The following is a 72089-nucleotide window of genomic DNA, read 5'->3' on the forward strand; positions in this document are numbered from 1 at the left end:
CTAAGATCTCGCAGACGAACTCAACGAACTAACAGCACAGAAGGACCCAAGATTTATACTGGTTCGGGCCACAGTTGTGGTGTAATACCCTACTCCAGTGTGGTGGTGGTGGATTGCCTCTTCGGCTGAGGAAGAACAGTTACAAGGGGAAGAACAACCTCCTGAGGTTGAGGTGTTCTTGTGCTTGGTGGATGTCAGTGTCAAAACCGGCGGATCTCAGGTAGGGGGTCCCAAACTTTGCGTCTAAGGCGGATGGTAACAGGAGGCAAGGAACACGATGTTTTACCCAGGTTCGGGCCATCTTGATGGAGGTAAAACCCTACATCCTGCTTGATTTATTCTTGATGATATGAGTATTACAAGAGTTGATCTACCACGAGATCGGAGAGGCTAAACCCTAGAAGCTAGCCTATGGTATGATTGTATGTTGTCCTATGGACTAAAACCCTCCGGTTTATATAGACACCGAAGGGGTCTAGGGTTACACAAGGTCGGTTACAAAGGAGGAGATATCCATATCCGTACTGCCTAGCTTGCCTTCCACGCCAAGTAGAGTTCCATCCGGACAGGAGTTTACTATACATTTTATATATATTGTCCACTGAGCACATGCAGTAACGTGAAATACGATTAGTTTCTCCTACAATATGACAAGCAGTGAGGTACCAAGCAACTTAGCTATTCGTGATGGACTCTCTTGAACGGCATCATTATTTATCTCTGCGTGTTTGAGCTGTGCATTTGTCGATGGGCCTGGGAGTTGAGCAAGTATGGCAGTGGCCTGGGTCCAAAGTAGTAGAAGTAGGCAAGTGGCACAAATTTTTTTTGAGTGTAGCTTTTCCTTGCTCAAGCCTACCTACTAGAATCGCCAGTGCTTGAAAGGGAAAGTGAAGGAAAAACCTAGAAATTGGAAAGTTTCCTATGGTACAACTATTCATGCATTTGGTTCAAAGGAATGGAGCAAAGGAATACTGTAGGATTTGTTCCTTTAGTGTCTCCTTGAAAGAAAAACCATATGGATTTTAACTTCCACTTGTCCTCCTTTTCAAATTCCTATTCATGAAGGACAAGACTAAGAGATAGTAGCATAATAGCATTATAACCGTACATTTTCTTGTGGTTTGACTTAATCTCACCATGCTTCTTTGCATCATGTGATCTTCCAATTCTTGTGAACCAAACACCCAAATTGGCAGAAATCATGTGTTTTTAAATTCTTTGTTTTGAACATGCATTTCTATCCTATTACTGTGTATTTCCTATCCCTGCGTTGTTAGAATCCTCCAATTCAAACGAGCGCTTACAGAATTACTTCTCTTACAGATAGTTGTCAAAGAAAACCTTGTGTCCACCCAAGCTCAGCTACTCCAACAACGTAAGGGTCCAGCACAGCAGGGATCCGGCCTCCAGACTTTCTTTCGCCGGCTCAGATCTTCCTTCCCGCCACCAGCAGCCATGACAACTACATTACCATCATCAACCAAGCAGACGACCTCGAGGACAATACGGGTCCGCAAGAGAGGTCACACTCTTTTGTGTCTGCTTACGTTATGCGTCGCTTAATATTACATGCTACTTTATCATCATGTTCACGATTAGACTCAGCTCCAAACTAATGGTCAAACTTGAGTTTTTAAATGGTTGTGGGGTACACATTGGGGCCGCAATCAATAGTATCTATCTACTATCTGGTTAATCTCTGGTGTCTACTATGAGTTTGATATTGGGTGGGAAACAAACAACAAAGAAGCCATTATCTATATTTCTTAACTGAAGCCATTATCTGCCTGCTATCATTGGTCTTGGGTCTATCCATAGGTTGCTACCGTCACTCTGGATTTCTGCATGCACTCCTTACATAATCTCACTATGTTTTATTCCTATGCATGTCAGTTATTTTACATAATGGAACTGAACATGTAGAGCAAAAGAGATGAGCCTTGCGTGGAAATAAAATTTCATGCAGGCATCGCTCCATGGTAGGCGCAAAGGCATCCCCCCTCCACCCATTTCGGATTGTAATTGAGAGGAAGATATCTGTTCGGAGGGGGATTCCGAAGGAGAAGACCACTCCTATTTAACCCCTGAGACTACAAGAAAAACAGCTATAGCCAATATGGACACTAATGGCGCACTATACATGTGGTGCGCCATTACTAAATAGTAATGGTGCACCATGTGTAAGTGCGCCATTAGTAACCAAAATATTAATGGCGCACCAGGTGAAAAGTGCGTCATTACTAAGTTTGGCCAAAGTTTGAGCCAGTCTTACACATATTAATGGCGCACTTTGTATAGGTGCGCCATTACTATGTTGACATAGTAATGGCGCACCTTTACAAAGTGCGTCATAACTATGTGTATGACTAGGTCAAACCTTGGTCAAACTTAGTAATGGCGCACTTTGCATAGGTGCGCCATTACTATGTCAAACTTAGTAATGGCGCACCTATACAAAGTGCGCCATTACTAACTTTCACCAAGGTTTGACCAAGTCATACACATAGTAATGGCGCACTTTGTGAAGGTGCACCATTACTAAATGCACCCCCTTGTGGACCGCCTTTTCAGTTTTAAAAAAATAAAATAAAATGATGGAAATATCAAAAAAAAAAAAATAAGTTTCCCATGTGATATGTGGTCTAGTTGTTGGGAAAATTTACAAATATGAATGTCGACTTTATTTGTAAAATCTCTGTGGAATTTAGTAAAATGGGCATAACTTTTGCATACGAACTCGGATTAAAAAGTTTTTTATATGAAAAATCATCTACTCGAAAAGTTACATCCGAATTCAACGGGGAAACTTTGTTGAAGATTTTTTAGAATCCCCAAAAACCTAACCGAATAAAAGATACGGGGCTTTTAAGATCTAGAGGGGGAAATGGAAAAAAATTGGTTTCAATTTTTTTTTTGGAAAAAATGTTCAAAATATGATTAGTCATATGACCGGGAAGTTTGAAATATTTTTTCAAAATTTTATCACACTCATGAACATGAACAAAGTCCTAGACATCAACAAGGTTTAATAGGATTGATATGATAGATATATCAACAAGTGCTTGTTAAGTGAGCTGGTGGTGGGGTTGGATAGAACTGGGAAGTTAAGCATGCTCGGGCTGGAGTAGTGTGAGGATGGGTGATCTTTCACGAAGTTTGACCACGGAGTGCGATTTGACTTGAGATTAAGCATATTGACCCGAGATTAAGCCATAGTGAGCCGAGATTAAGAAAAAAACGAAAAAAAATTGAAAATTTTTCTTTGATTTTTTTGAAAAAAATTGTTAGTAATGGCGCACTTCTATGTGGTGTGCCATTAATAAGTCAGATAGCAATGAAGCACTCCTAGGCATAGTAATGGCGCACCTATAGTGCGCCATTACTATGCCTAGGAGTGCTTCATTGCTATCTGACTTAGTAATGGCGCACCACATATGCGCCATTACCAACAGTTACTAATGGCATGTTAATAGTGGCGCACCTATAGTGCGCCATTAATAGCGAAAACTGGTGCGCCACTAACAGCCTTTTTTCTAGTAGTGTGAGGTCTTCGCTCTAACTTGGCATGCTGATGTTGGTTATATCATGCATATGGTGCCTTGCATTGCTTACTTTATACATCATATATGTCAACTGCTTAGTTTAGACATGCTTTATGTGAATGCCATCTGTTTAGTTTATTCATCGTTTATGTGAATTATGCAACGCCATATTGTTTAGCCAGGCATCATATATGTGAATTTTGCAATGCCATCCTTCTTAGCCATTTATCTTGTATATGTATTATATCAGGCCATCCTTTTTTTTGTTACATATTACATTTGTGAACAATGTTAGTACATTCAACTACTCTTCGTGTGCATCAGCCATTTGACACGGTGATGGAAAATTCTGTAGTGAAAACAAGGTCTTCAGAGCAGACTATGCTATCTGACGAAACACATATCGCGCTGGTTACGGATAGCTCCTCAGAGGAGGATTCAGAGACAGATGACCAGTCCTATCCCCCCCCCTCCCGAGGTGTATGCTCTAACTTGGCAGGGTTATGTTGCTCATATCGTGCGTATGGTGTCTTGCATTGCTATGTCATTTGATTAGTTTAGACATGCATTGCGTGAATGCCATCTGTTTAGTGTCTAATTACCATATATGTGAATTATGCATTGCCATCTTGTTGCAAGACATTATATATGTGAATTATGCAATGCTATCTTGTTGCAAAGCCATTATATATGTGAATTATGCAATGCCATGTTGTTGAGCCAATCATCATGTATGTGAATTATATCATGCTATCATTTTTTTGTATTACGTGTTCCATTTGTCGACAGCATTTGTATATTGAACCATTTGAAGCAGTGATGGAAGTTTCAAGAGTGAAAACAAGGTATTCAGAGCAGACAATGCTACCTGCTGAAGGAGACATCTTGCTGGATACAGAGAGCTCCTCGGAGGAGGATTCAAAGACTGATGACTAGTCCTATTTCCCCCCTGAGGTCTATGCTCAAACTTGGTAGGGTTATATTACCCATGTCATGCATGTTGTCTTGCATTGGTTAGTTTTTACATCATATATGGATTGCCATCTGCTTACTTGCTTACAATATAAATCATATATTTGAATTATATCATGCCATCATGTTTACATACACAACATCTATCTGAATTATGGCATGGCAACCCATTTAATAAAGACATCATATAGTTATATCATCTCATCCTGTTTAGTGTTTACAGTCATCATATTTTGAATTATGTCATTCTATCCGGGAATTATATCATGCTATCATGTTTCCATAGGCGGCATGTATGTGAATTAGGGCATGGCAACCTATTTAATAAACACATTATATAGTTATATCATGTCATCCTGTTTACATAGTCATCATATTTTGAACTATGTCGTTCCATCTTTTCTAGTTAGCCATCATAATGTGAAATTGTGTCATGCTATCCTGTTTAGTTAGCCGTCATATATGTGAAATTGTGTCATGCTATCCTGTTTGGTTAGACAACATAAATGTGAATTATTTCATGCCCTCTTTTATTCCCCACTATCCATTGCACTTGTCTATCATACAGTGTCTGTACATTCAATTACTTTTCTTGTTTATCAGCCATTTGAATTAGAGAGGGTGATGGAAGAATCTAAGGGAGTAACAACACGGTCTTCAGAAAACATAGTGCTACCAGTTGATGCAGATAGAACCACGGTTGTACTTGCCCAAGAACCAGCCCCGCCACACATAACCCAGACTCTCGCAGACTGTACCCCTACCCGGTTGGACAAAGAACCAACTACACCCCTTCTAACCCCAACCCTAGCAGATAGTAACCCAGTTCCAGTTGACACAGCACCGTCTCCACCATAGAGCACCCAAACATGAGCAGTTAGTAAGGGAACTATAGTGCCCAAAGCACGAGGACCACCACTCCAAATCCCAACTCAACGCTTAAAGGAGAAGAAGAATTATTCTCAAGTCAGGTTCTGTAGCTATGGTTCATACTCCTTTGCTCTTGCATCACTGTATTTACTCAGACCAACTATTTTCAAATTTGAAGGATGGAATTGAAACTCCAATGGCGCAACAGGTATGTTTTAAACCTTTTTCTTTAACTAGTTTGCTGTTGCAACTTGCTCTATGTTGATTTTAGTTTCAATTGAATAAACAGTTATGTTCTCATGTCATGCACATTACAAGTGTTGTTATTGCTCTATAGTTTCCCACACTTATATTTTGTCTATTATGCTTTGTCTTGAACAAATATTATTTGAACTGTGTCTCTATCTTGATTTGGCAACAAAAACTAGAATGATATAGACCATAAAGTGACCATGGTACATAGATATATGTTTGTTTCATGTTGTTATCCTGTGCACTTTACTACTGAACTGATTTACCAAAATGAGTTTCATATACAACATGGTAAACCTGTGATGTGTCTACTTGTTTCTCTTTTAGAATGCGGACAAAATATTGGAGAATAGTACCCCATTATGCAATGGTAAAAGAAGTAATGCAGATAAGGTTCAAGATAGTGAGACATCCATGTTGGTCTCCAAGAAAGCTGATAAAAACTACCTTGACGGCAGTGAGAGAACCCAAAAGTCCTGTCTTGATGTAGTGTTCGAGTTACTGGCCACTACTGCTAGCACAAGCTCTTCGAACTCGCTGCCTGAATCACTTCGTCTTCTTGAGTCTCAACTTGAAGTTGAAAGACATCAATCAAATGTGTCGCGAGAGGAAGCTGAAGGACTGAGGAAGTCCCTACATAATTCAGATGCATACTTTCTGGTGCAACAGCAAGCGCTGGAGGATTTAAGCGCCAAACAAGAGAAAGTTAATAAGCTTGCTAAGCATCTTGCCAGCATTATGGATACCCAGGATATTGTTTCTTGAGATCTTCTGAAGTGGTTTCAGTTATGGACTTGTTTTGCTGCGGCGTTTATTTGCACTGGTCGCCAACTCTGACAACCAGTGTATATGATATGCTGCTTTGTTCCCTATATTTGCACTGGTGGCGAACTTTGATGCCCAGTGGATGTAATATGTGTAATAGCCGTGATAGCCTAGCGTAAGTTGCTTGCTTATTTATTTCCTTGTTGTCTTGTTTATTTGTTTGCTTGTAGTCAGTGCTGTGGTTTGCTAGTGGCTGCAACAACCTTATTTTTAAAACTAGGCCACAATAACCATGGGCTACATATTTACTATAGTTACCATGGGCCTCCTATGGGACGTAGAAACAATGGTCCTTCTTAGGGCTGTAGAAATAATGGGCCTTCTACGGGCCGTAGCATCAATGGGCCTTCTACAGGCCATAGCATCAATGGGCCTTCTACTTGCCGTATGATCGGTAGGCCAAACATGGGCCAATAACAGGCTGCATTATGGGACGTAAACGGGCTAGATTTGGAATCAACCATTCATGGGCTGACAATAACATGCCATCGTTAATCGGCCATATTTGATGATGTTATGAAAACGTCCCAACAGAGTAATGGGTCGCAAACGGGACGATTGTAACCGCGGGCTGAATTTGGCCCACAGGCAGAAAAGGCCAATGATGGACCGTAAGTAACCGAATGCTGGAAATGAGCCCAAGAATAAATGGGCCCTGAAAAGGCCGAAAGATAACACGGGTTGGAAACAGCCCAATGGAATAATGGGCTGTTAATGGGTATAAAGGGGTACACTGTTCATTGTGGGCCAAATTCATCACGGCCTGTTAAGGAGCAAGAGTTATAAATGGTCTCGTTTCAGCCGAAAGACATCATGGGCCATACATGGGCCGGAAGTTACAACAGGCTGGAATCATATTGGAAGGCCCAGATGAAGCTACTGAGCTTAATTCGGATAGGTCGTAATAGGCCGTGAGTTAGCGGCCCGTAAATGGGCTATATATGAACAGGACGTTAACAAGCTTTCCGCGGGCCGTCCGGTTACCTTTTGACCAAGTCAAACGGGCCGGCCTTTTCACCGGAATGGGCCTCTGTTGGGTCGTGCCATGTGTCGACGTATCATAGGAGCCTCTTGTCCAATGAATGGATGACATTTGTCCCATCAGTGAGCGAACACGTGTTTCCTCTGGCCAATGAGAATTTTACACGTGGAAAATCCTGATTGGTCCGGGCTGTTAGCGGGTTATCGGATCCAAAACTGGACCCGATAGCTTAACGGCGTTCCGTTATGGTGGATGCCACGTATCGGTCACCCTTGACGAAAAGACTTCCATGACGCGCGATTTATTGTCATTGAAGTGGACACTTCCGTGATGATAATTTTGGTAATGTCATGGAACACTTCTACGATAGCACAACTATGACTATGTTGATTCTATCATAAATTTGTCATGGATGTACATGCATGACAGAAAACATGACCTAGTGTGACAAACACGTATCATCACGGAAGTGTCTTTTTGTTGTAGTGAAACTAGCCCGCCTAGGATTTGTACTCCCTCCATTTCAAAGTTAGTAGTACAAAGTTAAGTCATCTATTTTGAAACGGAGGGAGTACGTCTCTGTACTACTATGATTTTGTGTTCTCAAAAAAGTACGTTTTTGTACTTTTGCTAAGGTTTGCCTACCCTATGAGCAAAATGAGGCCTGAATGTATCTGTGTCGACTATTGTTTGATCGATCGCTAAGCCTACAATTTTAGGAGCTTGGGTATTGGCCGATTGACGATGGATCAGACCTATTAAGCGTACCAGGAGCTCATCAGCCCCAACGTTTCTCTTCAGTTAGTGTTTTGCAAGTACTATAGCTCGCACAGTAGCTAGCGTACTAACACCAAGAATCATCAAACAAGCCCTGGTGATATGATAAACAGTTCAAACTTACATCTAAGCATGCCATATATTACATCAAAAGCTAGTGAGGATACATCTGTTTCCATAATCGGAGAGGGTTCGCATGACTCACTATCAAACAAAAGTAGCAAGTACCGTCCACACAAGACAATGCACTAGCCCTAAGATGGTTTGATAACATGCATCATTCTGGCAATTAAACACGATGCAACCTACCCTGAAGGATTAGCGCGACCAACTATTTCTTGTCATCGATCTCTCGGGTAATGACCACAGCACGGACATCAGCATGGGAATTGATCTCTAGGGCGATGTCCACAGGATGGACCACGACATCGGAATCGATATCTGGGGCAATGTCCATAGGATGGACAGCGGCATCGGAATCGATCTCCGGGGTGATGTTCATAGGACGGACCGCAACATCGAAAACGATCTCTGGGCGTTGTCCACAAGATGGGTCGCGACATCGGAATCATCAAGGACCTCCACCGGCACCTACACAACCCTAACATATTAGTAAGCACATTGCAAATAATCAAAAACCACAACTATGGTAAGCCATTATTTTTTACCTTGTGCAGCTCACCGGGGGATCCCATCCCTCCGGGGGCCATCTCCTCGTCCTCGATGGGGGCCATCACCTTGCCAGGGGAATACTTATTCTCAACGGTGACTATCTCCTCAAACTTGGCCTTGAGCCTTGCATAGGTGGCCATTAGAGTTTCTGGGGTAGGCACGGTGGGGCCCTTGCTGTTCTTCCAGCTTTCTTTGAAGAGTTCGCCCGCCAACGTAGTCAACTCTTTGGCCAGTACTTGCTTCTTGGAGTTCTTCATCTCCATAGATTGGACCGCCAACATGGTCAACTCGTTGGTCGGTGCTTGCTTTCCGGAGATCGTTGTCTCCAGTGGGTTGTCCGCCGGCAACTCTTTGCCTAGTGCTCTAGGATCCATCAATGAACTGAGAAAACAAAAAGCAATCGAAAGGAAACCATAATCGCAATGAAAATGGGAAAATAATAGGCTGTGAGAATCGGTCGGTGCTTCGCAAAAAGAAGATTCTTGGAATGAAAATATCGTAGCATCACTGATTCACCCACCTTTCCTTCGTCGGTATAGAAGAAAAATGGCATAAGTGAGTAGCCCGGAGTGAGGTTTTCTTCAACAAAGTGGAGAAAGGGCTTCAACAAGCGTTCTAGTGTGTAAGAGGATCTCCACAAACTAAAACATGCCATGTGCATTTGCATTCAAAAGAAAACTACTTATATGCACATCTTCAGGGGGAGCCTTTTTCTACTTACGAAGACAATGTCGTAATTCTCAACTTTCACACACTTTTATCCCCGTTGAAAACTTCAACCAGTTTGTCATCAATCACCAAAAAGGGGGAGATTGTAAGTGCATCTAGTGCCACCCCTAGTTGGTTTTGGAGTATTTACGACAAACTTGGTTGAGGGACTAATGTGTTTGTGAGAATTGCAGGATAACACAGGTACTAGTCCCATACTGATTCGGTTTACCTACCAGAGATGACCCCTAAAATGTGTAAAGACATTGAAGATAATGGTGGTTTGTGAAGATATTCACATTGAAGAGTATGACATGAGAAGACATCGCATGAAGACTATGGAGTTCGAAGTCATAGTTGTTTCGTAGTTTCCTTTTCTTCTTTGTTGAGTCATAGGAACCACCGCACTGTTAAGTGGGGTCCAAGTGAACAAAGTCAGAGTGACTGATGTGATGCTCAACTAAATCCTATGTCTTCCAACAAAGACAATGAGAGCAAATCTTATCCAGAGCTGGATGAGTCAGCTTTACTTGTAGCCCAAGTCAAGCTGCCGCGTGCGTTTGATATCTGACCGTTGGACACATGTCAGTTCCTCAGTGACCTAGGGTCATTTTGGACAAATCAGGTTAGGTTGCCTCCTGGCTATAAATAGCCCACCCCCTACACCATAAATTGGTGGCTGCTCAGAGTTAGTGCACGGATTTTGTCGTTTGAGAGCAACCCACCTCCGAAGCATTTGAAAGAGAGAGGTCCTTGCGAGGACAAAGCCCAAAACACCCAGAGCCAAAGAGTGTTAGGGATCACTGAAGTCTTTCTGGCTGCGTGACCTGAAGACTTGTTACACTTGAGGACTGTGAATCCTCCAGCTGGTTAGGCGTCGCATTCTGAGCATCCAAGAGTCATTGTGGATCGCCGGTGAACGAAGTCTGTGAAGGTTTGGAAGTCTACCTTGATGACTTACCAGAGTGATTGGGCGAGGACTATGTGTCCTTAGCTCAAGGGGAATAAGGTCAAGACTCGGTCTTCTGAGTTGAATCTCAGCCTCCCTAACCAGACGTACAGTTGTCACAACAACTAGAACTGGTCTACCAAATCCTTGTCTTCATCAAGCTGTTGGTTCTATCCTTGACTTCCCTTTACTTTATAGTTTGTCTTCATGAATTCATTGCATGCCTCTATGATCTGATTGACTTCACTGAGTGAAGACTCTTTACTGTTTGGTTTCATACTATCTTCCATCCTAATTGGTACTGCCTAGATGTTGATAGTCTTCATGTTTTCATTTCATTGCTTACTTGACTATGGCTTGTCTAGCGTAGTCTACCTTCCGCTACATATCAATAGGTTCATTTCTATCGTTTGTCTTCAAAGCCCCCGTGTTTTGAAGACTTTCATAAAAATCGCCTATTCACCCCCCCCTCTAGTCGATAACTAGCACTTTCAATTGGTATCAGAGCCTGGTGCTCCCTTGTTCTGTGTGATTCAGTTTAACCACCTAGAGTTTTAGCTATGTCGACTGCAGGGATAATCAAAGTCTCCACTGCGTGCCCTGTCTTCGATGGCACTGATTACCCCTACTCAAAGAATAAGATGCGCATGCATCTTGAAGCGATTGACGTCGACCTCTGGTATGTCGTCAAGAACGGCGTTCCCAAGGTCAATGAAGGTGTTACTGCTGCTGATGTCAAGAGGTTCATTCAACTGGACTCGACTGCCAAGAACATTATCTGTGGTCATCTGACCAAAGGACAGTATGGTCGTGTGAGTGCTCTGGAAACTGCGAAGCTAGTCTGGGACTGGCTCTCCAAGGTCAACGAAGGCGTCTCAACCCAGAGAGACTCAAGGATCAGTGTTCTTCGCAGCCTTTTCAAACCCTTCAAGAGAAATGACAATGAGAATGTCCAGCTCACATTTGATCGCCTCACTGATATGATAAATGAGCTTCGCGCACTCGGCGCCACTAAGATCACCAAGCATGAAATCGTCAAGACACTACTAAGATCACTTGACAGCTCATTCGACACCTTGGCCCTGATGATTCAAGAACACCCTGACTTCAAGACTCGATCCGTCTGACATACTTGAGACGCTCAACACACATGAGTTCCACCAAGCTGAGAAAAGAGACATCTATGGTCCCAACTATGGCCGAGCTCGCGCTTTGAAGGCAAAAGTTGTTTCCTCATCTGAAGAAGAATCTGACTGCAGTTCTGGGGACCCTGAAGACATTGGTAAGGAGCTTGCTATGCTTGTGAAGAAGTTCTAGAGGTTCACCAAGAAGAAAGACTTCAGAAAGTCCTCAAGATCCAACTCAAGAAATGATGAAGCTTCCTCACGTGACCACAAGAAGAGAACATGCCACAAGTGCAAGAAACCTGGTCACTACATCTCTGAGTGTCCTCAGTGGGATAATGAGACCAAGAAGAAGAAGAAGAGCAAGGAATATGATTCTGATGACAAGAAGAAGAAGAAATCCTCAAAGTCTTCTTCCAAGTCTTCGTCGAGGTCTTCATCACACAGGAAGAGCTCATCTAGCAAGGCTCGTGCATTTGCTAGCAAGGAGAAGTATTGAGAGGAGGAGTCTACATCTGAGGATGCAGAGGTGGAGTCTAAAGAGGAATCTGATTCAGGCGTGGCAAGCGTGTCTCTAGCTTCAGCGTATGTCGCCAAGTCCATCTTCGACACTGAAGATAATGGCTTCGTCACCAACACTGATGCTAATGATGAGGATGACTCTGCTCCTACATACTGCTTCATCGCACATGGTGCCAAGGTAAACTCATGCGATGCTTACTTTCAAACTTCAAGTGAAGAGGACTCTGAATGTGAATCTAAACCTAGCTACAAAACACTTGCTAAAATTGCAACAGAACAACAAAATGCTAGGGAACATATTCAAAAGTTGCTAGACAAAAGCGTTGACCTGTTGGATGCGGGTATGACTCAAACTCAGTCCTTAATTGAAGACACTAAAAATCTTCATGTTAAGTACGAGGAACTTGAAAGTCGTCATGATACGCTCTCAACTACTCATAAAAAGCTCTCCTACAATTATCTTCAAAGGACGCAAGAGCTTGAGAACTTGAGATCGGCTCATCAATACCTTCAAAAGGGGAACGAGTCACTTCGCGCTCAACAGATCAGTTCTGCTCAGGAATACTTTGAGCCACCATGTTTAAATTATCTTGAGCATGATAATTGTGACGCCCCGAGACCGATGCGCCAGGTCTCTTCCAGTTATTCGCCGTCATTGCCATGTCATTCGCTTGCGTGTTGCGTCTTGTCATGTCATCATGTGCTTTGCATCATCATGTTTTTCAGAACTTGCATCCGTCCCGGTCTCCTCATTCCTTCTGTTGTCCGTTCTGAGCCTAGTCACACTTGCACGTGTCCGCGGCACATCCGAAATATTATTTTATAAGTGGCTGGAAAATGTTCTCAGAATGGGTTGAAAGTTTGCATGTGGTGTTGTTTTGTTGTAGGTAGGCTGCCTGCCAAGTCTCATCGCATTCGGAGTCGTTGCTTTTCATCACTTGTAACACCCACAATGCGGCTATATCTCCCATGTGTCGGAGCACGACTTATAGGCATAACCACATTGTAGGCATGTCGCAAGAGGGGTAATCTTTACACATCCCATGTACTGAATTAGAAAGAGGTATAGAGTTGGCTTACAATCGCCACTTCACACAATACATAAATATAGCATTACATCAACCAGATACAATCAAGGTCCGACTCCGGAACCAAAATAAAAGAAGACTACCCCTAATGCAAAAGATCCCTGATCGCCCCGACTAGGCTCCACTACTGATCAACTGAAACAAAACAACACGATGAACAAGATCTTCATCGAGCTCCTCCTTGAGCTCAATTGCATCACCTGCACGGTATCATCGGCACCTACAACTGGTTTTGGAAGTAATATGTGAGTCACAGGGACTCAGCAATCTCACACCCTCGTGATCAAGACTATTTAAGCTTATGGGTAGGTAAAAGATATGAGGTGGAGCTGCAACAAGCACTAGCATATATGGTGGCTAACTTACGCAAAAGAGAGCGTGAAGAGAAGCAAAGCACGGTCGTGAACTAGAAGGGATCAAGAAGTGATCCTGAAGCTACTTAAGTTCAAGCATAACTCCAACACCATGTTCACTTCCCGGACCCCGCCGAGAAGAGACCATCACGGCTACACACGCGGTTGATGCATTTTAATTAAGTTAAGTTTCAGATTTTCTACAACCGGACATTAACAAATTCCCATCTGTCCATAACCGCGGGCATGGCTTTCAAAAGTTCAAAACCCTGCAGGGGTGTCCCAACTTAGCCCATCACAAGCTCTCACGGTCAACGAAGGATATTCCTTCTCCCGAGAAGACCCGATCAGTCTTGGAATCCCGGTTACAAGACATTTCAACAATGGTAAAACAAGACCAGCAAGACCGCCCGATGCGCCGACATCCCGATAGGAGATGCACATATCTCGTTCTCAGGGCAACACCGGATGAGCACTCCGTACAACTAAAACCAGCCCTCAAGTTTCCCCGAGGTGGCGCTGCAAAGGACTCTAGTTCGGACCAACACTTAGACAAACACTGGCCTGGGGGGGCTTAAATAAAGATGACCCTCAAGAGAGCGACTCCCAATGGAAAAGTAGGTGGTGGTGAGGCAAATGGTAAAACCAAGGTTGGGCCTTGCTGGAGGAGTTTTATTCAAAGTGAACTGTTAAGGGGTCCCCATAACACCCAAGCGTGTAAGGAATGCAAAATCAAGGAAAATAACACCGGTATGACGGAAACTAGGGCGGCAAGAGTGGAACAAAACACCAGGCATAAGGCCGAGCCTTCCACCCTTTACCAAGTATATAGATGCATTAATTAAATAAGAGATATTGTGATATCCCAACAAATATCCATGTTCCAACATGGAACAAACTCCATCTTCACCTGCAACTAGCAACGCTATAAGAGGGGCTGAGCAAAGCGGTAACATAGTCAAACAACGGTTTGCTAGGACAAGGTGGGTTAGAGGCTTGACATGGCAATATGGGAGGCATGATATAGCAAGTGGTAGGTATCGCGGCGCAGCAATAGAGCGAGCAACTAGCAAGCAAAGATAGAAGTGATTTCGAGGGTATGGTCATCTTGCCTGAGATCCCGCAAGGAAGAAGAACGAGTCCATGAAGAAGACAAGCGAACGTAGTCGAACGAATCCTCACAAACGCGACGTTATTGGAACCAACCCGAAGAAGCACACTGGAAAGAAGCAAACAACATGGTAAACAACCATCACATAATCATGGCATGATGCACAATCAAGTATGATGCATGTCCGGTTTAATGAAGCATGGCATGGCAAAGTGCACAAGCAATCCTACAAATTAAGTGGAGCTCAATATGCAACGAGTTGCATATTGATGGAACACCACATGACTTATTTAGTTCTCTCTCGTTTAGGTACCCAACAATATTAAATGTTGGTTAGCATGGCAAGAGGTGAAGCATGCATAAACTAACTATCTAGACAAATTTAAATGAGGCCGGAAATAACAAACAACAATTCCAAAAAATCCCCATATGAATATTATGAATTTGGTACTGTTCTGCCCTAAATCATATTTTAGAGTTGTTAAACATACAAGATGATGCCACCATGCTAAACTAGGCATTTTTCCACCCCATTTACATATAAAGTTTATTAAAATTGGAGCTACGGTTATTTAGTTATGAAATAAAGCATTTTAGCATGGCAAGGGCAAAATTTAAACAAACAACATTTTAAGAATTCTAAACATAGATGAAAATGGCAAATTATTAATCTACACAAAATTCTAAGCAAGTTTCATATATTAAGTTTTACATGTGATGCTTAGTTTGTGAGTTAAAATATGCATGAAGTACAAGGGTGTTTCTGCAAAACTGTAATTCGTTGGATAATACAGAAAATCGCAGCACAGGGAAAAAAACTACACGAGCCGAAACTGGCTGGGCCGATGGTGTACAGGAGAAGGGTGGACGGGCTGCTCACCCATGGGCCAAGGCCCAGGTCGGCTGGGCACAGGAGGGCCGGCGCGCTGGACGTGGCGCTCGTCCACGCTGGCGCTGGACCAAGTCAACGGGAACGGGCGCTTGCATTCGTCTTTGATACAGAGGAAGCAGGGGCGCGGTGGCACGGTTGGACAGCGGCGAGGCAGCAGCGGAGGGCAGGACTGGCCGGCGACGAGGGCGCACGGGATCCGACCGGATCCGAGGCCAGGGCGATGGTGGAGCTTGATTCCCGGCGGCGCCAGCGACTGCACAAGGACGGCGTCAAACGTTCTCTTGCTGAACGGCGGTCACGCGATAAGGACAGAGAGGGCGTGGGGAAGCAGAGACCCACCGGATCCTGGCTAAGCACGCCGACGGTGACGGCTTGGGTCGAGGTCTTGGTGTCCTTGGCGGCGGAGCGAACAGAGAGAGCGGCCGTTTGCAGGGGGCTTGCGGCGGAGCTCGGTTCCTCGCCTCGTTGAAAGACGAACGGGACGGCCGCACCGACGGTGAAGGAGCTCCGGTGGTGCTGCTGCTTGCGGCAGCGCGGGGAAGCACGGGAGGAGGGCGATGGGGTCGGCATGGAGGCGGCTCGGGCAGGGGAGCGCATGGGAGCTGCGGGCGTCCAGATCGGGCACGAGGAGGACGGCGTACGGGGACGAAGGGTTGGTCAGGCGGGGCTGTTGTGGTTGGCTCAAAGGGGAAAACGAGAGTGGGAGGATTTTTGGATCGGGAGGGGATCCCGAGGAAGGGGAGACAAGAGGAGTGGCGGCGGCGGAATGAGGAGGATGGGACAAGCTGCCTCAAAATTAGGATTGGACTAGTTTATATATAGGCCTGCGGATTAGGTAGGGGCTATCTCGTCCCTGCGTAGTGGGTAGAGTGAATTGGCAGTTTCTCACTCATGCGTTAAATTCATTCATGGGCCATTACTGGAGCGGCCCCACCACTATTGTCTTTACACGACGCACGAAGAAACTGGAAACTGACCTGGAATCAAGGCTAATGAAGGAGCAAAGAAGACCTCAATTAACCAGCCTCTTCAGCAACCCCGCCTATGCACTTATTAGGCCCTACCCCAATGACGCTCGGTAGCGCTTTCGGGGCAGGCCCGGGGGCTTCTATCGGTGCAACAAACCCTGGGTCTGATGCCTCCCTCCGATTGCAATCGGACGATCACGAATAAAATAGCTAGGGAGTCCAAATAAGAAAATGGTGACGTTTTGTAGATGTTTGGGGATGATCCGGATCCAACGGTGACGACTGCCCAATTCGGGTTCGGGTGAGTTTCGGACACGCGCGAGGGGTCGATGCACTGAGCAAAGAGGGGTTTCTGACCGTGCGATCGCATCGGACGGCTCCGGACGCGAATAGGGGTAGGTGGATGGACTAGGTGGGCTATGGCGAGGCTGAGAGGAGAGAAGAGAGAGAGAGAGAGAGGGCCCGGCAGTAGTTTTCGGAGACCGAAAACGTCCGACGTTAGACCTGCAGCGGTGCCGCTATAGTTATTCGTTGGGGGCATCAAACGGACTCCGAATGCGATGAGACTTGGCAGGCGGCCTACCTACAACAAAACAACACCACACGCCAACTTTCAACCCATTCCGAGAACATTTTCTAGCCACTTATAAAATCATATTTCGGACGCGCCGCGGGCGCGTGCAAGTGTGACTGGGCTTAGAACGGACAATGGAAGGAATGAGGAGACCGGGACGGATGCAAGTTTTGAAAAACATGATGATGCAAAGAACATGATGACATGACAAGATGCAACACGCAAGCGAATGACATGGAAAAGATGGCGAATAACTGGAAGACACCTGCTGCATCGATCTCGGGGCGTCACAACACTCCACCACTATGAGAGGATCTCGTCCCGAGATCTAGGATGGCACCGGATAGAAAACGAAAGAGGAAGAGGTAAAACAAAGTTGCTTCTTTGACAAACGAGTGAAACCAAAGAACCTTGATAGGTTGAACAAATTTAAAGAAAGAATATATGAAGATGAACAAAGTTGAAAACACTCCGTTAGGAAAAAACAAGGAACATTATGAGAAACTCTGAGGTTAAATGCCAAGATAGATATTGGAACCACTCCAGTTGAAACAAGATAGAGAAGGAATAAGAATGATGTAATTTGGACAATACTCCGACTGTCAATGAAAGGAATTGAATATGAGCTAGATAAGATGAGAGGATACTTGATGAAATCAACAACACACTGTCTCCGGAACTATTGAAAGAATGGCACAAAGGGTAAGAAAGATTTCAGACAGCATTCCGGTTGAGAAGGGAGGCAAAATTTGGTAAGATGAGAGAACTGGAATGAAATCACGAAACTCCGGTTGAATGGATAAGCAAAGGAAAGAACATGATCTTCACAATACGAGATGATGAGTGAAGAGAGCATCATCACAATGCCTCCAGAAGAAATGAAAGAATGCAATGAAAAGAATGGAGAAGAAAACAACATGTTCTACCTCAAATGAATTTGAGAGAGCATCCTTAAAAAGAAGGATTTAACGGAGTTGTTCGGAAATCACAACGAAAAAAGCAGGCTTGTTGAGGGCTTATGGAAAACATCTCAAGAACTTGAGGTGAAAACCTGCCATAAATGGAAACAAGATTGGATTGATATGAACAAGGAGACAAGAAACTTATTTCACCGGGAGGGTAAATGAAGAACTTGGGTCATTTATAAGCACCATAAATAGCAACAATTCTTATGTAAAGCTTTAGGTGAAATATAACCCAAGATAACTCCAACAAAGCGATTGATGGATTGATAAGAGCTCATGCTTGAAGAAATAGGTGGGTTTAACTATCTCATTCTTGACAATTGTTGTATCATGAAACACGAACTCAAATTGTCACGAATGGCATAACACCACCTCAAATGGTAAGGTTGAAAGAACTGCACTTTGAAATGCAAGATAAAGAATACTTGAGCTCCTCTGAAAAGAATCTCGATGAACACTTCGAGAAGGAATTAAATCCTTGATGAACCACCATGTTGAGCCTCCATGAAGAACTCCGGAAAAGAAAAGATGAAACAATTGAAAACCGAGAACTTGATGAGCCTCCGGAATAAGGAATTGAGTTTACTCGATGAAACAAGAATAAGGATTATATTATGCTTATCCTTCACCGATTAAATTGATGACAAGCAATAGATTTGGCATACTACTTATTCTTCTTGAAAAAGGATTGAGGAGAGATATAGCGCAAACGTGGGAAAATCTTCAACGAACCACTGGTAGAATTGAAACAATGAATAATTGATATGATAAGCTAAGGAAGAAGAATCTTGGAAGAACCACCGTAAGAATTGAGAACGAAAGTTTCAAAGGCACAAATCACCGGGAAGAATTTTGGGAAACGAATGAAGATACTTGAGGGAATTTAGATACAAGAGAATGGAGAGATCATGAACTGATTAGAGGATATTTGAACGATGCACCGATAAGATTTGGAGAAAACGAGAGCTGAAAGCTGGGATGAATAAACCCAAAATGGTGGCCTTTGGAGAATCAAATTGAAAAGAATCTTGAATTGCTCCGGATAGGTGAAAAGAATTCTCATAAACGAAAACAATTATGAGAAGATATCATGAAGCTAGAACCAAGAATCTTCAAGAGAAAGGATATGATTGCAGAGAAACTCTTCTTCGGTCTTCAAATGTTGATAATGATGAAGAGAAACACCACCATGAAATGTCGAGGCACTCCGGAATGAAAATTAGAAAGGTTGAACCAACGATGAAAAGACTTTGAAAGATCTTGGAGAAAGGCATTTGACTGATGAAAATTCGTTCTTACGTCAAACTTTAGAAGATTTGAGAATAGCTCCGGGAAAAATTAGAAGAGTCAGGTAAGATCCTGGGAAAAGACCTGTGGGTTAGGGCCCACTCAAAATAAACACCGCTGAACGATTACTTGAAAAGAGAGATTGCACCGGTTGAATTAAATGGCTTGAATGAGATAACAACCTCGAAATAGGTTGAACGGATCTTGAATGACAAGACGAGCATTCTGAGATATCTTCAGCACTCCCGAACAAATGAATAGTGAGAAGTGAATGATTAAGAGGTTTACCGGCATGAGAAGTCATTTGAAACAAGGAAAGGAATATGAACAACACTGAAGGCTAGAATTTAATCCACCAGAGAAGGAAAAGAACGAAGAATGATGAACTTGAAGCTCCATTAGAATCTTCCTAAGAATCACGGGATAAGAACATTGAAAGAAAAGAATGAAAAGACTTCACATGAATAAAATAGATACTTGATTAAGAAATCCGAGTCCTTGAAGAAAAAGGGTGGGAGGGTGGGAAAACAAAGGCAGCTTGGGACGGATGAAACAAACAACGTTGAGAAGACTTGAGTTGATCTTGCGGATGGGAAAAAATGATCGGATCCACTTGTAGAGAAGCACACCGGTTAAAAAGGATTAACATGACAATCTCGATTATCATGAAGGATTAGTATTCACATAGAAATATGAGAACACCGTTTAGGAAAGGTATGGAACCAACACTTGACATTGAAGCAACTCGAATACCACAACTCAAAACAAAACAAGGATTGGCTTGCAGAATAAGCCAGAACAAACATATGATAGAGATTTCGTTCGAAGTTTTCGTGGTGGGGCCCACACGGGCTCGATCATACAGCACCATCATGTACAAGGCAGTGCACATGACATACGAAGCGTCCCCGAGTCAGCATAGCCAAGGACTCTTTAAGACACAACGAGACCACTGTAAAACCAACCGTGGATAGGCGGACCACTAGACGTCGAACCCCAATTTCGTATCATACATCTCTCAGAAAGATATCCTAGGAGCTACTTGAATTCCCACTTATAAACTCCCAAAACTTTCTGGTTATGCAATCAGGTGTTGGGGATACGGGGAAGCATAATATCTCACCCAAACTAGCAAATCCTACATCCAGCTGTATCCATCCTTCAACACATAAACAAGAAACATTCGGAAATAATTTACCTCAACCTTCGAAAAGCATCCGTTATACGAGTTATGGTAATACTCTCGAACTCCCTCCCCAGTACTGGGTGGCGTCGAGGTTATCTCACCAACAACTACATAAAAGAGATTTTCGATGTCGGTGAAACTCAGGTATTCCAGAATTGCAACGATAAAATTGTGACGACAACACCTCGGAGCTCAACTCCCCGGGACACTGCCACAACCCCTAAATGTCAGGAGGCACCAAGAACAATGTTCTCGTCACAAAACCATCAAAACTATTCCAAGATACCCGTGTGATCCTAAAAAGTTTTTTAGTGAAATTTGAGAAGAGAAGAGTCAAAACTCTACGTCAGGATGCCTCACCAGAGCGACGAAGGGACTGAGGAATAAAAAGAATCCTACTCTCTGATCTATATAAACCTATAAGACTCAAAACATTTTTCTAGACTCAACAATGTCAACGATTCGATCAAGCAGGGGGCTCCTAAGTCGGGGATGGCTCTGATACCAACTTGTAACACCCACGATGCGGCTATATCTCCCACGTGTCAGAGAATGACTTAGAGGCATAACCACATTGTAGGCATGTCGCAAGAGGGGTAATCTTTACACATCCCATGTACTGAATTAGAAAGAGGTACAGAGTTGGCTTACAATCGCCACTTCACACAATACATAAATATAGCATTACATCAACCAGATACAATTAATGTCCGACTACGGAACCAAAATAAAAGAAGACTACCCCTAATGCAAAAGATCCCCGATCGCGCCGACTGGGCTCCACTACGAATCAACTGAAACGAAACAACACGATGAACAAGATCTTCATCGAGCTCCTCCTTGAGCTCGGTTGTGTCACCTGCACGGTATCATCGGCACCTGCAACTGGTTTTGGAAGTAATCTGTGAGTCACGGGGACTCGGCAATCTCACACCCTCGCGATCAAGACTATTTAAGCTTATGGGTAGGTAAAAGATATGAGGTGGAGCTGCAGCAAGCACTAGCATATATGGTGGCTAACTTACGCAAAAGAGAGCGAGAAGAGAAGCAAAGCACGGTCATGAACTAGAAGTGATCAAGAAGTGATCCAGAAGCTACTTACGCTCAAGCATAACTCCAACACCGTGTTCACTTCCCGGACCCCGCCGAGAAGAGACCATCACGGCTACACACGCGGTTGATGCATTTTAATTAAGTTTCAGATTTTGTACAACCGGACATTAACAAATTCCCATCTGCCCATAACTGCGGGCACGGCTTTCGAAAGTTCAAAACCCTGCAGGGGTGTCCCAACTTAGCCCATCACAAGCTCTCACGGTCAACGAAGGATATTCCTTCTCCCGAGAAGACCCGATCAGTCTCGGAATCCCGGTTACAAGACATTTCGACAATGGTAAAACAAGACCAGCAAGACCTCCCGATGCGCCGACATCCCGATAGCAGCTGCACATATATCGTTCTCAGGGCAACACCGGATGAGCACTCACGAGGGCGCACAGAAGCTGACCGGATCCGAGTCCAGGGCGATGGTGGAGCTTGATTCTCGGCGGCGCGGGCGACTGCACAAGGGCGGCGTCGAACGTTCTCTTGCTGAACGGCGGTCACGCGACAGGGACGGATAGGGCGCGAGGAAGCAGAGACCCGCCGGTTCCTGGCTGAGCACGCCGACGGTGACTTCTTGGGTCGAGGTCTTGGTGTCCTTGGCGGCGGAGCGAACGGAGAGAGCGGCCGTTTGCAGGGGGCTTGCGGCGGAGCTCGGTTGCTCGCCTCGCTGGAAGACGAACGGGATGGCGGTGACCAGCGCTGCTGGTGGTACCCAACGGTGAAGGGAGCTCCGGTGGTGCTGCTTCTTGCGGCAGCGCGCGGAAACACGGGAGGAGGGCGATGGGGTCGGCGTGGAGGCGGCTCGGGCAGGGGAGCACACGGGAGCTGCGGGCGTCCAGATCGGGCACGAGGAGGACGGCGTACGGGGACGAGGGTTTGGTCAGGCAGGGCTGTGGTGGTTGGCTCGCTGGGGAAAACGAGAGTGGGAGGATTTTTCGATCGGGAGGGGATCCCGAGGAAGGGGAGACAAGAGGAGTGGCGGCGGCGGAATGAGGAGGATGGTACAAGCTGCCTCAAAATTAGGGTTGGACTAGTTTATATATAGGCCTGCGGATTAGGTTGGGGCTATCTCGTCCCTCCGATCGCAATCGGACGATCACGAATAAAATAGCTAGGGAGTCCAAATAAGAAAACGGTGACGTTTTGTAGATGTTTGGGAATGATCCGGATCCAACGGTGACGACTGCCCGATTCGGGTTTGGGTGAGTTTCGGACACGCGCGAGGGGTCGATGCACTGAGCAAAGAGGGGTTTCGGACTGTGTGATCGCATCGGACGGCTCTGGATGCGAAGAGAGGTAGGTGGATGGACTAGGTGGGTTGTGGTGAGGCTAAGAAGAGAGACGAGAGAGAGAGGGCCCGACAACAGTTTTCGGAGACCGAAAACGTCCGCCGTTTGACCGGCAGCGGTGCCGCTATAGTTATTCGTTGGGGCATCAAACGGACTCCGAATGCGATGAGACTTGGCAGGCAGCCTACCTACAACAAAACAACACCACACGCCAACTTTCAGCCCATTCCGAGAACATTTTCCGTCTACTTGTAAAATAATATTTCGGACGTGCCGTGGGTGCGTGCAAGTGTGACTGGGCTCAGAACGGACAACGAAAGGAACGAGGAGACCGGGACGGATGGAAGTTTTGAAAAACATGATGATGCAAAGCACATGATGACATGACAAGATGCAACACGCAAGCGAATGACATGGCAACGACGGCGAATAACTGGAAGACACCTGGCGCATCGGTCTCGGGGCGTCACAATAATGCTGCTTATGTTGCTGAAGGTTCTACTACTACGACTGTTGCTATGTCTTCAACTGTTGATGTGGAGACTAACCCCTCTTTTGAGGATACCACTATTATTTCCGATGAGAATGCCAGGTTGAAGACATTGCTTGAAACAGGGTACAAAAGCCTCAAAGGGCATCAGACACTGTGCGATGTCCTCAAGAAACAAATTCTGAACCGAAACCCTAGGAAAGAGGGTGTTGGATTCGAGAGGAAAATGAATGTTGATGGTTCCTACTGGAAGCCTGAGCAGTACCCCAAAACCACATGGGTTGCTGCAAAGGGACCATCAGTGGATCCATCTACCTTATCTATCTTCACTTGTGCTAACCCTATTATCATTGATGAATCCTTTCATGCAAACTATAAACTGTTTACGAATCAGAATGGTGAAGTGTTTGCCAGGTATATTGGTACTAACTACAGGAATGGACCCCCTTTGAAGAAGATCTGGGTGCCCAAGAGTTGTCTTGAAAATCTTCAGGTGAATGTCATCATGACACCTCCTGGGAAGAAGACAAACCCCAGAACAAAGGCTTCATATGGTCCAAAGGCTTCATACAGATAGTGGACTCACTAGAGTCACCCTAATGCCAATGTTTTGCAGGGAAACCATACTCAGACTTATGAATATGACCGTGTTTCGTCAAACCGCTATGTTCATAAGACCAAGAACTATTCTGCGTATTCTTATGAGTATTATTCTCCTCCTGCAAGGCTATTTGCAAGGGCTCCAAAGCCAAAGTTCTCAGATGGTGCACTTAGACTCATTGCTTCTAAGCCACCCCTGAAGATGTGGGTGGTTAAGAAGAATTAACTCTCTTTTGCGGGGAAAGGTCTCCAGCCGAAAATCAAAGGCGTATGATGCTTATGCTGGGGACCTAAAACATCTTGTGGGGCACAAGATAAAATGCCCAAATGGTCTTACTATGTATTTTGTTCATGGATTCCTTGACAATCATCCTATCTGCCCCAACCAGGATCTGAACATTGATAATATGCTTGTTCGTCAAATGTTTATGCTTCACATTTTGCTTGGTCAAGCCTATCCCCCTAACTTCACTGTAGGGTACGATACCAAAGGCTTCTGAGCGGATTATGGACAGTGGATGTACTAACTACATGCCTGGTGATCGAAGTCTTCTCATGGACTCAACCTTACGTCCATCTGACAAGAGTCACATCACATTTGCTGACACTGGTAAAAGCATGGTATTGGGTCTAGCTAGAGTTGCAATCTCAAAGGATCAGCACATGGATAAAGTGATGCTTGTTGAATCCCTTGGTTTCAACTTAATGTCTGTCTCAATGCTTTGTGATCTGAATATGGTTGTGATATTTGGAAAATATCATTGCCTTGTGCTTATGGAATCTGACAAATCTCTAGTCTTTGAAGGGTACCGAAAAGATGATCTATACATGGTAGATTTCTCAGCAGGACCATAGTTGGTCGTATGTCTTCTAGCAAAATCTTCAGAGTGCTGGCTTTGGCATCGGAGGCTAAGGCATGCTGGCTTGAGGAACTTGTACACTCTCGCGAAGAAGAAGCATGTCGTAGGCATCGATGGCATCAAGTTGAACAAAGATCATCTGTGTGGTGCCTGCGAAGCTGGAAAGATGACTAGGGCCAAGCATCCCTCGAAGACAATCATGACTACAACACGTCCCTTCGAGCTGCTTCACAATAACTTATTCGGCCCTACTCACTACTCTACTCTTACTACCACTGCTTGCCTCTATGGTTTCATCATTGTTGATGATTACTCGAGATATACATGGGTGCATATAATCCTCTACAAGAATGAAGTGTAGGATGTCTTCAGACGATTTGCCAATCGTGCCATGACGAGCTATGGCATCAAGATCAAGCACATCAGAAGTGACAACGGCATAGAGTTCAAGAACACCAGCCTCGACAGTTATCTTGATACATTGGGCATCACTCATGAGTTCTTAGCTCCATACACACCTCAACAAATGGCATCGTGGAGCGCAAGAACAGAACCCTCATTGAGATGGCTCGGACGATGCTTGATGAGTACAAGACTCCAAGAAAATTCTGGCCTGAAGCCATTGATACTTCATGCCACGTAATCAACTGTGTTTATCTTCACAAGCTTCTAAAGAAGACATCATATGAGCTACTAACTGGTAAGAAGCCAAACGTCAGTTACTTCAGAGTATTTGGTGCTAGGTGCTCGATCAAAGATCCACATCACACTTCCAAATTTTCACCAAAAGCACATGAAGGTTTTATGCTTGGTTACGGAAAGGATTCGCACTCCTACAAAGTCTTCAACCTCTTTCACTATAAAGTGGTTGAAATTGTGGATGTGCGGTTCGATGAAACTAACAACTCGCAAAGAGAGCACCTGCCAAATGTGCTAGATGAAGTCTCACCAAGTGAATCCATCAAGCTTATGGGTACTGGAGAATTCATACCTTCAGACGCTCAGGCTGAAGAAGAACTCATCATTTCTGCACCTAATCAACCCGAAGACAATGCTCAGCCTGAAGTCAATGCCGACAATGTAGACAATGATCAGCAAGACCAAAGTTTTCGTCTAGTTCATCCTCGTGTTGCAAGTGAAGTGCAAATTGAGAAGATAATCGCTAGCGTCAATGCACCTGGTCCGCTCACTCGTTCAAGAGCAACACAGCTAACAAATTTCTGTGGGCACTTTGCATTTGTCTCTATATCTGAACGCAAGAAATTTGTTGAAGCCTTCATGGAACCTGAGTGGATTCAAGCGATACCTGAGTGGATTCAAGCGATGCAAGAAGAGCTTCAACAGTTCAAGCTGAACAATGTGTGGGAATAGGTTAAGCGTCCTGACCCTCCCAAGCATAACATCATCGGCACCAAATGGATCTATCGCAACAAACAAGATGATCATGGTCAAGTTGTAAGAAACAAGGATTGTCTCCTTGCTCATGGTTATACTCAAGTAGAACGAATTGACTTTTGATGAAACCTTTCCTCATGTGGCTAGGCTTGAAGCCATTCGCATACTGCTAGCCTATGCTAACCATCACAACATCCTCCTGTACCAAATGGATGTGAAGAGTGCTTTTTCTGAATGGCAAGATTGAAGAAGAAGTGTATGTCGCACAACCACCTGGTTTTGAAGACCCAAAACACCCTGACATGGTATACAAGCTCAACAAGGCACTGTATGGCGTCAAACAAGCCCCTCGCACTTGGTATGACACACTCAAAGACTTCCTGAAGAGCAAAGGCTTCAAACCTGGTTCACTGGATCCTACACTTTTCGCGAAGACATGTGATGGAGAATTGTTTGTGTGCCAAATCTATGTCGATGACATTATCTTCGGCTGCACCAACAAGAGATATAGTGATGAGCTTGGACACATGATGCAAGAGCAATATCAGATGTCCATGATGGGTGAGCTGAAATTCTTCCTTGGTCTTCAAATCCGTTAGGAGAGCAACGACATCTTCATATCACAACAGAAATACCTCAAAGATTGCCCGAAGAAGTTTGGAATGCAAGACTGCAAAGGATACACGACGCCAATGCCAACCAAAAGTCATCTGGGCCCCGACGACAATGGTAAAGAGTTCGATCAAAAGGTATACCACTCCATGATTGGTTCTTTACTCTATTTATGTGCATCTAGGCCAGATATAATGCCTAGCGTTTGCATATGTGCTTGATTCCAAGCGGCACCAAAGGAGTCGCATCACTTAGCTGTGAAGCGAATTCTTCGGTATATGGATTACACCCCAACACTAGGATTATGGTATCCAAAGGGCTCAAAGTTTGATCTAGTTGGATTCTCAGATGCTAATTATGCTGGTGACAAGGTTGATCGCCAGTCCATCTCAGCACATGTCACATTCTTGGACGATCTCTTGTCTGTTGGTCTTCAAAGAAGCAGAACTGTGTATCTCTCTCCACTGCTGAATCTAAAAACATTAATGCTGGATCTTGCTGTGCTCAGCTTCTGTGGATGAAGCAAACTCTCAAGGACTATGGCATCCACCTAAAGCATGTGCAACTTTACTGCGACAATGAAAGCGCCATCAAGATTGCCAATAACCCAGTTCAGCACTTGAAGACAAAGCACATTCAGATCTGTCATCATTTTCTCAGAGATCATGTCATGAAGGAAGATATTGATATCATTCACGTCAACACTGAAGAAGAATTGGCAGATATCTTCACAAAGCCCTTAGATGAGAAAAGGTTTTGCAAGTTGCGGTGTGAGCTAAATATCTTAGAATCCTCAAATGTCCTGTAATTGGACACACATCCTAACGCTTATGCATGTTGATAACTTAGATGTGCAACACACAAAGTAACGTATATCTTCAATCAATGAAGACATACACTCTAAGTGTGAATACATTAGCGCGGAATTTGACTTCGGAGCACCACGATAATTGTGCGTCGTGTCTGGGTCTAATACTTCCTATACGGTGGGTAATGCCACCACCAAAATCCTTTTGAAGTGTTTCAGGTGGCATCATAATCACATAGTCTTCGCATTTGGTTTGTCTTCAACATTGATTTGACTTCAAGGTTTATCTTCGCAATGTTGAGTTGGTCTGATATATATATATATATTGTTGGGTTTCATAGTAATTTCAAAAAAATTCCTACGCACACGCAAGATCATGGTGATGCATAGCAACGAGAGGGGAGAGTGTGATCTACGTACCCTTGTAGATCGACAACGGAAGCGTTAGGTTGATGTAGTCGTACGTCTCCACGGCCCGACCGATCAAGCACCGAAACTACGGCACCTCCGAGTTCTAGCACACGTTCAGCTCGATGACGATCTCCGGACTCCGATCCAGCAAAGTGCCGGGGAAGAGTTCCATCAGCACGACGGCGTGGTGACGATCTTGATGTACTACCGTCGCAGGGCTTCGCCTAAGCACCGCTATAATATTATCGAGGACTATGGTGGAAGGGGGCACCGCACACGGCTAAGAATATGATCACGTGGATCAATTTGTGTCTCAAGGGGTGCCCTCTGCCTCCGTATATAAAGGATCAAAAGGGGGGCCGGCCGGCCATCATAGGGCGCGCCAGGAGGAGTCCTACTCCCTCCGGGAGTAGGATTCCCCCCCTTTCCTAGTTGGAATAGGATTCGTTAAGTGGGAAAGAGGAGAGAGACAAGGAAGGGGGCGCCGGCCCCCTCTCTTCTTGTCCTATTCGGACTAGGGGGGAGGGGCGCGCGGCCCAGCCCTGGCCACCTCTCCTCTCTTCCACTAAGGCCCATTAAGGCCCATATACCTCCCGGGGGGTTCCGGTAACCTCCCGGTAATCCGGTAAAATCCCGATTTCACCCGGAACACTTCCGATATCCAAATATAGGCTTCCAATATATCAATCTTTATGTCTCGACCATTTCGAGACTCCTCGTCATGTTCATGATCACATCCGGGACTCCAAACAAACTTCGGTACATCAAAATGCATAAACTCATAATATAACTGTCATCGAAACCTTAAGCGTGCGGACCCTACGGGTTCGAGAACAATGTAGACATGACCGAGACACGTCTCCGGTCAATAACCAATAGCGGAACCTGGATGCTCATATTGGCTCCTACATATTCTACGAAGATCTTTTATCGGTCAGACCGCATAACAACATACGTTGTTCCCTTTGTCATCGGTGTGTTACTTGCCCGAGATTCGATCGTCGGTATCCAAAACCTAGTTCAATCTCGTTACCGGCAAGTCTCTTTACTCGTTCCGTAATCCATCATCCCGCAACTAACTCATTAGTCGCAATGCTTGCAAGGCTTTATGTGATGTGCATTACCGAGAGGGCCCAGAGATACCTCTCCGACAATCGGAGTGACAAATCCTAATCTCGAAATACGCCAACCCAACATGTACCTTTGGAGACACCTGTAGAGCACCTTTATAATCACCCAGTTACGTTGTGACGTTTGGTTGCACACAAAGTGTTCCTCCGATAAACGGGAGTTGCATAATCTCATAGTCATAGGAACATGTATAAGTCATGAAGAAAGCAATAGCAACATACTAAACGATCGGGTGCTAAGCTAATGGAATAGGTCATGTCAATCAGATCATTCACCTAATGATGTGATCCCGTTAATCAAATAACAACTCTTTGTCCATGGTTAGGAAACATAACCATCTTTGATTAACGAGCTAGTCTAGTAGAGGCATACTAGTGACACTTTGTTTGTCTATGTATTCACACATGTATTATGTTTCCGGTTAATACAATTCTAGCATGAATAATAAACATTTATCATGGTATAAGGAAATAAATAATAACTTTATTATTGCCTCTAGGGCATTATATATATATATATATAATATATATATATATATATATCGCGCTATTCGTCACCCTGGGTGAGGAATAGTTATTCTTCACCCCCCTCTATTTTACCATCAATGCCTCGTAATTTTATTCCGTAAGTTTTGTCTTATTTCCGACGTAAAAAGAGACCGTAGGAAAATATATAATCCTTATAAAAAATATTTTATGTTATGTAAAATTACAAACGTAAAAACATAGGTGTAAATACACATAAACTGTAAATTTTTGTCTTATGGCCTATATTTTTATTTTCTTATGCCAAATTTTACGTAGTGAATCAATAAAAATATAACTATTTAAATTACAAACGTAATTTAATTATGAAATGATCGTAAGATTACTCGGGTGAAGAATAACTTATTCTGCACCCTGGGTGATGAAATAGTAACACTATATATATATATATATATATATATATATACATACATCTGGGCTATTCTGTTACGCGTAACAGAATATTATTCTATTACTCTACTTGAACTGACGGTTTTAGGCGGTTGTACTGATGATCTTTATCTCGTCGAACTGATCGTCTTTTCGTCGGAATGGAGCGTGTAATATATCGTTGGAAAGCTCTTGACATCTACATTACATATATATAGGAATCTTTTGCAAAATCATCACGGTTTAAGACCAGTTTTGAAGAAAACCGTTTTTTTTCAAAACCGAAAACGTGAATCGTATTTTGGACTCAATTTTCAAACGGTTTGTTGGAATTGAGCAAATAAGATGGCATTGGAAAGATGTTAAAAATCCGCATCTTCCACATATCTACGGTTTTTTAAATTATATACAATTTAAAAGTAATTTGAAAAACGATGAAATTCTGGGCGAAACATATTTTCACGTTTTTTTGCAAACGGTTTGTCGGATTGACGCAAATGATACGCCGTTGAAAAGCTATGGAAAATGCGCAACTTTTCCGTATAGAAATGTTTTTCTAATTCCTTACGGTTTAAAAACAAATTTGAATACGGTCAAATTTGATTTCGAACACGGTTTTTAAAAAAAGTTTTTCGAAATGGGGCAAATAATATACCGTTGGATAGCTATCGAAAATGCGAAACTTAGTCATGTTGGGCGTTTTCTCTACTTCGCAACCGTTTAAGAGTAATTTTGAATACGCATGACGGATCCTGCTGTTTTCTCGTATGAAAAACAGAGTAGTCATACTGATATATGTGTATGTTTGTACTGAGCTAATTTTGAATGATTCCGAAAAGGGTACTTGTACTGATGCTTGCATGGGTTTGTACTAAGCGTGTTTTCACTAACTAGACTTTGCTCTGGTATTTGGATAATATTTTTCTACTGTATCCTAGCCCCAAACTTGCATGGTTTATTTTGTTGAACTGAATGTTATTGTATCGTTGCTCCTGTACTTGCATGGTTTTATATCATCGAACTGAATGATATTTTTTTCAAAAAGAAAATGTTTCTTTGAACTAAACATTTTTTACAACGATGTTCTAGACTTCTCTTATTTTATGACTTATACTTTTACCATTTGAATTGCATGGGGTTTCCTTCAACGTCACATAATTAATTTGTGAGCTTCTCATGTTTCCTTTTAATTATGAATTTATTATATATAAAAGTTGAACTATACGACACTTTTTAAATGAATCTAACAAGTATTTTACCTCGCTAAACTTCCAAATGTCTTCACGTGGGCATAACATCAAACAGGCAAGGGCAAAAAATAAAAACTGGAAGAAATCAGTTTTTAGCGATTTATTGTATAAGTATATCATCCAACGTGTACTTGGTGTCAACTTGCATAACATGACAAGGAGAGCAATAACAACATCATACAATTAGCAATAGATAGCAACTCAATACAATAGCAGAACACACGATATATCTTTTTCTACATACAATGCCATGATTTATTATACATAATTGTTGGCAAGTACATGTCAAGCGAAACAATTTTTCAACAGAAATGCCTTCTTTTGAGTAGTGCATGTCAAAAGAATGATATTTTATTTTCTTGATCCTCTGAATTTGGGCGAAGAGAACGTAACAAGAGAAGTGAAGCAATGCCACCACCTAGTACCTGCATTTAGTATACTTCTATTTGAGATCGTAGCTTAAGGCAGTGAGGTTGCAAGTTCAAACACATGCCTGAATTGAACTCAAAAAAGAAACTAAACTCCAACTACAATAAGAATTGAACTGAATGAAATTTATAAATTGAACCGAACTGAAAGAAGAAATTGGACATCATATGTACAACAAGAAATAAACTTGAGCAGTATCAGCTACTAAACAAAAAGATTGCTTTACTAAACCTAGAGATTATATATTGGTGAAAGTTTTCTTCCTACAGAACCGTTAATCAAATACATGTACTTTCGCTAGGTTTTAGCAACATGATAAGTAGTAGCAGTACTACTCTAGGTGGCAAAGTTGTAGCGCCACAAAGGAAGGCCACCATCAACAGTGCGTACTACCGCGACACCTAAAGTATGTGTTCGCCACGCTTGCTTTACATAGTACTAGAAGATTTTTATTAAAAAATGTACTACAAGATTTGTGAACATGAGATCATAGAGAAGTTGTACTAAGAGTGTGGATTAGAGCTGCCGGACGAGGATGCAGCAGCACACACACGCACTCCACTAGATAAGTTCTTCCCTCTCCAAAACACACATCTCCATCTTCTTTTAACTTCAACCTATGAAAAAAAGGAACAAATATGAGGGATGAGTTTTTGTTAAGAAGAACTTACCAAGGTTTGGTGGTCGAACTTTTAAATGTTTGTGCTGCCGGATATAGAGAATAGCAGCATGCCTCGACCAGATCGGCGACTTCCTCACGGGCGGCCTCTCATACACTGCGAGGGCAACACATACACACACGAACTGACCAGAATACACAGCACGACGGGCTAGATAAACAAACTGATAAGAATACATGTCTTCTCGATTATGAACTGATAAGAATACAGAACACGGATAGCTAGCCATGAACTTCTTGAACTCCCCTAACATATGGTTTAGGTTTTTTAATGGTTTTTTGGTGTTCACGTTATTTACGAAGTCCCTGACTTCTCGACTATGAACTTACTACATAGAAGGATCCTCACATACATGTATAACTTGACAGGAGCTGAGAAAATGTTGCAGCAAAATGGTATTTTTATTCAACATAGTAATACAGCCATATCTTTGTAATACATCCATCACGATGGAATCAAATGCACAGTAAAATGGCAGCATTACACATACTCAAGAACTAACAGATCATTCTTTAGTTACTCTGATCAACTTTAGTTTTCTTCAGAAATTGGAGAAAAATGGCATCGGCTATGCTATCAATTTTTTGCATCTCTAGCACAGTTGTTGGGACTATTGCTCATCACACGATGAACCTCTTTTTTCTGTTTTTCTTGACTGTCATAGAATAAAATACTGAACTATTTTGCATAAGTATAGTTGAACTTTTGTGTTTTTCTGGTTACTAAAGTAGTATCAGAATAGCTGTTGCATGCATATATGAACTGACACCTTTTTTGTCAATGAATTCTTGTAATATATTGTATTAGAACTACAACATCAGTATCTATATAGTACCAAGCATGCTCATCACAGAAAGCATGGAATTCAGGAGATAGAAAGAACAAGAGCAAAAGTACAATGGTTGTGTTCTTCATTGTTTGGTTTACAGGGGTGCCAATGATGAACTGGATCATTCTAGTTCCGTCTTCTCCCTCATGTCTGAATCAAGAGCAGCATCAGTTCAATTCAAAATAAATTGACAGTTTATGAATTTTGTGCTAAGCAAGCATACCCATAAGCACATGGAATTGATCACCATGGAGGTTGGCTGTCGGGATTTTGTTTGATCACCATGTTGCTAGATGGCTACACATACCTGTTTTTGTTCTTATATTTCTCCATTAACACCTTTTATTTTCATTTTGAGTTTCCACGTATGTGGTGTCAGTATAGTCGATCATTTAAACGAACGTCATACAATACAACCACTAGAGGACTTGTCTTGAACATACCATGTAAAGCTCAAGAGATTTAAAGAGAAGCAAGAAGCAAGGAGCTTCCTTTGGAAGCCCTGTTCCAGCATTTTCCGGGTAGCTGGTCACCAGTACACTTGTCGCCTACCCGCTGTCGCCGGGTACCCTGCACACACACACAACAGCCACCAATCATCATGCACACACACAACCAGACACACACCACATCATCTACACACCCAGGACTACATCTTCACCACACTTTGGACTGATAACATAGCAACACAGAAAACAATTTTGTAAGTGTCGTCACTATCATCCTCGATGCGTCACGGGGGAAACAAAATAAGCATCTTTGAAGCACTAGGGTGGATAACCATTGCAGATGGAGCTCATGTGTACCTTCATCATAGAAAAAAGTAGACTTAACATCTCCAAGTTCTGAAGATGAACAATTGAATCGCACAAAATATTGTCCAAAATCACACTTTTCACGGAACCAAAATTCTGAACTTGCCATACAACACCTTTTGAATTTGTCATGCGACACTCTTTGAACTTGCGCAATTCGTTGGTGGCAGGAAGCAGCAACTAGAGCTGATGATAGTCCATGTACTGAACTGGGAACACCTAGCTAGTGTTTCAGAAAACAAAATAGACGTCCTGAGCATCCTGTTTCGAGGGATAAAATAGACGATCCTGAACACCTAGCTAGCTATTTTTGTGCAAGCATGCTGGCTGCCAATGCCATTAGTGGTGGCCACTATGGCGCTATCACCGAAAGCATGCTGGACGCATCGCCAGCGAGCGTACACTAAAACTGAGAAGAGATTGAGACTTTACCAAAAGATTGTCATACTTTCTTGCAGAGATAACTATTGTTTTTCTAACCAGAGAACTACTGTTTTTAGAAAAGGTGAACTATTTAAACGAGATAATTTCTAAGATGATTTTTAGCAATGGTTAACTACAGAATTTAGCAAAGTTGAACTACTAACAAGGTAACCTCAGAACCGCTGGCGCCGGTAGGAGGTGTTGCCGGAGGAAGCAACTGTGTCGCGTTGACTTTTGGAGCGCACAAATGCTTAAGGAAAGCGGCGTCGGGGAGCACGAGAGCTTCCTTCTGGTGGGCGGCGGCGCGCAGGGATCCATGGGAAGCTAGGGACGGTGATTTTTGGTGCGGATGGAACACACGAACTGACGAGGGGCGGCCAGTTGGGGGCGCCGGCGGCGGTGGCGTGCGAGCTTGGCATGGTGGGAGGGGCGGCGGCGTGCGAGCTTGGATCCGTGGAGGGGCAGCCACGCTCGGGGGGCAGTGGGGGTGGCGCGAGAGAGGAGGTAGGGTTCAGGGGCAGCGTGCGGCATGAGGGAGGAGGCAGGGTGCGGTGGTCGCGGCGCGTCGCCGGTGGTGGGAGGTGCTGGGCGTGGCGCGTCGCCGGAGGTGGGTGGCGGGGGGAGGCGGGTTGCCGGAGAGTAGGGGCTGGCGGCGGGTGGCGTGTGCGGTTGGAGAGATTAGGAACGAGGGAGAGAGGACAGAGTGGTGCGGGTGCGGGCTGGGCCGGTTTGTTTTTCTGGTTCAGGAGCCACTGAGCAGGGTATACCTCACGATGGCTAGGGATGGGGCAACGGGTTTGGTGTGCATCTCCCTGTATCAGTTCACCGTCGCAGCGCCCCATCCCCTTTTTTTTTCAAGGGATTAGCATGCATTTCATCGACATGGGCGGCTTGCTGGATCGGTAGCTCTACATGAGCTCATGAATACGCCATGATTCCAGCAGCAAAGGCCCAGTGTAGTCCACCCTCTACATCTTCCCCTTCTACTTTTTTGAAACCAGAAAAATGAAACAACTCGTCGGTACATGAAGAATGAGAGAAAGGAAAGTCAAAAGAACTTAAGCATCCTACAACTACTTCTGCAATTTATCCTAATCCCTTTTGCTCAGTGTTTCAAATGTCCTACAATAATTAAAAAATAAAAAGAAAGTGGTGAGAGCTTTTGATTGAACTTTCAATGCTTTGTCTTTTGAACTTATATGAACTTATTAGTTCTTTGTTTTAAAAAAATGTAAATACAAAGTTACTAATCTGCAATAGAACATTTTTTTCTGGGAAAGTGAAAACAATGATACACCGAACCCTCTCCCTAATACACATAGAATTGATGGTAGAATACATAGTGAGTTGCTAATAATGTTTTTGATTTTCCCCTTAGGAAACACGATCTTTTCTTCTTATGATATATAAAAAAAAACTATCTTTCCAACACACATCGAACTACTCCCACATTTCTCTATGGACTGAGGAAAGAATACATAGTGAAATAACATTTACTAGTATCAGTCTTGAGAAAACAAGAGCTCAAATGCCAAGCAAGGAGTTTCTGTGTTAGGTTTGAGCTGATGGCCTACCTATAAGTAAAACAAGGATCTCATAATGCTTCCCTGGAAGATCAAAGCCAGTAAGTTACCAAGGATGAGGATTCGTTTTGGTGTTGTTATGGTACTATTACGCAAACATTTCTTTATTTCAGAACTGGCAATAGAATTATGATTGTCTATTTGAGAATCGGATTCAAAACTGGCAATCTATATATCTGGAAAGAAAGGCAACACAGCAAGAATGCTTGATTATGTAAAAAATTTGCAACGGAAGCTACTATTGGAACTCATGTACCCTGTACAAGTTCGCTTCTGAAAATAAAATTAACAGTGCAAGAAATAAATAATGAGAGTGCAACTCTTTGAAAATGATGTGCTAATTCAATGCTAGGGTAGCAAAAAAAATAAAACATTACACAGAATCGACGACTAATGGTAATACAAAATGGTTCCTTTTTGCACATTTTTTCTAGGTTAAGTTCCTATGGTCAGTAGCTATCAAGGATTCAAGTGAACTCTCAGTAGAAGTAATTTTTTACTCCTCATGTAGAAATACCTGGACTTACTGTCACATGTGTTATTTGTCATCCAGAACACAACAACGTTTCTCTAAGATACTGAATATCAATACAACATTTTGTTTTTTGAGTAACACATTCATCAAAATATTTACTACCTACTAGATGAGAGATGATATGAGAGAGCAATATTACTGCCTATAAGAGAGAGGTTCTTCCTTCTTCCCCCAGGTCTGAATCAAGAGCATCCCTAGTTCAATTCAAAATAAAATGGCAGTTCGAACACAGGGCATGAAAATGTTCACCGTCGGGAGATGGAGAGGAAAGATTTCGAGCAGGGCGTCCCTCACGATTACTGGGAAGGAGGCGCTGGGACATTGAACGGCCTCCGATGATGGTGTTGGACCGCTGGACGCGGCCGTGTCGGACCACCCACTGGGACAATGCAGAAAGGTGGCGGGGAGCGTCGCTGAGGGTACTAGAAGGAGGCGGAGGGGCGACACCCGAACTAATACAGGAACATCTGAAAAGAATGAATTATTTTAGTCAACGCACACCAAAGAGAAATCCAAAAAAAGTTGAACCTTCCGAAGCATAACAACCTGCTGTGTGTTTGTCAAGAAAAAGTTGAACCTCCAGAAGCATAACTATGCCAGCTTATGCATCTCGAATTTTCAACGTGCAGCTTCGGTTATAGTAGAACCAATGTCAAGTAATAACCAAGGTTATTTCATCCCTTCAGATTCTTGGCATGTAATTCCCTATAGAATTGTCAGCTCCACAAACTTTCCTTCTACATATAAATCAACATCAATAGCTGAACTTCACATGATGACATTTTTTAGCTTAGCCGGAGAATAATTTTCTCAAAAATCATGATTGAACTAAATAACTATCAGAGTCTGAACTGATGTAAAATCTTTCTTGCTGAACTGTTGCTGAAGCCCCTGCATATTGAATTACTATATAATATATAAACCTAATTGTTTTTTCTATAACACACATGAAACTGTATTTGTGTTTACTTTATGAACTGATGATAACTTACATCATGAACTCCTACAAATAGTGTTTTTTTATACAAAGCATATGATTTGTGAGCTGCATAGGCAACATAAATCATGCAAGGATATCGATTCTACACTTTCTGAACACTCAAGATAGCATACACGAACTTACCGGGAGAGATCGCACTGAATTGACGGGGGCTGGATCGCTTAAGGGGATCTTGGCAAGAGGTGGATGGAGGCTGGAGGAGGTGGTCGTCGCAGGTGCAGCCGGACCGAAGCCGACGCCGAGCTGAAGGGAGACTAGTGGTCGACACGGGGGGAGCGAGCCAGATGGCGATGGGGAAAGGAGGCGGCCAACGCGTGGGAGGAGGTAGCAACAGCGCACTGGTGGGAGGGGGTCCGGGCGGCGGCAGTAGCGCGCTGGTGCGAGAGGGGTCGGGGCGGTGGCGGCACGCTGGTGGGAGGGGGCGGGGTGACTGTGGCGCGCTGGTGGGAGGGGGTCGGGGCGGCGGCCGCGCGCTGGTGGGAGGGGGGTTGGGGCGGCGGCGCGCTGGTGGGAGGGGGTCAGGGCGGCGGCGGTGCGCTGGTGAGAGGGGGGTCGGGGCAGCGGCGATGGCGCGCTGGTAGGAGGGGCTTGGGGGCCGCGGCGGGGCGCTAGTGGGAGGGGGCCCGGGCCGCCGATGGCGCGCTGGTGCGTCGGGGCTAGGACAACGGCGACGTGTTTTGGGCCACGTCGACTTCAGTGCGATCACCTCCTTATAGGGCCGGGGGTAACAGAATATTATTCTGTTACGGGTAACAGAATATTATTATGTTACGGGTAGCAGAATAGTCCATCCCTACACACACACACAGACACACACACTATAGCTGTGTGTGTGTGTGTTCTGTTCTCTACAACATTCACTTATAGCTATGTCTTCCTGCTTGAATCTTTTCTTGATCTAAGTGAATGTGATCAGACACTTACCCCCTCTGTGCTTCTATCTCAAACTCTATCTGTCCAAATCATATGCATTCTATTGAAAGTTGTTGTTGTCTTCTCTGAGTCCTTGTCAGCAGAAGACATAGAGAGACACATTTAAATCTGTTTTAATTGCCATATCCTTTTGCCTGAATACCGGAGAAGCCGGAACGACCACCCGACAATCCAGGCATGCGTGGGAACATGGATCAACTCCCAATGAGTTGCATGCAAGCCATGTGTCCTTCAGATGTGAACCGCCAGGGGCACCTGTGTAATTACGCTGTGCTGTCCCTATCCCTATAAATAAACAACTCACCGTGGTCATTATCTCTTCTTCCACCTCTCCGCCTCGCAAAAACCCTAGCACCTCTGCTAGCTCGTGTCAATGCCGGAGACGACGCGCTTAGCTGCCGCGACCTCTTCGACGCCGTCCTCACGCCGGCCGTGGACCTCGTCGTCTCCGCCGCCGCCGTAGGTGTCTTTTGCCGCCACGTTAGGGCGCGGGAGATTGAACTGCTCGACCTCTCTCTCCACCTCGTCTAGCAGTTCATCAAGCGATAATTAAATCTTACTTTTTACTGCCTTTTTGATCCGTCAGATCCATCCACTTCAACCAAAAGTGGTTTATTTACTTCCAAATATGGATCCATCCTTATCTGCATCTCATATCATGCCAAGTTTATCCACTTATGCTTCACAACTAGTTAGATTCCTCACTTGTACTTATTCATGGATTCATACAAATCTGGAACCGACTCTCTTCAAATAAGTGAATGTCTTTGCGCTATGAGGTCAATGTCTTCAAAAATGATTTATCTTCAAAATCTTCTGAGAATGCATATGACCTCTTCCCCTTCCCTCGCATCTCTAATGCTTTCATAGGTACATGTCCGTGGGAGAATCCCTAGGTTCTCATAGTCTGCATTCATTTGCAAAGTTCTTACAGAGTCATATTCACTCACCTGAAGCCAGTTCCTTTCTGACCAGCAAGAGGAAGCCATTCACTGCCTTGAAGCCTTTTAATCTGAATACTATGACAACACAGAAATTAGTTAGAAAGGGCAGCAGACAGCGTCATGGAGATACATCCAAGGATTTGCCTCCAGGTCTGTTTGAGTTATACAAGTCAGATCATGAGGAGAGCTATGACGAGCGCAAGACCCGAATCCAATCGATTCGAAGATATTGGGCAGAGCAATGGCTCATGTACAGATTTATGACTGCTGAATATGCTGAAAAGAATGCCATCAAGGGCCTCTGGGAGATATTCTATACAGAAATCTGCAGCCCAAGTCCAAGTCTGAAGCCATTGCTCAAGGCTTCTACCCTTGCATGTTCCATGGACCACAGCAAGAGAATGCCGACCCATCATCACTGTTATGATGTCACGACGACAATCTTTTCAAGCGCAATTATCAATTTGCCAAGGAGTCTGCTGTCAAGAACAAGAAGTACCTCGGACTCGACTTCAACCCTGGTCCATCTGCTCCAAGGGCGGATGGCACCAGTGATGCCAATCCAAATGTCATCGGCCCCTTCTACAACTTTGATGGCCTTCTCACTCACATAGCTGTACAGGGGGCTGCAGTGGAGCACTCTATTGATGACGCAGACTCGGAAGATGCGCCAGCACCACCAAAGCCATAGAACAAGAAGAAATCAAAGGCTTCAAAGCCCCCTGCCTCACCAAAAGCTTCACGTGTGAAGCCATTGGCCACTGCACCTCCTGAAGCCAGCGTGCAATCCAAAGACTTATCTCGTGTCTCCAAGAAGGCCGAGAAGACAAAGAAAACCAAGAAGCCCAAGAAGATTTTCGGGCATGAACTGCCTCCAGCTGCCCTTCTCAGGAACGAAGAAGACACCATTGATCTGTCAAATGACAAAGATCTTGGTGATGACGCCCTTGAGCAACTCATCAAGAGAAAACAAGAGGCCGAGATCTTTAATGATTTGCCCCTCTTTGACGTAGATATTCTGAACAACTTCGTCGATGAGTGGTTCGACGACCAGAGCGTAAGCATCGATGATCTTCAACTTCCTGTGGATATAAGCGTCACCTTCCACGGAGCTATTGCAAATGAGCTGGTCGTGGCTCAGAAAATTGTTGAGCTCAAGAACAAAATTGACTATGAGAAGACTCACTTCAAGAAGAACATGGCCAAGCTCAGCGTGGAAGACGTTCAGACCTTCAAAAAGATGTTGCATGAGCTCAAGGAACAGTTTCACAAGAAGCGTGAAGAAGCAAAAGGTTCAAGAGAGCGCATGAAGTACTTTGCGCAGAAATGCGTTCAAGCTCACAATGAGGCTGAGAAGCGCAAAGCTCTTGGCCGTCCTAGCATTGATCCAAGAATGGATGCCAAGCCAACAAAGAAGTCTGCTGCGGTCCGAACTTGTGATAGCCTGATTTTGCCCTCTCTTATTTGCCTGATTTTCATTTGGATTTATTTTGAAAGTTGGGGTTTCTGAATCTTTTCATATGGACTTAAACACTTGGGCACCCTTGGCTTTCACCCAAGTGCATCATTCCCCTTTGTAATCATCATTCCCCTTCTGATCCATCTCAAATGAAAAATATTCATTTTCTTCTCTAAAACCCTACTAGTTCAAACCAAAGCAACCCTCATTTTTATGGCCCACAAAAATCTGAGAAAATTCCCAAATATTTCATCACTTTTTGGAATATTTTTGCTACATAAAATATTTTTTATTTTGGACAGAAATGGTGGTTTCTACAACAACTACCATTTTACTTGCTCCCCTATGCCTTAATTTTCTTGTGCATCATCACCTTAGTAGATGATGGCTAGCCTCCAAAGAACAGCCCCCAACTCCCAGCCATTTAACCTCAGTAACACCTCAAAGTTACTGATCAGAAGCTGACCTGGCGTGTGAAATCTTCTCTACTGCACCTGGAGCCAAACCAAGGCATGGTAACATTCAAAACTACCACGAACAATGTGCCACACATGGAGTTTGGGCTTAGGTCGGCATGAGGTCATAGTTCACGCGGTGACCGTGTTCATCCAGGCATGCTGGCATGCAGCCGACGCGCTCTGCGACGTGCCCGAGCCTCTGTTGCCTGCGTGCTCGCTTCCCCGCCTGCCTAAGCATGCCAAACCTCGCCACCATCATCGTCTCAATGCCATTTACTCCTCCCTGGCGCTCGCCGACGCCAGAGCTTGCCGCAGCGAGCACGGGCACGGTCCGGCCAACCCAACAGTGCAGTGCGCACTGTGCTCGTCGCCATCTCCTCGTTCCTGTGCTCGTCCCCGCTCGCCCATAGTTCCCGCGTGAGCTGCATCGCCTTCTCCCCCTCTCACTGACGCCGCTCGTCGTCGGGCGTCGTGGACACGTGTCCACCGGCGGAGCCCGAACCCCCCTCTCCGCTCGCCTGCTGCCCCCAGCCTCCTCGAGCACCATCCACAACTCCCACACACCCCACAAACGCGTAGGAAGCCGTAGCCCGGCAGGGCAGGCCGCGGGCCGCCGCCCTCGAGCTAGAGCTCGCCGGATATCCCCTCTGGTCGCCGCAGTAGCTCCAGCCCCTCCCAGGCCAAGGCGATCCTTCCAGGGCTTCCACCTCTCTTCGGAGAAGCCATCCCTTCCCCCTGGAGCCCCTGGAGCTGCCTCTGCTCGCCGTCTTCTTCATCTCCGGCGACCCCCTCCCTCTGCCTCGGTTTGCGAGGAAGATTCCGACGCCGTCCGACCGCCCCTAGCTATGCTATGGGTACGGGCAAGTGTGCCTCAACCCCCTCTCTCTATCCCTCCCTCTGGTTTTGGCCAAGGAGCCCTCGTCGCCGGTGAGAGCTCCAGCGAAGCCGCGACCTTCCCCTGTTTCCTTCTCCCCTCATTCTCACCTGACTAGCGGGGCCCGCTAGTCAGCGACTCTATACGTGCGCGAAGCGGTACTGTAAAACCCCGGATGTAACTTTCCCAATTTGTACTCCAACTCTTGCCGTTTCCGGCGTTAAGTTATTTTATTTTCTCGGGTTCGGGTTTTTGTCTCCGTGTGTGTAACACCCTCGATGTGACTATATCTCCCACGTGCCGAGGCACGACTTAGAGGCATAATCGCATTGAAGGCATATGTCGCAAGTTAGGCAATCTTCACAACATCCCATGTAATATAGATAATAAAAGGGGAGATAACATAGTTGGCTTACACTCGCCACGTCAATCAAGTACATAAATAACATTACATCATCCAAACACTCATGGCCCGACTACGGCGCCAAAATAAAAGAGAACCCAACATGCGACACGGTCCCGATCAACCCCAACTGGGCACCACTACTGATCATCAGGAAAGGAAACATAGTAACGTTGAGAGTCCTTGTCGAACTCCCACTTGAGCTCGAGCGCATCTCCTGGAGCGGAATCATCAGGCCCTGCATCTGGTGTAATAGTAATCTGTGAGCCATAGGGACTCAGCAATCTCGCACTCTCGCGATCAAGACTATTTAAGCTTATAGGTAAGGCAAGGTAAATATGTGGAGCTGCAGCAAGCGACTAGCAAATATGGTGGCTAGCTTATACGCAAAAGAGAGCGAGAAGAGGAGGCAAAGCGCGAGCGAGAAACTAGAGAGCAACCTGCGCAAACATTACTCCAACACCGTGTCCACTTCCCGGACTCCGCCGAGAAGAGGCCATCACGGCAACACACTCAGTTGATTCATTTTAATTAAGTTAAGGTTCAAGTTATCTACAATCGGACATTAACAAATTCCCATCCGCCCATAACCGCGGGCACGGCTTTCGAAAGTTCAAATCCCTGCAGGGGAGTCCCAACTTAGCCCATGACAAGCTCTCACGGTCAACGAAGTAATAGACCTCCTACCAAGATGTTCCGATCAGATTCGGTATCTCGGTTCTTCAAGACACTTCGACAGGTTAAAACAAATCCAGCAACACCGCCCGAATGTGCCGACAAATCCCGATAGGAGCTGCACATATCTCTTTCTCAGGGCACACTCAGATTGTCCTAGGTACGGGTAGGCCAGCCCAGAGTTGCCCCTGGTGGCCACCGGCAGCTGACAGGTGGACCAACACTCAGAGGAGCACTGGCCCGGGGGTTTAAAATAAGATGACCCTCGGGCTCCGGAAACCCAAGGGAAAAAGAGGCTAGGTGGCAAATGGTAAAACCAAGGTTGGGCATTGCTGGAAAAGCTTTAATAAAGGCGAACTATCAAGGGGTTCCCATTATAACCCAACCGCGTAAGGAACGCAAAATCCGGGAACATTACACCGATATGACGGAAACTAGGGCGACAAGAGTGGAACAAAACACTAGGCGAGAGGCCGAGCCTTCCACCCTTTACCAAGTATATAGATGCATTAAGATAACAAGATAATATAATGATATACCAACAAGAAAATAAATGTTCCAACAAGGAGCGGCCTCCAATCTTCACCTGCAACTAGCAACGCTATAAGAGGGGCTGAGCAAAGCGGTAACATAGCCAATCAACGGTTTGCTAGGAACATGGTGGGTTAGAGGTTTGACATGGCAATTTGGGAGGCTTGAAAGCAAGTGGTAGGCATAGTAGCATTGGCATAGCAAAAGAGCGAGCAAACTAGCATAGCAAAGATAGTAGTGATTTCGAGGGTATGATCATCTTGCCTGCACAGTTGTCAGAGTTGACTGGATCCTCGAAAGCAAACTCAACGGGCTCCTCATTAGCGAACTCGTCTCCCGGCTCTACCCAAACAAGACAAACAAGCAACAAGGACACAATCAACCACGTGCAAGAATCAAACAAGATGATGCAAGATGATATGCTATGCGGGATGTGATGCGAGATGCATATGCAAGATGTGACAGGAAATGTAAGAACCTAGACTCAACTTGGAAATCCAAGTATTCCACTGGAAAGATGAGATGAAATCACTTGAAAACTATATAAAGAACGCCGGAATCGGAGTTACGGTTTGGAAATGGCAAGCGATTCAAATATGACACCGGTCTGCGATTTACAGCAAGTAGCCATCTAAATGCAACGAAATGAACATGCTACGGCACCCAAACATGACAAAAAAATACATGGCAGGGATGCATACAAAATTCTTAACAAAAGTCTAGCACTGAGCTATGGCCAATTCATCCACTAACAGGTTCAAACAAGCATGGCAAAAATGCATATGGCAAACAGATCTCAGACTTAGTGAAATTAACACTTGTCTGGAATTTCATATCAGACAGCACACTTCGGAGCAACAAAACTACATGCTACAGGACCTGAACATGGCAAAGTAAAGCATGGCATGGAGCTACTCAAAGAGCTTAACAAAAGTCCCTTAGTGACCTTGAGCCAAAAGGGATCATAAAATACAATTGCAAGCATGTGAACATGGCAAAAACATAATCAGTTTTCAGACTTGGTGAAAACTGGAGCATGCTGAAACAGATATCAAGTAGGCATGTTTACGAGCTCGATGCACTCACTATGGTGCAAGTCATGACAATTTAAGCATACATCCGTCAAGAACACACAAAATTCAAGCTAGACATGGCAATAACAAAAGCATAGCGTGCACGGATCAACTATAACATCATCGGCAAAATTACAAACAAGTTGACAATCTGCCCAGATTCACAAAGTAGCAAAACTAGAGCTCGATTGACTCAAGCTAGGGTGCTCCATAATTGCCAACAAAGATATGGATGGGTAGAGCACTACAATATTAACAAAACATCCTTACTGATCATCCTCAAAAGAGGCACGGATCACAAGGAAACAACATGAACATATTGCATCATGAGATAAACAAGTCAAGGACTTAGTGGAATTGCTAAGTCCCTGAAATTAGAATTACCAAGTGCACCACTTTGCAAGCTTGTGCTAGTCACCACACACATCACAAAAATACATGGATTGCACATCTGGAAAGATGACAAAATCCTTAGCAAAACATATGTAGAACTCAGGGGCATATCATGCACACATTAATCATGGCAAAAATGACAAAAAGCTAAATGGAGCAGCAGATCTGACAATTATCTCAAGTAGCCCTCTTCTAACAGCATTTAGGGCATCAAGATGCACTCAAATGAAAATGATGCAATGTAATGAAATGATGTACTCTCTGAGATGAACATTTTGATATGCTATATGCATGAATCGGAGCTACGGATGCAAAGTTACGACACGATGAACAGGGGCACTTGAAACTGAAAAACACGGGGACTTGGGAAAAATTATACCCTCCGGATCTAGGGTTCGTCGTCGGCGCGCGAACCGAGAACTCTGGCGAGAAGAATACTGGCTTCGGCGAGGTCGGAGAAGGACGAGGAGGGCGGGGGCCGACGAGATCCGGGCACCGGGGGCTCCTCTCCGGCCGGATCTAGCCGGATCCGGCCGGGCGGCGAAGAAACGGCGGCGGGGCGGCGGAGAACGGCAGCGGGGCGGCGAGCTTGCGCGGCGGGGCGGCGTGCCGGAGTTGGCGGACGGCGGCAGGCTTCGGGCGCGGGCAGGCGGCTGGAGCAGATGGGCGGCGGCGCGCGGTGACCGGGCCGTGGGGGCCGGCGCTGGGCCTGGCGGGCCCGCGCGGGTGGCAGCGCGGCGATGCGGTCCCGCGGGGCGCGGGCCAACGGTGTGATGCCACGTGGCGGCGGCGGCGGAGTTCGGACGTGTCCATCGGCGGGGAAAATGTCCGGCGGCGCGCGATGACGAGTGGATCTAGGGTTTTTTGGGAGGAAGGAGAAGGGGATTTTCGGGGGTTCTTTAAATAGGCATAGAGGGAGCTAGGAGAGTCCAAATGAGGTGCGGTTTTCGGCCACGCGGTCGTGATCGAACGATCTAGATGATGGAGAGGTTTTTGGTGGGTTTTGGGCCAAATTGGAAGGGTGTTGGGCTGCAACACACACGAGGCCTTTTCGGTCCTTCGGTTAACCGTTGGAGTAACAAACGAAGTCCAAATGATACGAAACTTGAAAGGCGGTCTACCGGTAGTAAACCAAGGCCGCTTGGCAAGTCTTGGTCCAATCCAGAAATGTTTAATCCCCACACACGAAAGAAAGCTAGAAATGACCACCGGAGGAGAACGAAGCGCCGGAATGCAAAACGGACAACGGGGAAAATGCTCGAACGCATGAGACGAACACGTATGCAAATGCAATGCACATGATGACATGATATGAGATGCATGACAATGATAACAACACACGGAGACAAAAAACCGAACCCGAGAAAATAAATTAACTTAACGCTGGAAACGGCAAGAGTTGGAGTACAAATTGGGAAAGTTACATCCGGGGTGTTACAACACTCCACCACTGCGAAAGGATCTCGTCCCGAGATCTAGGACTGAAAGAATGCCGGGTACTCAGAACGGAGGTGATCCTCGCATTCCCAGGTAGCTTCACGGTCGGAATGGTGTGACCACTTGACTTTGAGAAATTTGATTGACTTGTTGCGAGTCTTGCGTTCAGTCTCTTCAAGAATAGCAACTGGGTGCTCACGATAAGAGAGATCTTCATGGAGCTCAATGTCCTCGAAGTTGACGGTGCGGTCAGGAGTCTTGAAGCACTTTCGGAGCTGAGAGACATGGAACACGTCATGAACATTTGCAAAGTTTGAAGGAAGCTCGAGTTGATAGGCGAGGTCGCCTCTCTTGCTGACAATCTTGAAAGGTCCCACGTATCTAGGGGCAAGCTTCCCTTTGATACCGAAGCGACGAGTACCTTTCATAGGAGAGACGCGGAGGTAAACATGATCTCCGATCTCGAAAGCCAAATCACGGTGCTTACTGTTGGGTTTCGTAGTAATTTCAAAAAAATTTCCTACGCACACGCAAGATCATGGTGATGCATAGCAACGAGAGGGGAGAGTGTGATCTACGTACCCTTGTAGATCGACAACGGAAGCGTTAGGTTGATGTAGTCGTACGTCTCCACGGCCCGACCGATCAAGCACCGAAACTACGGCACCTCCGAGTTTTAGCACACGTTCAGCTCGATGACGATCCCCGGACTCCGATCCAGCAAAGTGTCGGGGAAGAGTTCCGTCAGCACGACGGCGTGGTGACGATCTTGATGTACTACCGTCGAAGGCTTCGCCTAAGCACCACTATAATATTATCGAGGACTATGGTGGAAGAGGGCACCGCACACGGCTAAGAATATGATCACGTGGATCAACTTGTGTCTCAAGGGGTGCCCTCTGCCTCCGTATATAAAGGATCAAAAGGGGGGGGGGGGCGGCCGGCCATCATAGGGCGCGCTAGGAGGACTCCTACTCCCTCCGGGAGTAGGATTCCCCCCCTTTCCTAGTTGGAATAGGATTCGTTAAGTGGGAAAGAGGAGAGAGAGAAGGAAGGGGGGCGCCGGCCCCCTCTCTCCTTGTCCTATTCGGACTAGGGGGGAGGGGCGCGCGGCCCAGCCCTGGCCACCTCTCCTCTCTTCCACTAAGGCCCATTAAGGCCCATATACCTCCCGGGGGGTTCCGGTAACCTCCCGGTAATCTGATAAATCCCGATTTCACCCGGAACACTTCCGATATCCAAATATAGGCTTCCAATATATCAATCTTTATGTCTCGACCATTTCGAGACTCCTCGTCATGTCCGTGATCACATCCGGGACTCCGAACAAACTTCGGTACATCAAAATGCATAAACTCATAATATAACTGTCATCGTAACCTTAAGCGTGCGGACCCTACGGGTTCGAGAACAATGTAGACATGACCGAGACACGTCTCCGGTCAAATAACCAATAGCGGAACCTGGATGCTCATATTGGCTCCTACATATTCTACGAAGATCTTTTATCGGTCAGACCGCATAACAACATACGTTGTTCCCTTTGTCATCGGTGTGTTACTTGCCCGATATTCGATCGTCGGTATCCAATACCTAGTTCAATCTCGTTACCGGCAAGTCTCTTTACTCGTTTCGTAATCCATCATCCCGCAACTAACTCATTAGTCGCAATGCTTGCAAGGCTTTATGTGATGTGCATTACCGAGAGGGCCCAGAGATACCTCTCCGACAATCGGAGTGACAAATCCTAATCTCGAAATACGCCAACCTAACATGTACCTTTGGAGACACCTGTAGAGCACCTTTATAATCACCCAGTTACGTTGTGACGTTTGGTTGCACACAAAGTGTTCCTCCGGTAAACGGGAGTTGCATAATCTCATAGTCATAGGAACATGTATAAGTCATGAAGAAAGCAATAGCAACATACTAAACGATCGGGTGCTAAGCTAATGGAATGGGTCATGTCAATCAGATCATTCACCTAATGATGTGATCCCGTTAATCAAATAACAACTCTTTGTCCATGGTTAGGAAACATAACCATCTTTGATTAACGAGCTAGTCTAGTAGAGGCATACTAGTGACACTCTGTTTGTTTATGTATTCACACATGTATTATGTTTTTGGTTAATACAATTCTAGCATGAATAATAAACATTTATCATGATATAAGGAAATAAATAATAACTTTATTATTGCCTCTAGGGCATATTTCCTTCGGTCTCCCACTTGCACTAGAGTCAATAATCTAGATTACACAGTAATGATTCTAACACCCATGGAGCCTTGGTGCTGATCATGTTTTGCTCGTGGAAGAGGCTTAGTCAACGGGTCTGCAACATTCAGATCCGTATGTATCTTGCAAATCTCTATGTCTCCCACCTGGACTAGATCCCGGATGGAATTGAAGCGTCTTTTGATGTGCTTGGTTTTCTTGTGAAATCTGGATTCCTTCGCCAAGGCAATTGCACCAGTATTGTCACAAAAGAATTTCATTGGACCCGATGCACTAGGTATAACACCTAGATCGGATATGAACTCCTTCATCCAGACTCCTTCATTCGCTGCTTCCGAAGCAGCTATGTATTCCACTTCACACGTAGATCCCGCCACGATGCTCTGTTTAGAACTGCACCAACTGTAGGATCAAGAAGTAGATGTGTCTAGAGGGGGGGTGATTAGACACTTAATGCTAAAGTTGCAATTTTTAAGCTTTTTCGGTTTAAGTAGAGTTTAGGCACAATTTCAACACACACAATACATATCAAGCAAGCATGCAAAGAGTATATGAGCAGCGGAATGTAAAGCATGCAACTTGCAAGAATGTAAAGAGAAGGGTTTGGAGAATTCAAACGCAATTGGAGACACGGATGTTTTTCCCGTGGTTCGGATAGGTGGTGCTATCCTACATCCACGTTGATGGAGACTTCAACCCACAAAGGGTAACGGTTGCGCGAGTCCACACAGGGGTCCACCCAAGGGTAACGGTTGCGCGAGTCCACACAGGGCTCCACCCACGAAGGGTCCACGAAGAAGCAACCACGCACAAAGGGTCCACGAAGAAGCAACCTTGTCTATCCCACCATGGCCATCGCCCACACAGGACTTGCCTCACTAGCGGTAGATCTTCACGAAGTAGGCGATCTCCTTGCCCTTACAAACTTCTTGGTTCAACTCCACAATCTTGTCGGAGGCTCCCAAGTGACACCTAGCCAATCTAGGAGACACCACTCTCCAAGAAGTAACAAATGGTGTGTAGGTAATGAACTCCTTGCTCTTGTGCTTCAAATGATAGTCTCCCCAATACTCAACTCTCTCTCATAGGATTTGGATTTGGTGGAAAGAAGATTTGAGTGGAAAGCAACTTGGGAAGGCTAGAGATCAAGATTCATATGGTAGGAATGGAATATCTTGGTCTCAACACATGAGTAGGTGGTTCTCTCTCAGAACATATGAGTTGGAATGGTGTATGCGTTCTGATGGCTCTCTCCACGAATGAAGAGGAGGTGGAGGGGTATATATAGCCTCCACACAAAATCCAACCGTTACACACAGTTTTCCAATCTCGGTGGGACCGAATCAACAAACTCGGTCGGACCGAAAATGTAAACCTAGTGACCGTTAGAGATTTTCGGTGGGACTGACATGCAAATCGGTAGGACCGATATGGTTAGGGTTTGGGCATAACGTAATCTCGGTGAGACCGATTACACAAACTCGATGAGACCGAATTTGGTAATTAGCTAACCAGAGAGTTGGTCAGGCAAACTCGGTGGGACCGATTTGCTCTTTCGGTTAGACCGAAAAGTTACAAAGAGGAAACACTGAATTTACATTGCAATCTCGGTGGGACCGATTGCATATCTCGGTGGGACCGAGAATATTGCAATAGGTAACAGAGAGTTTGCAAGCCCATCTAGGTGAGACCGAGATCCATATCGGTAGAACCGAATTGCTAGGGTTTGGCAGTGGCTTATGACAAGTGAAACTCGGTGGCGCCGGATAGGAAGAATTGGTAGAACCGAGTGTGGCTTAGGGTTTAGGTCATATGTGGAAGTGGGAAAGTAGCTGAGGGTTTTGGAGCATATCACTAAGCACATGAAGCAAGAGGCTCATTAAGCAACACCTCATCCCTCCTTGATAGTATTGGCTTTTCCTAAAGACTCAATGTGATCTTGGATCACTAAAATATAAAATGAAGAGTCTTGAGCTTTAAGCTTTAGCCAATCCTTTGTCCTTAGCATCTTGAAGGAGTTCCCACAACCTTTAGTCCATGCCACTCCATTGTTGAACTTATCTGAAACATGCTAGATCGAAATGTTAGTCCAACAAGAGATATGTTGTCATCAATTATCAAAACCACATAGGGAGCACTTGTGCTTTCACCAACTGACAGCTGCACCGTTTAATGTAAACACGTATCCGGTTTGCGATTTAGAATCGTCCGGATCAGTGTCAAAGCTTGCATCAACGTAACCGTTTACGATGAGCTCTTTGTCACCTCCATATACGAGAAACATATCCTTAGTCCTTTTCAGGTACTTCAGGATGTTCTTGACCGCTGTCCAGTGATCCACTCCTGGATTACTTTGGTACCTCCCTGCTAGACTTATAGCAAGGCACACATCAAGTCTGGTACACAGCATTGCATACATGATAGAGCCTATGGCTGAAGCATAGGGAACATCTTTCATTTTCTCTCTATCTTCTGCAGTGGTCTGGCATTGAGTCTGACTCAACTTCACACCTTGTAACACAGGCAAGAACCCTTTCTTTGCTTGATCCATTTTGAACTTCTTCAAAATCTTGTCAAGGTATGTGCTTTGTGAAAGTCCAATTAAGCGTCTTGATCTATCTCTATAGATCTTTATGCCTAATATGTAAGCAGCTTCACCGAGGTCTTTCATTGAAAAACTCTTATTCAAGTATCCCTTTATGCTATACAGAAATTCTATGTCATTTCCAATCAGTAATATGTCATCCACATATAATATCAGAAATGCTACAGAGCTCCCACTCACTTTCTTGTAAATACAGGCTTCTCCAAAAGTCTGTATAAAACCAAATGCTTTGATCACACTATCAAAGCGTTTATTCCAACTCCGAGAGGCTTGCACCAGTCCATAAATGGATCGCTGGAGCTTGCACACTTTGTTAGCTCCCTTTGGATCGACAAAACCTTCCGGTTGCATCGTATACAACTCTTCTTCCAGAAATCCATTCAGGAATGCAGTTTTGACATCCATCTGCCAAATTTCATAATCATAAAATGCGGCAATTGCTAACATGATTCGGACAGACTTAAGCATCGCTACGGGTGAGAAGGTCTCATCGTAGTCATCCCCTTGAACTTGTCGAAAACCTTTTGCGACAAGTCGAGCTTTGTAGACAGTAATATTACCGTCAGTGTCAGTCTTCTTCTTGAAGATCCATTTATTCTCAATTGCTTGCCGATCATCGGGCAAGTCAACCAAAGTCCATACTTTGTTCTCATACATGGATCCCATCTCAGATTTCATGGCTTCAAGCCATTTTGCGGAATCTGGGCTCACCATCGCTTCTTCATAGTTCGTAGGTTCATCATGATCTAGTAGCATGACTTCCAGAACAGGATTACCGTACCACTCTGGCGCGGATCTTACTCTGGTTGATCTATGAGGTTCAGTAGTATCTTGTTCTGAAGTTTCATGATCATTATCATTAGCTTCCTCACTAATTGGTGTAGGTGTCACAGAAACAGGTTTCTGTGATGTACTACTTTCCAATAAGGGAGCAGGTACAATTACCTCGTCAAGTTCTACTTTCCTCCCACTCACATCTTTCGAGAGAAACTCCTTCTCCAGAAAGTTTCTGAATTTAGCAACAAAAGTCTTGCCTTCAGATCTGTGATAGAAGGTGTATCCAATAGTTTCCTTTGGATATCCTATGAAGACACATTTCTACAATTTGGGTTCGAGCTTATTAGGTTGAAGCTTTTTCACATAAGCATCGCAGCCCCAAACTTTCAGAAACGACAACTTTGGTTTCTTGCCAAACCACAGTTCATAAGGCGTCGTCTCAACGGATTTTGATGGTGCCCTATTTAACGTGAATGCGGCCGTCTCTAAAGCATATCCCCAAAACGATAGCGGTAAATTAGTAAGAGACATCATAGATCGTACCATATCTAGTAAACTACGATTACGACGTTCGGACACACCATTACGCTGTGGTGTTCCGGGTGGCGTGAGCTGCGAAACTATTCCACATTGTTTCAAATGTACACCAAACTCGTAAGTCAAATATTCTCCTCCACGATCAGATCGTAGGAATTTTATTTTCTTGTTACTCTGATTTTCCACTTCACTCTGAAATTCTTTGAACTTTTCAAACGTTTCAGACTTGTGTTTCATTAAGTAGATATACCCATATCTGCTTAAGTCATCTGTGAAGGTGAGAAAATAACGATATCCGCCACGAGCCTCAGTATTCATCGGACCACATACATCTGTATGTATGATTTCCAACAAATCTGTTGCTCTCTCCATAGTTCTGGAGAACGGTGTTTTAGTCATCTTGCCCATGAGGCACGGTTCGCAAGTACCAAGTGATTCATAATCAAGTGGTTCCAAAAGTCCATCAGCATGGAGTTTCTTCATGCGCTTTATACCGATATGACCTAAACGGCAGTGCCACAAATAAGTTGCACCATCATTATCAACTCTGCATCTTTTGGTTTCAACATTATGAATATGTGTGTCACTACTATCGAGATTCAATAAGAATAGACCATTCTTCAAGGGTGCATGACCATAAAAGATATTACTCAAATAAATAGAACAACCATTATTCTCTGATTTAAATGAATAACCGTCTCGCATCAAACAGGATCCAGATATAATGTTCATGCTTAACGCTGGCACCAAATAACAATTATTTAGGTCTAATATTAATCCCGAAGGTAGATGTAGAGGTAGCGTGCCGACCGCGATCACATCGACTTTGGAACCGTTTCCCACGCACATCGTCACCTCGTCCTTAGCCAATCTTCGCTTAATTCGTAGTCCCTGTTTCGAGTTGCAAATATTAGCAACAGAACCAGTATCAAATACCCAGGTGCTACTGCGAGCATTAGTAAGGTACACATCAATAACATGTATATCACATATACCTTTGTTCACCTTGCCATCCTTCTTATCCGCCAAATACTTGGGGCAGTTCCGCTTCCAGTGACCAGTCTGCTTGCAGTAGAAGCACTCAGTTTCAGGCTTAGGTCCAGACTTGGGTTTCTTTTCTCGAGCAGCAACTTGCTTGCTGTTCTTCTTGAAGTTCCCCTTCTTCTTCCCTTTGCCCTTTTTCTTGAAACTAGTGGTCTTATTGACCATCAACACTTGATGCTCCTTCTTGATTTCTACCTCCGCAGCCTTTAGCATTGCGAAGAGCTCAGAAATTGTCTTATCCATCCCTTGCATATTATAGTTCATCACGAAGCTCTTGTAGCTTGGTGGAAGTGATTGGAGAATTCTGTCAATGACGCTATCATCCGGAAGATTAACTCCCAGTTGAATCAAGTGATTACAATACCCAGACATCTTGAGTATATGCTCACTGACAGAACTATTCTCCTCCATCTTGAAGCTATAGAACTTATTGGAGACTTCATATCTCTCAATCTGGGCATTTGCTTGAAATATTAACTTCAACTCCTGGAACATCTCATATGCCCCATGACGTTCAAAACGTCGTTGAAGTCCCGGTTCTAAGCCGTAAAGCATGGCATATTGAACTATCGAGTAGTCATCAGCTTTGCTCTGCCAAATGTTCATAACATCTGGTGTTGCTCCAGTAGCAGGCCTGGCACCCAGCGGTGCTTCCAGGACGTAATTCTTCTGTGCAGCAATGAGGATAATCCTCAAGTTACAGACCCAGTCCGTGTAATTGCTACCATCATCTTTCAACTTTGCTTTCTCAAGGAACGCATTAAAATTCAACGGAACAACAATACGGGCCATGTATCTACAATCATACATAAACAAGCAAGATACTATCAGGTACTAAGTTCATGATAAATTTAGGTTCAATTAATCATATTACTTAAAGAACTCCCACTTAGATAGACATCCCTCTAATCCTCTAAGTGATTACGTGATCCAAATCAACTAAACCATGTCCGATCATCACGTGAGATGGAGTAGTTTCATTGGTGAACATCACTATGTTGATCATATCTACTATATGATTCATGCTCGACCTTTCGGTCTCCGTGTTCCGAGGCCATATCTGTATATGCTTGGCTCGTCAAGTATAACCTGAGTATTCTGCGTGTGCAACTGTTTTGCACCCGTTGTATTTGAACGTAGAGCCTATCACACCCGATCATCACGTGGTGTCTCAGCACGAAGAACTTTCGCAACAGTGCATACTCAGGGAGAACACTTCTTGATAATTAGTGAGAGATCATCTTATAATGCTACCGTCAATCAAAGCTAGATAAGATGCATAAAAGATAAACATCACATACAATCAATATAAGTGATATGATATGGCCATCATCATCTTGTGCTTGTGATCTCCATCTCCGAAGCACCATCATGATCACCATCGTCACCGGCGCGACACCTTGATCTCCATCGTAGCATCGTTGTCGTCTCGCCAATCTTATGCTTCCACGACTATCGCTACCACTTAGTGATAAAGTAAAGCATTACAGCGCGATTGCATTGCATACAATAAAGCGACAACCATATGGCTCTTGCCAGTTGCCGATAACTCGGTTACAAAACATGATCATCTCATACAATAAAATTTAGCATCATGTCCCGACCATATCACATCACAACATGCCCTGCAAAAACAAGTTAGACGTCCTCTACTTTGTTGTTGCAAGTTTTACGTGGCTGCTATGGGCTTAAGCAAGAACCAATCTTACCTACGTATTAAAACCACAACGATAGTTTGTCAAGTTGGTGCTGTTTTAACCTTCGCAAGGACCGGGCGTAGCCACACTCGGTTCAACTAAAGTTGGAGAAACTGTCACCGCAATCCACCTATGTGCAAAGCACGTCGGGAGAACCGGTCTCGCGTAAGCGTACGCGTAATGTCGGTCCGGGCCGCTTCATCCAACAATACCGCCGAACCAAAGTATGACATGCTGGTAAGCAGTATGACCTATATCGCCCACAACTCACTTGTGTTCTACTCGTGCATATAACATCAACATATAAAACCTAGGCTCGGATGCCACTGTTGGGTTTCGTAGTAATTTCAAAAAATTTCCTACGCACACGCAAGATCATGGTGGTGCATAGCAACGAGAGGGGAGACTGTGATCTACGTACCCTTGTAGATCGACAGTGGAAGCATTAGGTTGATGTAGTCGTACGTCTCCACGGCTCGACCGATCAAGCACCGAAACTACAACACCTCCGAGTTTTAGCACATGTTCAGCTCGATGACGATCCCCGGACTCCGATCCAGCAAAGTGTCGGGGAAGAGTTCCGTCAGCACGACGGCGTGGTGATGATCTTGATGTACTACCGTCGCAGGGCTTCGCCTAAGCACAACTATAATATTACCGAGGACTATGGTGGAAGGGGGCACCGCACACGGCTAAGAATATGATCACGTGGATCAACTTGTGTCTCAAGGGGTGCCCTCTGCCTCCGTATATAAAGGATCAAAAGGGGGGGCGGCCGGCCATCATAGGGCGCGCCAGGAGGAGTCCTACTCCCTCCGGGAGTAGGATTCCCCCCCCCTTTCCTAGTTGGAATAGGATTCGTTAAGTGGGAAAGAGGAGAGAGAGAAGGAAGGGGGGCGCCGGCCCCCTCTCTCCTTGTCCTATTCGGACTAGGTGGGGAGGGGCGCGCGGCCCAGCCCTGGCCACCTCTCCTCTCTTCCACTAAGGCCCATTAAGGCCCATATACCTCCCGGGGGGTTCCGGTAACCTCCCGGTAATCCGGTAAAATCCCGATTTCACCCGGAACACTTCCGATATCCAAATATAGGCTTCCAATATATCAATCTTTATGTCTCGACCATTTCGAGACTCCTCGTCATGTCCGTGATCACATCCGGGACTCCGAACAAACTTCGGTACATCAAAATGCATAAACTCATAATATAACTGTCATCGAAACCTTAAGCGTGCGGACCCTACGGGTTCGAGAACAATGTAGACATGACCGAGACACGTCTCCGGTCAATAACCAATAGCGGAACCTGGATGCTCATATTGGCTCCTACATATTCTACGAAGATCTTTTATCGGTCAGACCGCATAACAACATACGTTGTTCCCTTTGTCATCGGTATGTTACTTGCCCGAGATTCGATCGTCGGTATCCAATACCTAGTTCAATCTCGTTACCGGCAAGTCTCTTTACTCGTTCCGTAATCCATCATCCCGCAACTAACTCATTAGTCGCAATGCTTGCAAGGCTTTATGTGATGTGCATTACCGAGAGGGCCCAGAGATACCTCTCCGACAATCGGAGTGACAAATCCTAATCTCGAAATACGCCAACCCAACATGTACCTTTGGAGACACCTGTAGAGCACCTTTATAATCACCCAGTTACGTTGTGACGTTTGGTTGCACACAAAGTGTTCCTCCGGTAAACGGGAGTTGCATAATCTCATAGTCATAGGAACATGTATAAGTCATGAAGAAAGCAATAGCAACATACTAAACGATCGGGTGCTAAGCTAATGGAATGGGTCATGTCAATCAGATCATTCACCTAATGATGTGATCCCGTTAATCAAATAACAACTCTTTGTCCATGGTTAGGAAACATAACCATCTTTGATTAACGAGCTAGTCTAGTAGAGGCATACTAGTGACACTCTATTTGTCTATGTATTCACACATGTATTATGTTTCCGGTTAATACAATTCTAGCATGAATAATAAACATTTATAATGATATAAGGAAATAAATAATAACTTTATTATTGCCTCTAGGGCATATTTCCTTCACTTACTATCATAGTAGCTCTTCTGACGGGATTGGGCTACTTTGAGGTTATCACGAATGACTTTGCACATCTCCTCTTCCTCTATGATTAAGTCATTACCCAAAAGCTGACGTTCACCGGTTTCAGACCAGTTGAGAGGGGTACGGCACTTCCTGCCATACAGAATTTCAAATGGGGCCTTGCCCGAACTTGCTTGAAAACTGTTGTTGTAGGAGAATTCAGCATAAGGAAGACAATCCTCCCACTTCATGCCGAAGGAGATCACACAAGCCCTGAGCATATCTTCAAGAATCTGGTTGACACGCTCGACTTGACCGCTAGTTTGAGGATGGAAAGCTGTGCTGAAGCGGATGTTGGTGCCCATGGCCTTCTGAAAAGAATCCCAAAACTTTGAGGTAAAGATGCTGCCACGGTCTGAAGAGATCACTTGTGGAATACCGTGCAGAGAGACAATATGAGAGGTATAGAGTTCCGCCAATTGAGCTGCAGTGATCGACTCTTTGATAGGCAGAAAGTGAGCCACTTTGGTGAGTTTGTCGATGACAACAAATATAGCATCATTGCCACGCTTGGACTTTGGAAATCCAGTCACGAAGTCCATCTCAATGTGGTCAAACTTCAATTATGGAATGGCAAGAGGTTGGAGGAGACCAGCTGGCCTTTGGTGTTCTGCCTTCACTCTTCTGCAGACATCACATTCATTCACAAATTGAGCAATCTCGCGCTTCATTCGAGTCCACCAATAAGCCTGTTTAAGGTCCTGATACATCTTCGTGCTCCCAGGGTGGATGGAGAGGAGAGAATTGTGAGCCTCGTTCATGATCACTTTACGGAGTTCACCTTTGGGTACAAAAATACGATCCTCGAAGAAGAGAGTGTCCTTGTCATCAAGGTGGTAGCACTTGTACTTAGGTTGACTCTTGGCAATCCCAATCTTCACCTTTTTCACCATAGCATCAAGAAGCCGGGCTTGGCGAATCTGGTCTTCCAAGGTAGGAGAAACTTGAAGGTTGGTGAGGAAACCTTGAGGAACAATTTGCAGATTAAGTTTGCGGAAAGCTTCACAAAGCTCGGGTTGATAAGGCTTGAGAATCAGACTGTTGCAATAAGCCTTTCTGCTCAATGCGTCAGCAATCACATTGGCCTTGCCTGGAGTATACTCGATACTCGGATTATACTCTTGAATCATTTCGACCCATTGAGTTTGCCTGAGGTTGAGATTAGGCTGAGTAAAGATGTACTTGAGACTCTTGTGATCAGTGAAAATGTCCACTTTTCTTCCCAATAGAAGATGTCTCCAAGTCAAAAGAGCATGCACAACTGCCGCCAACTCGAGATCATGAGTGGGGTAGTTCTTCTCATTAGGCTTCAACTGGTGAGAGGTATAAGCAACAACTTTCTTCTCTTGCATCAAAACTGCGCCAAGACCTTGGAGAGAGGCATCACAAAAGACCTCGTACGGCTTGGATTCATCAGGCGGAGTCAGAACTGGTGCAGTGATCAATTTCTCTTTCAAAGTGTTGAAAGCAATGTCACACTCCGGAGACCAAACGTACTTGACGTGCCTCTGGAGAAGATTTGAGAGAGGCTTCGCGATCTTAGAAAAGTTTTCAACGAATCTTCGGCAGTATCTTGCGAGACCGAGGAAGCTACGGAGTTGCTTCACGTTCTGAGGAGGTTCCCAATTCACAATTGCACACACCTTCTCAGGATTCATGGCAATGACCTTGGCAGAGATGATATGACCAAGATAAAGAACCTCATCGAGCCAAAATTCACACTTGGAGAACTTGGCGTAGAACTGGTGTTCTCTGAGCTTGTCGAGCACCAAACGCAAGTGCTTGGCATGATCTTCCTTGTTCTTCGAGAAAACCGGAATGTCATCGAGATAGACCAAAACGAAGTCATTGGTGTAGGCGTTGAAGATGAAGTTCATCATGCGAGAGAACGTCGGAGGAGCGTTGACGAGGCCAAAAGACATGACAGTGTATTCATATGAACCATAGCTTGTCCTGAAAGCCGTCTTGGGAATATCTTGCTCACGGATTCGAATCTGATGATAACCCATATGGAGATCAAGCTTGGAGAATACTTGGGCACCTTTGAGTTGTTCGAACAGCTCATTGATGTTGGGAAGTGGGTATTTGTTCTTGATGGTCTTCTTGTTCAATGGACGGTAATCAACACAAAGTCGGTCCGTTCCATCCTTCTTCTTCACAAAAAGAACACCACAACCCCACGGAGAAGAACTAGGCCGGATGAGACCCATTTTCTCTTGAATATCAAGTTGCTTCTTCAGCTCCTTCAACTCTTCAGGTCCAAGCTTGTAAGGACGCTTGCACACAGGTTCCGTACTGGGCTCAAGATCAATAACGAATTCAACTGGCTGGTGCGGAGGCATTCCTGGAAGCTCTTCTGGAAAGACGTCTTGATATTCGCAAACGACTGGAATCTGCGAGATAGCATCGAGTTCACCCTTCTCATTGAGAGAAAACAGACGGATAGTATCATCACGAGCGGCAAAGACAATTACATCCTCAGATGAATGAGTCAATTGAATCTGCCTGGCTGCACAATCAAGCTGAGCCTTGTGCTTAGAAAGCCAAACCATTCCGAGGATAAGATCAATATCTGAGTCACCAAGAACCGTTGGAGAAGCCAGAAACTTGTAGTCACCCAAGGTGATAGTAACATCCGGAACGATGGAGTTAGCATGCATGCGCTTACCGGGAGAGACAACTGCTAAAGGACTAGGCAAAACTTGTGAAACCAATTCATGCCTAGATGTAAACGGTCTCGAGATGAAACAATGTGATGCACCAGTGTCAAAAAGAACTTTAGCTGGAATATCATTAACAGGAAGGTTACCCATGATGACATCTGACGAGTCCTCTGCCTGAGTTGCATTCATCAAATTGACATTGGCGTGCTTGGGGTTATGCTTGACCACAACTGTACTTGCCGATCTAATAGGAGGAGGAGGAGGAAGACGCCTCTGGTTGAAACACTTGTTGGCATAGTGATCCTTCTATTGGCACTTGTTGCACGTGACCTCTGAAAGCGGACGGTGGTACGGAGCACTCGATCTTGGAGCTTGAAACGAAGTCTTGTTCTGAAAGCCAGGGTTGGGTGGGTGGGAAGATCCACTGCCACCTTTGCTCTTCTGCTGATACGGCTGATGGAACGGAGGAGGAGGAAGCCAATACTTCTGCTGCTTGGCCACTTGAGTAGAGGAAGAAGGAGTAACATCTCTGACTCACTTCTTGGAAGCATCACACCTCAACTGAGCAGCCTCTTGCTTCTGTGCCATGTTGTAGAACTCATCGTATCTCAAGGGCTCGAAGAGAACAAGAGCGAGCTGGATTTCTTCTCTGAGACCACCCCTGAACTGGTATATCATACTCTTCTCATTAGGGACGTCCTGCTTGGCAAAGCGGGCGAGCTTCTGAAACAACTTGTTGTAGTCATAGACAGACAAAGAGCCTTGCTTCAGGTTGCGGAATTCCTCACGCTTGCTTTCAACCACGCTCTAGGGGATATGATGAGCTTGGAAATCTTGACGGAATTCATCCCAGGTAATAACACGTCCACCTCTGGAATCCTTGTACTGCTGGAACCATTCTGCAGCTTGATCTTTGAGTTGGAAGGAAGCGAACTTGACATAGTCCTCAGGCCTGACGTTACTGCACTCGAAATGCTTGCACAGATCCACAAGCCAATCGTCAGCATCGGTTGCCTCAACACAATTGCTGAAAGTCTTTGGCCCGTTAGCAAGGAACTGGTTGTGTAGCAAAGTGATTCTGATTGTTGCCTTGATTCCCTTGGTTGCCTTGATTGCGCTCTTGAAGAATTTGCATGATCAACTGTGTGTTTGCATTGGTTGTGGCCATCACAGCTTGCCATGCCTCCGGAGGAGGTGGAGGTGGTGGCGGATCAGGATTCGGAGTCATGCGCGTTGGAGGAGCCATCCTGAAGAGGTTGACATCCATTAGCACATTGATAGACAAATATTGGAGCTGAATCCAACGGAATGAAAGTTGCAACATATAGTCTTCATATCCGAACAAAATGAACGAATGCATTCCTCTTGAAATGGTCACATATCCATAAATTGAGAAGCCACTTAGAATTAAGATAGAGAAATAAATCAACAAGGTACGGATCAAGAACGAATAATCGGTAAGAAATCCCAATCTCAAACCAATATCCGTGGAAGAAGAACTAGAGCTACTAGAATTCCCACCTATGAAACTCCCGAACCTTTCCGATTATGCAATCAGGTGTTGGGGATACAGGGGAAGCATAATATCTCACCCAAACTAGCAAATCCTACATCCAGCTGTATCCATCCTTCAACACATAACCAAGAAAAACTTCGGAAACCATCTACCTCAACCTTCGAAAAGCATCCGTTATACAAGTTATGGCGATACTCCCGAACTCCCGCCCCAGTAATGGGTGGCGTCGAGGTTATCTCACCAACGAACTGCATAAAAGAGATGTTCGATGTCGGTGTACTAAACTTAGGTATTCCAGAACTGCAACGATAAAATTATGATGACAACACCTCAAAGCTCAACTCCCCGGGACACTTCCACTAAACCCCTGACAGGAGGCACCAAGACAATGTTCTCATCATAAAACCATCGGAACGATTCCAAGATACCCGCGTGAACCTAAATTTTTTTTAGTGAAATTTGAGAAGAGAAGAGTCAAAACTCTACGTCAGGATGCCTTACCAGAGCGATGAGGAGACTGGGAAGTAAAAAGAATTCCTAAACTCTCCGATATATAATTCCTAAATGACTCAAAACATTTTTCTAGACACAACTCGGCCGCTAAAATCAATCAAGCAATGGGGCACCTAAGGTCGGGGAAGGCTCTGATTACCAACTTGTAACACCCTCGATGCGACTATATCTCCCACGTGTCGAGGCACGACTTAGAGGCATAATCGCATTGAAGGCATATGTCGCAAGTTAGGCAATCTTCACAACATCCCATGTAATATAGATAATAAAAGGGGAGATAACATAGTTGGCTTACACTCGCCACGTCAATCAAGCACATAAATAACATTACATCATCCAAACACTCATGGCCCGACTACGGCGCCAAAATAAAAGAGAACCCAACATGCGACACGGTCCCGATCAACCCCAACTGGGCACCACTACTGATCATCAGGAAAGGAAACATAGTAACGTTGAGTGTCCTCGTCGAACTCCCACTTGAGCTCGAGCGCGTCTCCTGGAGCGGAATCATCAGGCCCTGCATCTGGTGTAATAGTAATCTGTGAGCCACAGGGACTCAGCAATCTCGCACTCTCGTGATCAAGACTATTTAAGCTTATAGGTAAAGCAAGGTAAATATGTGGAGCTGCAGCAAGCGACTAGCAAATATGGTGGCTAGCTTATACGCAAAAGAGAGCGAGAAGAGGAGGCAAAGCGCGAGCGAGAAACTAGAGAGCAACCTGCGCAAACATTACTCCAACACCGTGTCCACTTCCCGGACTCCGCCGAGAAGAGGCCATCACGGCAACACACTCAGTTGATTCATTTTAATTAAGTTAAGGTTCAAGTTATCTACAACCGGACATTAACAAATTCCCATCCGCCCATAACCGCGGGCACGGCTTTCGAAAGTTCAAATCCCTGCAGGGGAGTCCCAACTTAGCCCATGAAAAGCTCTCACGGTCAACGAAGGAATAGACCTCCTCCCAAGACGTTCCGATCAGACTCGGTATCTCGGTTCTTCAAGACACTTCGACAGGTTAAAATAAATCCAGCAACACCGCCCGAATGTGCCGACAAATCCCGATAGGAGCTACACATATCTCTTTCTCAGGGCACACTCAGATTGTCCTAGGTACGGTAGGCCAGCCCAGAGTTGCCCCTGGTGGCCACCGGCAGCTGACAGGTGGACCAACACTCAGAGGAGCACTGGCCCGGGGGTTTAAAATAAGATGACCCTCGGGCTCCGGAAACCCAAGGGAAAAAGAGGCTAGGTGGCAAATGGTAAAACCAAGGTTGGGCATTGTTGGAAAAGCTTTAATCAAGGGGTTCCCATTATAACCCAACCGCGTAAGGAACGCAAAATCCGGGAACATTACACCGATATGACGAAAACTAGGGCGGCAAGAGTGGAACAAAACACTAGGCGAGAGGCCGAGCCTTCCACCCTTTACCAAGTATATAGATGCATTAAGATAACAAGATAATATAATGATATCCCAACAAGAAAATAAATGTTCCAACAAGGAGCGGCCTCCAATCTTCACCTGCAACTAGCAACGCTATAAGAGGGGCTGAGCAAAGCGGTAACATAGCCAATCAACGGTTTGCTAGAAACATGGTGGGTTAGAGGTTTGACATGGCAATTTGGGATGCTTGAAAGCAAGTGGTAGGCATCGTAGCATTGGCATAGCAAAAGAGCGAGAAAACTAGCATAGCAAAGATAGTAGTGATTTCGAGGGTATGATCATCTTGCCTGCACAGTTGTCAGAGTTGACTGGATCCTCGAAAGCAAACTCAATGGGCTCCTCGTTAGCGAACTCGTCTCCCGGCTCTACCCAAACAAGACAAACAAGCAAACGGAACACAATCAAACAGCACACTTCGGAGCAACAAAACTACATGCTACAGGACCTGAACATGGCAGAGTAAAGCATGGCATGGAGCTACTCAAAGAGCTTAACAAAAGTCCCTTAGTGACCTTGAGCCAAAAGGGATCAGAAAATACAATTGCAAGCATGTGAACATGGCAAAAACATAATTAGTTTTCAGACTTGGTGAAAACTGGAGCATGTTGAAACAGATATCAAGTAGGCATGTTTACGAGCTCGATGCACTCACTGCGGTGCAAGTCATGACAATTTAAGCATACATCCATCAAGAACACACAAAATTCAAGCTAGACATGGCAAGAACAAAAGCATAGCATGCACAGATCAACTACAACATCATCGACAAAATTGCAAACAAGTTGACAATCTGCCCAGATTCACAAAGTAGCAAAACTAGAGCTCGATTGACTCAAGCTAGGGTGCTCCATAATTTCCAACAAAGACATGGATGGGTAGAGCACTACAATATTAACAAAACATCCTTACTGATCATCCTCAAAAGAGGCACGGATCACTAGGAAACAACATGAACATATGGCATCATGAGATAAACAGGTTAAGGACTTAGTGGAATTGCTAAGTCCCTGAAATCAGAATTACCAAGTGCACCACTTTGCAAGCTTGTGCTAGTCACCACACACATCACAAAAATACATGGGTTGCCTCTCTGGAAAGATGAGAAAACCCTTAACAAAACATATGTAGAACTCAGGGGCATATCATGCACACATTAATCATGGCAAAAAGGACAAAAAGCTAAATGGAGCAGCAGATCTGACAATTATCTCAAGTAGCCCTATTCTAACAGCATTTCGGGCATCAAGATGCACTCAAATGAAAATGATGCAATGGAATGAAATGATGTACTCTCTGAGATGAACATTTTGATATGCTATATGCATGAATCGGAGCTACGGATGCAAAGTTACGACACGATGAACAGGGGCACTTGAAACTGAAAAACACGGGGACTTAGGAAAAATTATACCCTCCGGATCTAGGGTTCGTCGTCGGCGCGTGAACCAAGAACTCCGGCGAGAAGAAAACCGGCTCCGGCGAGGTCGGAGAAGGACGAGGAGGGCGGGGGCCGACGAGATCCGGGCACCGGGGGCTCCTCTCCGGCCGGATCTAGCCGGATCCGGCCAGGAGGCGAAGAAACGGCGGCGGGGCGGCGGAGAACGGCAGCGGGGCGGCGAGCTTGCGCGGCGGGGCGGGGCGCCGGAGTTGGCGGACGGCGGCGGGCTTCGGGCGCGGGCAGGCGGCTGGAGGAGACGGGCGGCGGCGCGCGGCGACCGGGCCGCGGGGGCCGACGCTGGGCCTGGCGGGCCCGCGCGGGTGGCGGCGCGGTGATGCTGTCCCGCGGGGCGCGGGCCAACGGCGTGATGCCACGTGGCGGCGGCGGCGGAGTTCGGACGTGTCCATCGCCGGGGAAAATGTCCGGCGGCGCGCGATGACGAGTGGATCTAGGGTTTTTCGGGAGGAAGGAAAAGGAGATTTTCGGAGGTTCTTTAAATAGGCATAGAGGGAGCTAGGAGAGTCCAAATGAGGTGCGGTTTTTAGCCACGTGATCGTGATCGAACAATCTAGATGATGGAGAGGTTTTTGGTGGGTTTTGGGCCAAATTGGAAGGGTGTTGGGCTGCAACACACACGAGGCCTTTTCGGTCCTTCGGTTAACCGTTGGAGTAACAAACGAAGTCCAAATGATACGAACCTTGACAGGCGGTCTACCGGTAGTAAACCAAGGCCGCTTGGCAAGTCTCGGTCCAATACGGAAATGTTTAATCCCCACACATGAAAGAAAGCTAGAAATGACCACCGGAGGAGAACGAAGCGCCGGAATGCAAAACGGACAACGGGGAAAATGCTCGAACACATGAGACGAACACATATGCAAATGCAATGCACATGATGACATGATGTGAGATGCATGACAATGATAACAACACACGGAGACAAAAACCCGAACCCGAGAAAATAAATTAACTTAACGCTGGAAACGGCAAGAGTTGGAGTACAAATTGGGAAAGTTACATCCGGGGTGTTACAGTGTGTTGTTGCCGTTGTCATGCAACTCATATCATGTCATCATGTGCATTGCATTTGCATACGTGTTCATCTCATGCATTCGAGCATTTTCCCCGTTGTCCGTTTTGCATTCCGGCGCTTCGTTCTCCTCCGGTGGCCATTTCTACCTTTCTTTCGTGTGTGGGGATTAAACATTTCCAGATTGGACCGAGACTTGCGAAGCAGCCTTGGTTTACTACCGGTAGACCTCCTGTCAAGTTTCGTACCATTTGGACTTCGTTTGATACTCCAATGGTTAACCGAGGGACCGAAAATGCCTCGTGTGTGTTGCAGCCCAACACCCCTCCAAGTTGGTCCAAAACCCACCAAAACCCTCTCCATCATCTAGAGCGTTCGATCACGATCGCGTGGCCGAAAACCGCACCTCATTTGGACACTCCTAGCTCCCTCTATGCCTATAAATATCACCCCCTCCGAAATTCACGTCTCCTTCTTCTCCCGAAACCCTAGATCCACTCAATCGCCGCCGCCGGACAAAAATCGCCGGGCCGGACGTGTCCAACCCGCGCCGCCGCCGCCACGTGTCACGCCTCCATTGGACCGCGCCGCCGCCCCACTTCGCCGACCCGCCTGGCCCGAGGAGGGCCCCCGAGGCCCGCGCCTCGCAGCCGCCCATCCGGCTCGCCTCGCCGCCTCTTCCTAGCGTCCGGTGCCGTGTCCACCGGATCCGGCCGCCGCGGGCCATTGCCGGCCGGTGCCCGGAGCTCCTCGCCGGCGCCCGAAGCTCCTCGCCGCCACCCCGCCATCGCCACCGCCGCCTCCACCCGGCCTCTCCTTCCTCTTCTCCGGCCGACTCCGGCCACCGCGACGCTACTCCGGCCAGATCCCGACGAACCTTGGCTTCCGCACCCGGCTAACCCTAGATCTGTCCCGGAGAGGTCTAATTTTTTCTTCTAAGTCCTGGATTCTCGGATCCATATGCTCCTGTTCATCGTATCGTAACTTTGCATCCGTAGCTCCGTTTTGGGCATATAGCATATCAAAATGTTCGCCTCAGAGAGTACATCATTTCCTTGCATTGCATCATTTTCATTTGAGTTCATCTTGATGCCCGAAATGCTGTTATAAGAGGGCTACTTGAGATAATTGTCAGATCTGCTGCTCCATTTAGATATTTGTCATTTTTGCCATGATTATTGTGTGCATGATATGCCCATGAGCTCTACATATCTTTTGTTAAGGGTTTTGCCATCTTTCTAGAGGTGCAACCCATGTATTTTTATGATGTGTGTGGTGACTAGCACAAGCTTGCAAAGTGAGGCACTTGGTAATTCTGATTTCAGGGACTTAGCATTTCCACTAAGTCCTTGAGCTGTTTATTCCATATGGCCATATGTTCATGTTGTTTCCTAGTGATCCGTGCCTCTTTTGAGGATGATCAGTAAGGATGTTTTGTTAATCTTGTAGTGCTCTATCCATCCATGTCTTTTTTTTGCAATTATGGATCACCTTAGCTTGAGTCAATCAAACTCTACTTTTGCTACTTCGTGAATCTGGGCAGATTGTCTACTTGTTAGCGATTTTGCCGATGATGTTGTAGTTGATCCGTGCATGCTATGCTATTGTTCTTGCCATGTATAGCTTGTATTTTGTGTATTCTTGATGGGTGTATGCTTAGTTTTCCATGACTTGCTCTGTAATGAGTGCATTGAGCTCGTAAACATGCCTACTTGATATCTGTTTTCAGCATGCTCCAGTTTTTCACTAAGTCTGTGATCTGATTATGTTTTTGCCATGTTCACATGCTTGAAATTGTATTTTCTGATCCCTTTTGGCTCAAGGTCACTAAGGGACTTTTGTTAAGCTCTTTGAGTAGCTCCATGCCATGCTTTACTTTGCCATGTTAAGGTCCTGTAGCATGTAGTTTTGTTGCTCCGAAGAGTGCTACCTGATCTGAAATTCCAGATAAGTGTTAATTTCACTAAGTCTGAAATCTGTTTGCCATATGCATTTTTGCCATGCTTGTTTGAACCTGTTAATGGATGAATTGGCCGTAGCTCAGTGCTAGACTTTTGTTAAGCATCATGAATGCATCCCTGCCATGTATTTTGTTGTCATGTTTGGGTGTTGTAGCTTGTTCATCTCTTTGCATTTAGATGGCTACTTGCTGTAAATCGCAGACCGGTGTCATATTTGAATCGCTTGCCATTTCCAAACCGTAACTCCGATTCCGGCGTTCTTTATATCGTTTTCAAGCGATTTCATCTCATCTTTCCAGTGGCACACTTGGATTCCCAAGTTGAGGCCAGGTTCATGCATTCCTTGTCAAATCTTGCATATGCATCCCGCATCGCATCCCGCATAGCATACCATCTTTGCATCATATTGTATGACCCTTGCACGTGGTTGATTGTGTTCCGTTTGCTTGTTTGTCTTGTTTGGGTAGAGCCGGGAGACGAGTTCGCTAACGAGGAGCCCGTTGAGTTTGCTTTCGAGGATCCAGTCAACTCTGACAACTTTGCAGGCAAGATGTTCATACCCTCGAAATCACTACTATCTTTGCTATGCTAGATTGCTCGCTCTTTTGCTATGCCAATGCTACGATGCCTACCACTTGCTTTCAAGCCTCCCAAATTGCCATGTCAAACCTCTAACCCACCATGTCCTAGCAAACCATTGATTGGCTATGTTACCGCTTTGCTCAGCCCCTCTTATAGCGTTGCTAGTTGCAGGTGAAGATTGGAGGCCGTTCCTTGTTGGAACATTTATTTACTTGTTGGGATATCATTATATTATCTTGTTATCTTAATGCATCTATATACTTGGTAAAGGGTGGAAGGCTCGGCCTCTCGCCTAGTGTTTTGTTCCACTCTTGCCGCCTTAGTTTCCGTCATATCGGTGTTATGTTCCCGGATTTTGCTTTCCTTACGCGGTTGGGTTATAATGGGAACCCCTTGATAGTTCACCTTGATTAAAGCTTTTCCAGCAATGCCCAACCTTGGTTTTACCATTTTCCACCTAGCCTCTTTTTCCCTTGGGTTTCCGGAGCCCGTGGGTCATCTTTTAAACCCCCCCGGGCCAGTGCTCCTCTGAGTGTTGGTCCAACCTAGAGCCCCTTGCAGCGCCACCTCGGGGAAACTCGAGGGCTGGTTTTAGTTGTACGGATTGCTTATCCGATTGTGCCCTGAGAACGAGATATGTGCAGCTCCTATCGGGATTTGTCGGCACATTCGGGCGGTGTTGCTGGTCTTGTTTTAACCTGTCGAAGTGTCTTGAAGAACCGAGGTACCGAGTCTGATCGGAACGTCTCGGGAGGAGGTCTATTCCTTCGTTGACCGTGAGAGCTTGTCATGGGCTAAGTTGGGACTCCCCTGCAGGGATTTGAACTTTCGAAAGCCGTGCCCGCGGTTATGGGCAGATGGGAATTTGTTAATGTCTGGTTGTAGATAACTTAACCTTAACTTAATTAAAATGAATCAACTGAGTGTGTTACCGTGATGGCCTCTTCTCGGCGGAGTCCGGGAAGTGGACACGGTGTTGGAGTAATGCTTGCGCAGGTTGGTCTCTAGTTTCTCACTCGCGCTTTGCCTCCTCCTCTCGCTCTCTTTTGCGAACAGGCTAGCCACCATATTTGCTAGTCGCTTGCTGCAGCTCCACATAATTACCTTGCCTTACCTATAAGCTTAAATAGTCTTGATCGCAAGGGTGCGAGATTGCTGAGTCCCTGTGGCTCACAGATTACTATTACACCAGATGTAGGGCCTGATGATTCCACTCCAAGTGACGCGCTCGAGCTCAAGTGGGAGTTCGACGAGGACTCTCAACGATACTATGTTTCCTTTCCTGATGATCAGTAGTGGTGCCCAGTTTGGGGTGATCGGGACCGTGTCGCTTGTTGGGTTATCTTTTATTTTGGCGCCGTAATCGGGCCATGAGTGTTTGAATGATGTAATGTTATTTATGTACTTGATTGACGTGGCGAGTGTAAGCCAACTATGTTATCTCCCCTTTTATTATCTATATTACATGGGATGTTGTGAAGATTGCCTAACTTGCGACATATGCCTTCAATGCGATTATGCCTCTAAGTCGTGCTTCGACACGTGGGAGATATAGTCGCATCGAGGGTGTTACAGGTACGAGTGGTGGCGCCCTGAGGCTTTACGCCTTCGACGTCACCCCCCGGAGAGCTTCATACAACCACAACTTCTCAACCATAAGTCCAAATGAATTGATTCTTTTTGCATTATGTTCTTTGCATGGAAATTTAGCAGCTCCCAAAAATGAGATTTTTCTGAGCTGTCTAGAATTTCTGGTGATTTTCAGAAGAGTTCTTGATATTTTCTTCTTGTGTTTAAAATTATTTTCAGAGGGTGAGGCTTGTCTTGAGGATCACCAGAAGGCTTGTGAACCTCATGTGCACTAAGGCAAGCCACAGCAACATTTTCATGGTGCCATTTCAATATTGATGAATTTCTTACTTTAATTGAATGATTAATCCATGCATTTTAAATAACTATTATGTTATTTATATACTGTTAAAGTGTGTGCTGGTATTATGCTTGATTTACAGAACCTTGAAACTGGTTTAGTTGGTAAAGAGGCTAAGATCTAATTATGGCAATGATAAAATGAGTTGTTATGTGTATGAATAATTGCTTAAATTTATTTTCTTGAATAAATAAATAGTTAAATTTGCTAGAATATATCATGTTTAGTGCTGGTGTAGCCATTTTACTTAATTTCCAGAATGTTTGAACCTAACTTGATTGGTAAAGAAATTAGGATTTGCTTGAGGTGCTGATGGTAGAATCTTTGCTATGCATATGAGCAATTAATCAAAGTTATTTTATTGCATGAGAAAATAATGTTACTTGCTGGAAAATATATTGTTAAAGTGAGACCAGGAAAGTAAGATAAGTTGTTGATGCTTATGCTTAGTGTGAATATGGTTGACAACAGTCATTTTCGTGTTATATGATGCATGTGTACTATTGCATTTCATGGCATGCTATGACACCGGTCATTTTCATTTTAAGTTGAACCTGAATATAACTCAACTTGAATGTATCGTTGACTGGGTCATGGTGCCGCTGAATCGAGATTTTCCCAGTGCAACCAACATTTGCCTTTGTGGGAAGGCCTTGATTTGGTCCATTGACATGTCTTTGGTCGGTATCTCCAACTAGGGAAGGTTATGGGCGTGCTTACCCTGGCCCGGTAAGCAGGCATAACCTTGTGTGCCCGTTGTTGAGATTTTGGTACCGGGTCCCCGAGTGGGATTGTTTTGGCCACGACGGTGGTTGGTGTGTCTTTGGTAGACATGGGGCCACCCAGGACTAGCCCGTTGGGGATTAGGTCGGAGTGGCCGGGAGAGTGTCATGGCAATGGAAGGGTTTTGTCTTGAATGCCGTTGGTCCACCCGAATGGGAGTGCGAGGCCATGGGTTCCGTGGTGTGGGTATAGTGTGCTACCTCTGCAGAGTGTACAATCTATCGATAGCCGAGTCCACGGTCACGGA

The 72089-nt window shown here is 45.1% G+C and overlaps 1 long non-coding RNA gene across 2 annotated transcripts; it reads right to left on the reverse strand.

The window, feature by feature from the left end:
• Positions 1 to 31648: 31648 nt before the first annotated feature.
• Positions 31649 to 37020, reverse strand: LOC125513399. 2 transcript variants are annotated; one of them, XR_007285902.1, is made up of 4 exons: positions 33865 to 37020; positions 33645 to 33760; positions 32603 to 33571; positions 31649 to 32529 (listed from the first exon to the last, which is right to left on the reverse strand). It is a non-coding gene; the product is annotated as an uncharacterized LOC125513399 (long non-coding RNA). The 2 variants fall into 2 exon arrangements; XR_007285901.1 differs by having other exon boundaries at positions 31649 to 31908; positions 32584 to 33571.
• Between the last annotated feature and the right edge of the window lie 35069 nt (positions 37021 to 72089).

This window comes from Triticum urartu, chromosome 6, assembly GCF_003073215.2.
Source record: "Triticum urartu cultivar G1812 chromosome 6, Tu2.1, whole genome shotgun sequence".
Lineage (NCBI taxonomy): Eukaryota > Viridiplantae > Streptophyta > Magnoliopsida > Poales > Poaceae > Triticum > Triticum urartu.